The following is a 72,089-nucleotide window of genomic DNA, read 5'->3' on the forward strand; positions in this document are numbered from 1 at the left end:
CAGGGCTGCAGTGGAAAAAGCCTTAGATCTGGAGTCAGAGGACCTCTGGGTTCAAATCCTGGCTGTGCCTGTGTGGCCTTGAGCAAGTCACTTAACCTCTGCAGATCTATTTTTTCATTTGGAAAGTAACAGAGCTGAACTAGATGGCCATTAAGGTTTGTTCTGGCTTTAAATCCCCATCCTCACACCCGTATGATCCTAGAACTCTGGCCTGAATGTCCTACCATCCCAAGCAAGTTCAACCCCTGGGAAAAAATGGAAGTAGGCCAAGCTTGCTTTTGGTGCTCTCTTATTTCCCTTTTTGATTTTCCATTTCTCCTTTCTTGTCTCCAACAAGGGAAAATGCTTTAACCCAAAGGGCCTGCTCTTTCATAGTAGAATTTCAGAGACTATAATAGAAGAGATATTTTAAAGTTAAAGTATAACCAACAAACATTTATTACATACTTGCTACGTGAACAGTACTGTGTTAGATGAGAGGGGGTTCCCCTCGCTCTTCCCTCTGCCAACATGAGTTAGGCAAATTTTTCCCCAAGGGTGACAAAGCTGTCTTCCAGAATCCTTTGGCTGAACTTCCTAGTAGCCTCTGGTTATACTGGGTGACTTTCTGGTTATCTAAGGGCATAAAAAGACTCACCCACACGCAGTAGAGTCTAGGCCCTTCAGATTTCAAGGCTGTCCTGAGGTAAGGAGACATCATCCCTTACCTACACCCTACCACGCTGATGCTTTTGCATACATAAAATAGTTGGGCCAAGTGTGCCTTAGCTAAGGGTCAGAGCGTTGTTATTGGTTATCCTTTCTAGGCTATGGCTAAGTAACCTTCTTTTAGTTAACTATTGAATGACCACTGAGTAGGTCATTTAGTCCCAGCATCAACTTGAACTAGGAGGACATAGGCCCGAGTTAGGCCTGTCTTCCACATTAGCCCAAATTAACCCATTTAAACAGTTTATATGCTGAGTATTATGCTAGGCTGTTAGATGGCTCAGTAGATAGAAAGCTGGGCCTGGAGTCAGGAAGACCTGAATTCAGATCCAGCCTTAGATATTTACTAGCTGTGTAACCCTTTGCCTTAATCCACTGGAGAAAGAAATGGTGAACCACTCCATAGTCCATGGGGTCACCAAGAGTCAGACACAAATGAACAACATTATACTATGCACTGTGACGGATACAGAATCAATCAGTCCAAACAATTGACAAGCATTTATTAAGTGCCTATGGTATGTGCCAGGCACTGTATGAAGTGCCAAAGGTGCCAAAGACAAAAATAAAACCATCCCTGTCCTCAAGGAGCTTATATTCTACTGGGGCCAGTCAGTCAATAAACATTTATTAAGCACCACCACGTGCTCTGTGCTAAGTAAGCTCTGGGCTTACAAAAAGGGACAAAATACTGTCCCTGCCCTTAACGAGCTCACAACAATGAGGGAAATAAGAGTGGACAGATAAGTGAAAACAAGCTATACATACAGGATAAATAGGAAACAATTAAAAGGCATGAGAATTAAGAAGGTTTGGGAAAGGCTTCCTGTAGAATACTGGTGTCAGACTGAGATGGGGACCACTAAACTATACATAATGAAGTCTGCGGGCTGCACATTGATTTAGTAAATCACATTAATTTATCTACATTTTATTGTTACTTTTATTTGTTTTGTTAAATATGTTCCCAACTGCATTTTAATCTATTTCCAGCATCCTGGGGAGTGTTGTGGGCCCCACATGGCATATGGCCACCTGTTTGACACCTCTGCTGTAGAAGATGGGATTTTATTTGGCACTCGAAGCCAGGGAAACTGGTAGTCTAGGCTGAAGAGGAAGAACATTCTGGGCATTTGGAACATCCAGAGAAAATGTTCAGAGACGAGAGATGGAGTGTCTTGTTTGAGGAATGGTAAGGAAGCTAATGTCACTGGATCAAAGAGTACATGTTGGGGAGTGCAGTGTAAGAAGACTGGAAAGGTAGGTGGGGGCTAGATTATGAAGGGCTTTGAATGCCAAATGGGGAATTCTGTATTTGATCTTGGAGGCAATAGGGAGCCACTGCAGTTTACTGAATAGGGAGGTGATGCGGTTCGACATGTAGTGACATACACACATATTAATAAACAAAAAATATAGACAAAGTAAAATGCAAGGTAATTTTGGTGATGGGACCCACTAGGTTCTGTACTAGGACCTCTTTACTTCTCCCTCTACACTACTTCACTTGGTGATCTCATCACCTGTCATGGATTTAATTACCATCTCTATGCTAATGATTCTCTAATCTACCCATCCTGCCTTAACATCTCTGCTGACCTCCATTTTCCCATCTCCAAATACCTGGACATCTCTAATTTGATGTCCAGTAGACATCTTTAATTCAATATGTCCTAAACAGAACTCTTTATCTTTTCCCCAAACCCTCCCTGCCTTGTACCCTTCCTGTTGCTGTAGAAGGTCAATCCTCTCAGTCTCTCAGGCTTGCAACCTGGTCTTTCTGGACCCCTCAATATCTCTCTCGCTTCCTATATCCAATCTGTTGCCAAGACCTGTTGATTCTACCATTGTAACATTTCTGAATATCCCCCCTTCTCTCCTCTGACACTGCCACCCCTCTAGTGCAGGCCCTCATCACTTCGTGCTTGGCCTATTGTAGCAGCTGCTGGTAGGTCTGCCTGCCTCAAGTTTCCTTACTCCGATCCCATCCTTCACTCACCTGCCAAAATGCTCATCCTAAAGTTTGGGTCTGAATGTGTTATCTCCCATTCGATAAACTTTAATCGTTCCTGATCACCCCCAGGATCAAATATAAAATCCTTTATTTTATTTTTAAAGCCCTTCACAACCTGTCCCCTTCCACCCTTCATACTTTACACCCTTCCCACATGCTCTGTGATACAGCAACACTGACCTAGTTGCTGCTCCTTTAACATGACACTCCATCTTTTGACTCCCAACCTTTCACTGCTTGTTTCCCTTGCCTGGAATGCTCTCCCACATAGCTACCGGACATCCAGTTCAAGATGTCTGAAAGGCAGTTGGAGATGTGAGACTGGAAGTCAGCAGAGAGGCTAGGGCAGGATAGGTAGATTTGAGAATCAGCATAGAGATGATAACTAAATCCATGGCAAATGATGAGGTCACCATGTAAAGCAGTATGGAGGGAGAAGAGAAGAGGGCCCAGGTCAGACCCTGTGAGACACTTGTGGTTAGTAGGCATGACCTGGATGAGGATCCACCAAAAGGGATTGAGAAGGAACAGTCTCCTTTGGGATAGGAGGAGAACCAGGAGAAAGCAGTGTCCTAAAAACTTAGAGAAGAAAGTATCAATGAGAAAAGGGTGATTAACAGTGTCAAAGGTACAGTGAAGTCAAGAAGAATGAGAATTGAGTACAGGTCATTGAATCTGGCAATTAAAAGATAATTTGTAATTTCGAAAGGACTAGTTTTGATGGAGTGATGAGGTTGGAAGCTGGATTGTAGGGGGTAAAAAGAGTGAAAAGAGAGGAAGTGAAGGTTCTTATTATAGACGATTTTCTCAAGAAGGTTAGCCGCAAAAGGTAGAAGAGATGCAGGATGATAGTTAGCAGGAATGGAGGATCAAAAGAGGGTTTTCTGAGGATGAGGGAGACATGGGCATGTTTCTAGGCAGTAGGGAAGAGCCAGTAGACAGAGAGAGACTGAAGACAATACAAAAGGTTAGAGGAGGCAGAGTTGAATGGAATTAATTGCTTGCACAGGTAGAAGGGTTTGCCTTGGTAAGGATTTGGGCCACTTCTTTGAGTTTTACACGAGTGAAGGAGGGGATAGTGCATAAGACATCTGAGTGATATGAGACAAGGAAGAGTGGAGAACACAGAGTTCACAGTGAATGGCCTCATTATTTTTCAAAAAATACAAGGCAAGTTTCTCAGCTAATGTGGGGAAAAGGGAAGGGCGGGAGAGCTATAGGAAGTTTGAGGAGGGATAAAAAGGTTGGAAAAAGCTGCTGCGGATAGTAGGATAATGAGTTGATAAGGAATGATATATATGCTAATCCTCAATTAGCTTACAATCTAGTTGGGAAAGACAAGACTCAAATACTTGAAGATTTAAACCTAGCACATGACAACAATATGGGAGTGATCACAACGTAGTATGGAGTATGGGCTGGAGGGGACATGCATCGAGGTGCATTGGAATCTGAGTAGAACAGTTCAGCTAGAATAGCGTGTCTTAGAATGCCTCTTAGTCTCTCAATGGATCTGTGATTCTACCCATGTGAGTTTCCATTGGTGCATATCACAACCCATCTATGCCTTTTTATCCTCTTCAATTTCTGTTCATGACCTTCACTGAATAATAGACTTATGGCTGATGATTCATGACTCGCTTGCTTTCCCCAGTGGTCTACATCATTTTGAGGCTAGCTAGTACAAGGCTGTTTCATAGGTTCCTATGCATGCCACATGGGGGTCTCTGGGTGAAGGATTTTCAAGGTGAAGGTCATAGAAATGTAGGAATGGTGGCCTCTGGAAGGCTTTCTCTCCCTGTCTTGACTTGCTTCTATGACTGGTAAAGAAATTTCTTGTTCTACCATCAGAGAAGCCAGCAGCCATCATGAGCAAGAGTGAGTGTGGTTCTGTCCAGCTAAACTGAGGAGGAGCATCATGGAGAACAGTCAGCCAGGGATCCAGGATCCTGGCAACATTAACGTGTTGAGCAAGAATTCCAGTGCCGAGGGGTACATACTATATGAATGACAAACCCATCAACACCCTGAACTCACAGAAATGAGGAAGTTTACTTAAAGCTGTTTCTTAGCTTTAAAGTATAAGATAAAAAGAATGAAATTTTGGTGTGGAAAGGAACTGTCTGTGTACTTACTTTTTTTTTAGCTTCCATTTTGTCTAATCTGATTAAACTAAGATACTCCTTGTGCAGATGCTATTGATTGCTAGCTCAAAGCCAAAGGAGAGGGTAGATAGTAAGTGATCAAAATTGGAGGTTGCACAAATACATCTAGATCAAAATCAGAATCTGGTTAACTTAATGTAGAGAACAGAGTCAGTGGGTGAGTGATAACCAGCTGTCCTAAAGATCCCCATTCAGAGGAACAGAAAATTTAAATATTCATAGTGCTGCTCTTATGTTCAAATCTCCTAAGACAATCCACTCAATATACTGGTCTTTTTATATCTTAAAGGTACCAATTGGCCACTCATTCTGTGATCTGTTATCCCTAGCTCATGCCATATGACTGGCCCATCTCGTTTTCTGACTGTACATATTTTCCCTGGGTGGCTATTGTCTCCCTAGCTGCCTAGCATAGTTATCTTACACATAATAAGTGTTTAACAAATGTTAATTGAATTGAACTCAATGATCAGGTGGAGAAGTCCACACCACAGTTTTGATTACTTTCCATTTCTTCCATCCAACAGCTCAGTCAATGAGACCTCTTACTTAATTGGATAACCAGAGAGACTGCATTTAAATAGTTAGACTATGTGACTATGGATTCTTTAGAACAGCCAAATGCTGAAGGATATACGTGTGTATATCTAGAGACAGGGTAGACTTAGTCTAAGGTTAGAGGGCTGGTCTTGGAGTTGGGAAAACTTGGATTCAAATGCTGCCTCTGACACATACAAGCTGTATAACTACGGACATGTTGCAACCACTGCTGCAAGGTGGAGGGTGTTTCTACATTGGGAGTTCCCTATAATGATGAAATCACAGACTTGGAACTCTTTCCCCCTGCCCCTACCAAATACATATATATGTAATATATATGTGTGTACATATATACATATGTATATATATGTATATGTGTGTATATATATGTGTATGTGTATGTATGTGTGTGTGTGTATATATATGTATATGTGTGTGTGTGTGTGTGTGTGTGTGTGTGTGTATCCAAGAAGGTCAAGCACATAACCAAAAACAGGAAAGTTTAGCAGAAAAAAAGAGAGTAAGAAAATGTGTTTGATGTGCCCAGTCACCCACCCTCAATTCTCTCCTACAAAAATACCTACTCCCCTCCCCAAACACCTGTATTTTATATATATATATATATATATATATATATATATATATATATATATATATATATATATATACATATACACACACACATATACATACATATATATGTACATATACAGATAGATAGATAGATAGATAGATAGATAGATAAAGCTCTTCCTTTCTTCCTCTTGTTCAGTTGTAAATGACTCTTCTCAACTCCATTTGGGGTTTTCTTGGCAAAGATACTAGAGTGGTTTGCCATTTCCTTCTCCAACTCATTTTACAGATGGGGAAACTGAGGCAAACAGTGCTAAGTGACTTGCTCAGGGTCACAGAGCTAGTAGGTATCTGAGGGTGGATTTGAACTGAGGTCCTCCTGACTCTATCCACTGTACCACCTAGCTGCTCTTTATTCTCCTGTGCTTCCCCAAAACCTAAGGTGGCAGACAGAAGGATGGAAAGGTATGTCAAAGGTTTTGAAGAGAACCATTCCATTTCTTATGCTTCCTCTTTAAGTCATGCCTAGGGATTGAATTAACATGTAGGCAGAATACCAAAGAAAAGAATATGCAATTACTTTTTTGTGTAATTTTTTTCTTGTTTAGTCATAGGAAAAGAACTTCCAGCATGTATGTTTATAATATATAATATTTTGTAATTTAAAAACATCCTCCTCCCCACAAGGGTACTGGGGTAGCTGTAGAGATAGATCAATAAGGGGGCAAAATTATAAAGGAGCTGAATTATAAAGGGTTTGTCACTGACACTCATAGTTTCTCCTACCTTTCACCTCCCTAATCCAACCTCCATAACTCTTCCATTGCATGGAAAGAGACCAGATTCTACAGTCAAGGAGTGGCAGTTGGTAAATTAACTCATTCAAAGAAATTTGTTTAGAAAATGTAGGCATTACCCTTCCCCAGTACATCTACATTTTAAAAAACTCAGAAAAGAGAAACTTAATCCCAAAGAAAGATTCTTTAAAGGTAGAATTTCAGACACTCAGGTAGATTGATCAGGGCAGATACTTCAGAAAATATATCTGGCTGATACATTTGGAAAATAGGGGCTTTTCCATGGCTTCTCAAATTATACTATACATTCAGGGGCTGTTCATAAAAAATGTTCAACAACTGGCTCTCAAGAATACATATACATCTGTGCCACACACATATCTATATAATATAAACTCAACGACACACTTAAGTTTAATCTTCATCATTAACATTTTCTCCATCACCTTAAGTCTAGACAATCAGCAAAACAATAAATCATGCTCTGATCTGTAGAATTTGCCCATTTCTGAGGTGTAGATGCTCACACTGAAAATTTCACAATCAGCCCCCCAAAATCAGGGCATCCCTGCCTTTAGGTGACTGCTATGGGCAAACAAATAAATGATTAACCTGTAACAGATAGCTATCCTTTGGTGATCAGCCTTAATGTTTTGTACTGCCAAAAGGACACTACCCAGCCCCCTACCCCGCCCCATTCAACCAACACATACACCTTTGCCTGATTCCAAACTAGTTTCTCTTCTTCAGTGTGGTACACCAAATGACTCATAAATAGGGAATAAAAATGCCTGCTACAGGTCATTGTGGGGTTTGATTAATTATACCCATGAGGGTCCAGAGCACAAAAACATTCTGTGAAAACAGAACAAGTGAGGTGTCCTTCGGGGATTGTTAGATATGACACCGAGAGTAGGAATTGGTGAAAGTCTATAACTGTGGTAGAAACAATACAGATTCAGGGTGCATAAGTGATGATAAAATAATAAATAATAATAAATAAAACTGGTAAATCAGCAAGTGTTTACTGAGTGGCTGCCATGTGCTCAGCATAGCGTTCTATACCTGGAATCACAAAGATCCGGCTTCTAATCCTGCCTCCGACACTATGTAACCATAAACAAGCCATTTCATCTCTCTGAGCTTCAGTTTCCTTATTTACAAAATGGGTTATAATAGCTAGTGTTTACATGGGGCTTTAAGGTTTGCAAAGGAAGGAAACGGGCATTTATGAAGCCAGGCACTGTGCTAAGCGGCTTCGCAATATTAGCATATTTGAGCCTCACCAAAGATCTTGGAGATCGATGCTAATATTCCCATTTTTCATTCGAGGAAACAGAAGTTAAATGACTATCCCAGGGTCACACAACTAGTAAGTTGTCTGATGTCAGTTTTTAACTCAGCTCTATGAGACTGACTCCAGACCCTACACTCTACTTACTGCACCAATAAGGGGGCTGTAGCAACTCTCTCAGAGGGTCGTTGTGAAACTCAGCTGGGATAATGTATTTATAAAGCTTCAAAATGCTATAAAAATATCCTCCATTATTAACCAGTAGAACGTCAGTCTCTTGAGATGCAAGGACTGTTGTCACTTTTGTCTGTTTCTCCAGGATCCTTTACACACTGTAGGTGCTCTTTACAGAACTGAATTAAATTGCTGATGTTCCTCAGGACACAGAGAAGTCACATTCTGAGTCATAAAGTATTTTGGATTTGCAGTCCAGAGCCCTGGGATATAATATTGATGCCACCACTAATTCATCTATAGAATGAAGGGCGCATCCAAAAACAAAGGTTCTTAACCTTTTTCATATACCCTGTCGCCAGTGGACCTCCTTCTCAGAATCATGCCTTTAAATACAAAAAATTACAGAGGATCACAATAGGATCACAAAGGAAACCAAAGGTTAGTGAAACTGAAGGTGCACATTTACTTCGGGAATCCCCCTAAAGATGGCCTTTGAGGTCCCTTTCAGCTCTACATCTATGATCTTCTTACTAGGTCTTTATGACCTTAAACAAGCCACATAATGTTCCAAGTTACAATAAAACAAAAGAAAATCGGCAGCTCTAACATTCTCTATGCGGTCTGTGGATGCAAATAAGCATCCAAGGCCAAACCCATTGCGGAGGAGGCGGGGAGCCCTGAGTGAACAATACGTGCCAGCGAACAGCTGTGTTAAAGTACCTACCATCAGGGTTGTGGGCTATCGGGATATCGGAGGGGAACAAAGAGAATGTGAGAAGCCTGGAAACTACGTGTAAGTTGCAGAGGAAGCGGCGGGACCTTGTTCCACCCGCTCAGGCCCCAGGGCCAAGCTCCCAGGCCAGTGGGGACTAGTGTCTGGTCTCTGCTGGCTTGTGGCCACTAGGTGTCTCTGCCATGATGTGGAATCAGCAGCCAGGGGACACTGTGGGGGAGGGTGGAGAGAGGAGAAGCCTCCAGCCCTGGGGCTGGGCAGCCCGCACGACCCTCCCAGCCTTTAGCCTAGGCGGTCCTAGGAACATAATTAGTGCGGAAAATGCTGCTAAGCCGTGGTTCCTGGGAGCTGCAGGCTGAGGCCCAGCCCAGAGATCCTGGGAGGGAGGGAGAGAGGGAGGACCGAGCGAGGACGTCAGGGCCCCGGCTAGACAAAGGAACCCCCTCCCTCTCCCATAGCCCCGCCAGCCACCACGTGGAAGGGAGTGCCTCCGCGCCGCCGGAGACCTTTCTATTTCCAGCCCGGGCTCGGCTCGGGAAGTGCCTTCCCCTTTGTCCTGGCGCCCAGGGCTCTGTCACACGGGCATGGCCAGAGGACAATGGGCTGAGGCTCTGGACCGAAGGCCCCCGACTTCCTTCCCCCACGCCCCTTCCAGCGTGGGAGCCTAGCTGTGGACCAGGCCGATGGGGAGCTGGCAGCTCTGGGTCCGGCTCTGGTTGCCTCTGAGAGCGCAGCGTTGCCTGGGGGGACTGGGCAGCCCCGAGCCGCGCAGGGCGCCTCAAACTTTCCCCGGCGCAATCCGCTCTCCCAGGCAGCACCCCCAGCTTCCGGCCCCACTGTCCTGCCTCTTGCTCTCCCACCCCACGCACACACTCACTCCCCCCTCCGGCCCCCCGCCCCATGCCAGACCACCGTCCCTCCCCTTGGCACGCATCTGCAAAAGGAAGGGAAGTGAGGAAAAAGGGAAGGGGAGAAGAAAAGAGGGAAGGAAGGAGAGAGGGAGGATGGAAAGAAAGAAGGATGGAAGGAAAGAAGGACGAAAGACAGAAGGAAGAAGGGAGGAAGAAGAGGGGGACGAGAAAAGAAAGAAGGAAAAGAAATCCTGTGGAAGTCTTTCCTGGCTAACTAGGTGTTAGTGTGGCCACAATCTGGTGAATTCTTTTTTTGTTTGTTTGTTTTTAAATGTGAATGGGGATGAGGAATGCACTCTGAAAACAAACATTTTTAATGACAAGAATATTGAAACAGCCCGTGCACTAACCCCTGTCTGCCAAAAGGCGTTTTCTGAAACCTTTGAAAAGTCACAGACCAACTGGCATTGGTGCATATAAAGGTAACATGGTCTCTACCTTCGAGGAGCTTCTAACCTGGGGAGGCGGTGCAGTAAATTGGGAAAAGCATAGCCTTTCTACAGGGGACCCGGTCAAAAGGACTCAGGTTCTTTATTTGTAAAAAGCAAAGACATTTGATCAGATGACTATGATCCAGTTCTAAAAGGGGCAGGTACTTGGGTATAATAAGGCTATATAAATATTAGCTATTATAATAGTTATCATTACTAAATGTCAGTGATCAAATAATAGGGAGATAAGGCATGTACAAATATATATATATATATCTCAACTAGAACTTTTTCTTGACTCAGTTGCTATTGTTGTGACAAAAATTTTAATGTATGCTTTTAAAAACAATTTTTTGTTATGGACTTAACAACTATCAACAGATATAAACATTTCAATATATAAAGAACCACAACAACAACAAAAAGGATTTTCCCCCCTCCCCTTTCTCCAATTTTCTGCTATTCCTAGGGTATTGCAATCCTCACCACTCAGGCTCACAACCCCAGTTTTATCACTGACTCCTCACTCTCGCTTATTTCACAGATCCAGTCTGTTGTCAAATCTTGTTATTTCTACCTTCACTACATCTCCCCTTCTGTCCTCTGGTACAGCCACCACTCTGGTGCAGGCCCTCATGATCCCATGCCTGTACTATTGTAATAGCCTTCTGACTGGTCTCCCTGCCTCAAGTCTGCCCGCTCTACTCAGCTGCCAAAATGATTTTCCTCTAATTCATGTCTGACCATATTACCCCACTACTCAATTAACTACAGTGACTCTTTTTTATCTCCAGGATTAAATATAAAATGCCGTTTAGCATTTAAAGCCCTTTACAACCTGACCCTTTCCTACCTTTCCAGTCTTTTTACAATTTACTTCCCTCCGTGCCCTCTACAATCCAACCATATTGGCCTACTTGCCCTTCCTCACATAACACCCCATCTCCTGACTCTATGCCTTGACTGACTGTGCACACCTGGAATGCTCTCCCTCCTCATCTTCACCTTCAGGCTTCACTGGCTTCCTTCAAAATTAAGCTCAAATTCTACTTTCTGGAGGAAAGTTTGGTTTCTCCACCCCACCCCAGCTAGTGCCTTCTCTGTGTGAATACTTTTCATTTACACAGTATATATCTTGTATTGTACAGTTATTTGCACATTTTCCTCCCCCATTAGAATGTAAGTTTCTTGATGACAAAGACTGTTTTTGCCTTTCTTTGCATCCCTGGTGCTTAGCAGAGTACCCTGCACATAATAAGCATTTAATAAATGCTTATTTACTGATTAACTAGATTCAAATTCACAGGGGGAGATGAACGTTAAGATAATTTTTTTTAAAAATAGCTTGCATTTTGGAGCAATCTTCCCTTGTAGATTGGCCAACTATAGTCTGTTTTCAGGAGTTTGAGAAAATAACTTATTTCACCCAGGGAAGTCCCAAGTAGATAAAGAATACCTGTCATCCCCACTATGACAAGCGATTGGCTAGAGGACTAACATATCTGGTCCATCAGTACCTGTAAACTGGACAGATGTTCTTTATAAACAATGAATTAGATCCCGAGTTGAATAAGAGGAAGAGAGAGTGAGAGAGATTATATTTGGGAAATTCTAAAATGCTTTCCCTGTTGTTTGGGTCATACCTATATGGTCTGATGGTTTTCCCTGCTTTCTTACACATAAATATAGAAATCAGATTGTTTATATATTTTACTGCCAAAGGTGGAAAAGTTCTATACAGTCAGTTAAAACAAGACCTGGAGCTGACTGTGGATCAGATCATGATATTCTTATTGCAAAATTCAGACATACAATGAAGAAAGTAGGGAAAACCATCAGACGATAAAGGTATGACCTAAACAACATCCCTTATGAATATGAAGTAGAGGTGATAAATAGACTTAAGAGATTAGATCTGGTAGGGTACCTGAAGAACTATGAACAGAGGTTTGCAATATTGTACAGGAGGCAGCAGCAAAAAAAAATTCCAAAGAAAAAGAAAAGCAAGAAAGCAAAATGGCCATCTGAGGAGGCTTTACAAATAGCAGAGAAAAGAAGGAAGGGAGAAGGTAAAGGAGAAATGGAAAAATATACCCAACTGAACACAGACTTCCAGAGACTAGCAAGGAGAGATAAGAAGGTTTTCTTAAAGAAGCAATGCAGAAACATAGAAGAAAACAATAGAATGGGAAAGACAGGAGATTACTTCATGAAAACTAGAGCTGTCAATGGAATATTTCATGCAAAAATGGGCATGATAAAAGTCAAAAATGGCAGGGATTTAACAGAAGCAGAAGAGATTAAGAAGAGGTGGCAAGAATACACAAAAGAATTATAAAAGAAAGTTCTTAACATCACCAGTAACCAGGATGGTGTAGTTACTGATCTAGAGCCAGACATCCTGGAGAATGAAGGCTAGTGGGCCTCAGGAAGTGTTGCTAACAATACGGCTACTGGAGGTGACGAAATTACAATTGAACTATTTAAAACCCTAAAAGATGATGTTGTTAAAGCGCTAAACTCAGTATGCTGGCAAATCTGGAAAACACAGTGGCCACTGGATTGCAAACTATCAATTTATGTTCTAATCCTAAAGAAAGACAGTGTCAAGGAATGTTCAAATTACTGAGCAATTGCACTCATTTCACACACCAGCATGGTTATGCTTGAGACTCTGCAAGCTAGGCTTTAGCAATATGTGAACTGAGAATTACCAGAAGAGCAGGCTGGTTTTTGAAGAGGCAGAGGAACTAGAGACCAAATTGCCAACATTCATTGGATTTATGGAGAAAGCAAGGGAGTTCCAGAAAAACATTTACTTCTGCTTCATTGACTATACTAAAGCCTTTGACTGTGTGGATCACAACCAAATCTGGCAAGTCCTCAAAGAATATCAGATCATCTTACTTGTCTCCTAAGGAACCCGTATTTGGGCCAAGAACCAAAAATGGAACAGCTGATTGGTTTAAGATTGGAAAAGGAGCATGACAAGGCTGTATATTGTCACCTTATTTATATAACTTATATGCAGAGTACATCATGTGAAATGCCAGGCTGGTTGAATCAAAAGCTGGAATTTAGGTTGCTGAGAGAAATATTAACCATCTTAGATATGCAGATGATACCACTCTGATGACAAAAAGTGAAGAAGAATTAAGAAGCCTCTTGTTGAAGGTGAAAGAGGAGAACGTAAAAGCTGACTTGAAGCTTAACATAAAAAACCCCTAAGATCTTAGCAACTGGTCCTATCATTTCCTGGCAAGTAGAAGGAGAAAAAAGGGAATCAGTATCTGATTTTATATTCTTGGGTTCAAAAACCACTGCAGATGGTGCCTGCAACCATGAAACTAAAAGATGCTTTGCTCCTTGGAAGGAAAGCTATGGTGAATCTGGACAGTATACTAACAAAAGAAGAGCTATCACCTTGCCAACAAAGGGCCATATATTCAAGGCTATGGTTTTTCCAGTAGCAATGTATGCTGTGCTAATTGGACTATAAGGAGAGCCAAGGTCTACAGAATCAACACTTTTGAACTGTGGCTAGAGAAGACTTTTGAGAGTCCCTTGGATAGCAAGGAGATCAAATCAGTCACTACTTAAAGAAATTAATTCAGACTATTCACCGGAAGGTCAAATATTGAAGCTAAATTTTAAATACTTTGTCCATGTGATGCGAAGATGGGACTTATTAGAAAAGAGCCTGATGTCAGGAAAGATGGAAGTCAAAAGGAAAAGGGGATGGCAGAGAGTAAGATGGATAGATGGTATCATGGAAACAACTTGAAGCTGCACAGATATTGAGAGATTGTGGATGATAGAAAGTCCTGGCACGCTCTGGTCCATGGGGTCACAAAGAGTTGGACACAATTGAGTGGCTGAACAACAACAATAATACAGTGCTTTCAATAACCTCAATTTTCTCTCTGAAATATCTATCCTTCTCATACCAGAAGAGTTGCATTGATCTTATGTGACTGCAAATCCTGAAATACCATAGTCTCTGAAGATTCAAAAGTGAGATTCACAGAAAGGATAGTAGAGGGATGTAGGTTGTTTCTGAATGGTCTGCACTATATTACCAGCAATGAATTTTGCTCAAGAAGCTGGGTAAAAGAGATTACCAATGACATAGATAATCAGAAAAGATGAGTCAGTTATGCAGTGAGAAAAGGTAGTAGTAATAGCCAACCATTACATAATATTTATTATATGCAGATGCTGTGCTAAGCACTTCACAACGATGACCTCATTTGATCCTCACAACCACCCCAGGAGGTAGGTGCTATTATTGCCCCTTTTCTACAAATGAAGAAACTGAGGCAAATAGAGGTTAAATGATTTGCGCAGGGTCACAGAACTAGTGTGGGAGGCAAGATTTGAATTCAGGTCTTCCTGACTCCAGACCTGGTGCAATGGCATACAAGTAATGCGAGGAGTTCTACTAAAGGTTCCTAGCCATCATAGTCCGAGATATAATTAGAATATAGTATTATTTTTAATTTAGCATTTAGTTATACTGTTTTTTATATAGTTCTGTGTTTCATGTATGTTGGTCTTTTCTCTCCAACTAGACTCTGAGAGCATTGAGGGTAAGGGACTATATGCCTTTTCTTTTTATATCCCCCATAATGTTTGGGTACTAGTTTGTGTTAGGTTTGTATATAGAATTGTTGTGAGGTTCAAATAAGATCGTGGATAGAGTACCATCTAAGTTTGAAGAGTTTGGTCACCTAGTGTGATAGGAGCAATGTCCTCACCCTGACCCCCAAGCAAATTAATCAGGTTTATACTTAAAAGGTATTGAAGCAATCCTTGAGACTTGATTGGCTCAGGGGTCTACCAAATGGCTTAGGCTATTGAGATCACTTGTTGTTCTCCCGAGTATAAAACACCTGTGAGGATCTCCAGGCATTCTGATGTTTGGCCAATCACAATGGGCAACTCTGGCAAGGGAGCTTCTCTTAGCTCAATCAACTTGGTATCGCAAGTGTCTATCCTTGTTGAAAATCCTTCTGCTGTGGCAGGTCAATCACCTTTTGTTAACTGTTGAATGACCTACGTTTGTCTTCTTTAGTTCTAATATCAAACATAACTCCCAGGGAATTGGCTGGAGTGGAGTTTAATCTAGATCACCGAAGGATGATTTTTTTCCACCGCAGCAACTTTTGAAGATGGTAGAAGGTTCAAGTTAGAAGGAGGCATTTAAAGTATTGAAGGATGTAGTGTATCTGTATGTAAAGGTACATGTATTTCCTTGAGGAAAAAGAGAAAACAGGAGCCATTCTGATGTAATGAACAATTCATACCAATACCAGAAGAAATACCATTATATAGCAATAGGAATAGCCTGGGTCAATCACTAAAATCATAGACTGAGACCCGGAAGGGAAGTTAATGGTAACCTGGTCCAACACCTTCATTTTAGGGATGAGAAAACCAAGGCCCAGAGAGGTTAAGTGATTTGCTAAAGGTCATCCAGCAAGTAAATAGCAGAGACGGAAGTGGAATTCAAACCAAAGACCTTTGATTCCAAATCCAGTGCTCTCTCCATTGCACGAAGTAGCGCTGATGATATTCTATTCTCAGATATGGAAACCAGGCAAGTCCAAGCTCATCTGCCAAAATGAAGGGGAAAAAAGTACATATGTACATATTTATATTCATGTCTCAGCTGCCAGACCATAAAGCATGTATGAAAATGGAGACTGATTTGGCTGTCCCAGTTGCCTAGGCAATTCAGGACCTTGTAAATATAGCTCTGTTGGGTAGTTCTGGGTCTGAGACAAGAGAAAGATTTGGGTCTTCAGGGCAACATGTTGCAGCACTCAAGAGCCCGATCATCTCTGAAGCACAGCAAGGTCTTCTTCCCACCAGCCATTGATTGGGATCACTGGGTACAAAGCTAGACTGTAGTCTGTGGGATTGTGTGTGGGATCTCTCCTTACCCATGGATCCTGAAGAGCAGCAGAAGGAATGGGGAGGAGGGGCAGAGAAAGAAAGCTATCCAGCCAAATTTCAGAAGCCAGCTCATTCCAATGCAAACATATGAGAGCCAGAGGACAGGAAAGTGATTCCGACCATTACCTTTTTCTCTGTCTTCTCTCTCCACTGTCTCTTCCTCTCCTTTCTTCCCTAGATGAATGATCTGAGGTACAGCTAATATTGGGGTTTTGAGACTGTGCTCCTTTTACTCAGGGACAGCAGCTCAACAAACCAGGACCTTATAGTCTGTGTTGCCCAATCTGGTTTTCAATAGATAGAAGAAGGAAGGGAAGGTTTGACTGATTGACTTTTAGAAACTCCAAAACCTTAAAGAAGCAGGTGACTCCTTAACAGGTTACCCATAAGACTATATGCCTAGCAGACCTTGCCCCAGGAGCCCTTGTTGCTAACCTTCCAAAGCCTCTATCTACTCTCTTCCTCCCCAAGCAAAAGGCAAACAAGGCAAGGCCTTCCTTTGGTTTCCCTCAGACCCCTATCCCTTTCTCTCCCCATGCCTAATCACATTCTAGGTTTCAGGGTGCTGCAGGATCTAGTCCTGTCTAATATATACAACTTGATCACAACTTTGACCTAACGAGAGCCTCCTATCTCAGCCAAATTGCTTGTCTCTCTGGTCCTGTGTACACTGGGCTGAATTGCTTTGCCATGCTTTCACTTCTGCTACTTCCCACTCTAGGAATGCCCTCCCTCTTTCCCTCTGCTTGTCTAAATCCTATTTATTCTTCCAGGCCAAGCTAAAGTCTCCTGTCCTCCATGAAGACTTCCCTGACTATGATGTTTCTTGCTTCTGAACTTTTGTAGCATTTAGAGTTTGTACTGCAAGAATTTAGCAGGCACTGTAGTCATACCCTGTCTCGTTTCATTTGCTCTTATTCCAAGTTATTTAGAATATATATATATATGTATGTATATACATACATATATATATATGTATGTATATACATACATATATATATATGTATGTATATACATACATACATATATATATATATATATTGGAATCTGTAGGGGGAAATGCACTTCAAAAACACATTTTGGAGGGGAGGTGGGAGGGAGAGAAAATAAATGCTTGTTAATAGAAGAAAATAATTTAAAAGAGAAAAAATAAAGAGAACATTTGCTACAATTCAGGGGAAATTTTTTTTTAAATCATCCTACATATTAGAGCAACCTTTCCTTTTCTCTATGACTATGATGCAAACTCCTCCAGAGCACAGACTGTATATTAAACTCCTTCCCCCACTTCCACCTTCCCCCCACCCCAATCAAGCTTAGCTCAAGGCTGAGCACAAGCATTTAAGTACTTACACAAAGTGTCAGGCACTATTCTAGATGCTGGGGGGACAAAATAAAAAAACCAAACAATCCCTGGCCTCAAGGATCTCCCATTCTATAGGGAGAGACAACATATGTAACATACACACCTGTTAAGTACATACAAAATGTAAGATTTGGGGAAGGGGAGACAGTGACAGCTAGAAGGAGTCAGAAAAGACTTAACCAAGAGGTAACTTTTGAGGTGAGCTTTGAAAGCAATTAGGAATTCTGAAAGGCTGTAGTGTGGAGGGAGTACTTTCCAGAAATGGGAGGTAAAAGCTGTGCAAAGGTTTAGAGATGGGAAATGAAGTGTCCTGTGTGGGTTATTCAATAAGCATTTATTGATTGACTGATATGTTGCTATAGAATTATTTTCATGTAATTTTTTGCATTTATATCTTTTTTTTTTTTTCCCCAGCAAGGTTCTGACCAACTCTAGGGTACAAACTTAAGTCTCTTTTTTTCTTTTATGTTGTCCACAGAACTTATCACAGGCTTCTGCACAGGAGAAGTATTCGGCAAATTAAATGAATGGCAGGTCCTTCCTCCTATGCATGTAAAAGTATTTCTAGGAAAAGGTATCCTTAGAAGAGGTCTTACCCTGACCTGGACTTTAGATGTGCAGAAAAGGGCTAGGAATAGTGTGAATGAATGAAATGGGTATGTGAAAGCTTTGGACTTAACCAAATGTAAGATCTAATAATTATACTCAGGGCATGTGATAACAAAACAGGGAGACCTATGGCAACCCTGTAGAATTCTACAACCCCTCTTTCTACCCAGAATACTGCACTCTTTAAGAGCATTATTAAAAACAGCATCTACTGGGAGTGCTTAGAAACAACCATAGGGAAATAAATAACTTGGAATATTTTCACTTGAAAATATCAAAAGGAGTCTGGACCACATTATAGCCTAATTGACTGCATATTTCCATGAGCAAAAATGAAGCTATATTTTGCTCATTTTACCAACAGGGATTCTGGCCACAGAACAATCCTGGTTACTAGGTTTAAAAAAGTGACTGGCCCACAGAATTTTAGCCTGACATGAATCTTAGTAGCCAAACCCCTAATACAACAAAGGGATGTAATCCTACCCTGATGCTGACACATCTGGGATGACAATATAGCCTAATTATAGTGATTATATGTGGGCAGCCCCACACTACCTTTATTTAGATCTATACGTGCTGATAAAGAAGCATGCTAATTTATTTAACTTGAGAAGGTAAGGCCAGGCTATTTGAACAACAAACTATGGAGATGGAACATATGTGAACAGAGTAGCTGGGTGGAGGTTAAATAAAATTTATAAGCAAGTTAATGTGACACATATTTAATGATATGTGTAATCGTTATTGTGCTGCATGGTAATTAGACATAAATGGGAAGACATTCATGCAAATGAAAATAATTGTATTATTTTTGCACAGCCAACCCAAGCATATTTGCTGTCAAGTGGAGGAAGGGATCCCCTTTGGGGTCTTTGCATAGAAAGAAGCTTCGGTAGTCCTCTGTCAAAAGGAGGAGATATTGCTACTGCCGTTTCTCCTCTTAAGACTACTCCACCTTAACTCAAAATAGGCCTCAGAAAACCAGTTCCTTCCCTTTTCCAGTTCCCATTACCTGGGAAGAGGTGAAACTATGAAATAGGTCTCCCAGACCTTGTTCAAAGCCCGTGAGAGGGAGACCAGAGAAGCTGTTTGCCCTGGACCTCAAGCTAAAAGAGGGCTTGACATTTAAGAGTTAAAAGCATCACCATTCAACCTTGAGACAAGAATATTTGAATGGGTTCACCAGATTGGATAGCTATTGTAAAAGTATATATAAAAAAAGCTTTTTTTCTTTCCATAATTAGTATATTTGCCCAGAAAAAGGCTAGAAAAATATTTACATAAAATTAAAAAGTTAAAAAAATTCAAACTCTATCCTTCCCCCCCCTCCTCTATCTCTTTCTCTCTCATGACACTAATTGGTCGTGTGACCCCAAGCAAATCATTTGATCTCTCAGTGCCACAGGCAACTCTCTAAGACTTTAAATTGCAAAACAGTTGGTTGAGAGATTTTCCTTCCTGGTATTTCCCTACACCAATGAAATCCCAGATCTGGACCCCAAAATTACTTCTTTCATGTATATTCATTTGTTCCATTTGGCCCCAGAGGGTAGCACTAGGAGCAATGGATAGAAGTTACCAAGAGAAAAAGTGAGGCTTGATATCAAGGAACATTTCCTCCTAATTAGAACTGTCCAAAGTGCTTAGGACTGTCTGTGGAGGTGGTGGGCTATTATTCCCCGTTCCGTCCCTTCAAGCAGAAGTGCGATGACCACCTGTTTGGTATGGCATAGTGGGGATTCTGTTCATGTATGAGGCAGCTAGGGAGCACAGTGGATAGAGCACTGAGCCGGAGTCAGGACCTCACAAGGTCAAATTCTCAGAAGCTTACTAGCTTACCAGTGATCTTGGATGAGTCACTTAACTTCTGTTTGCCTCAGTTTCCTCCTCTCTAAAAGAGGGATAATAATAGCACTTACCTCCAGTGGCTGGTAGGTGCTATATAAACATTTATTATTATTATTATTGCCAATAATAATAAAGCTGAACTAGATATTTGCTGAGATTCCTTCCAATTCTCAAATTCTGTGATTCTGCAAAACAAAACAAAACAAAACAAATTATTGCTTGGGTCTCAAAGCTAGAAGTAGCCCAGGAATCTCTGGAACTCAGAGTCCTTCTAACAATTCTCCTATGCTGATGGTCAAACTAAATTGCCTTGAGTGATTACAGATGTGCAGTGTCTTGGGATTTGATGCAATTAACGTAATTTGGAGGACCTCACCATCTACAGGGAATTTCTCCTTGACCTGGGCTTTGTGCCGAATCTCCTTTATCACAGTGGTAAATGCTAAAAATATTCACCACTGTGAACATGTATCTCCCTGTTTTATGTCTCACCTGATGTTTATTATCAGAGTCATTAAGCAGGGTTATTTCTGTTGTTATATATTCTAAGGACATCTTACAATATAGAAAAGAGCCTGTAAGGCAGAGCTTTATTCTACCAAATCAAATACTTTTTTGTAATCAACAGACAATAAATACAATAGGATTTTAGATCCTCTGTATCTTTTAGTCATCTGTAAGAAAGTAATGATGTGGTCCATGTTTCCATATTGTCAACAAAAACCTATTTGTTTCTTATAAATCTCCACATTATACTTTCAACTATATATTCAATTCATGTATAAATGACCTTCATAGAGATTTAGTATAGACAGGAAAGTAGGTGTATAGGTGGGTAGTTATGTATGTTCTTTGCTCTCCCCTTTTTTGGCTATTAATAAGGTTCAGTATTTTTCCATGCCTTTGGTATCTTCCTTCCTTCAGATATCTTGTATATTGGTCCCTCGATGCCCTTATAAATGTATCATCTCTAGTACAGATCTCTATTTCTACCTCTTTGATAAGTACCTCAGGGACTGTGGTGTGAGCATCCAAGTATGATGGTTCCGCTATCCTTAATGGAAAAACAAAAGTTTGCTGAAATCATTTTTGCAAATCATTTTCATTTTTCTTCCATTTGTAGTTCTTTTCCTTTTTTCAACCTTGAATGCCCTTAGGATGATTTTTCTTCGTTGGATATCTTGCTGATAAGCTCTTGAAAGCCGCGACTGTCTTTTACCTTTCATTGTGTCCTCACTTAGCACTGTTCCTAAACCATAGTAGGTGCTTCATAAATGCTTGTTGATTGAATTTTGCAGTTCACTATGCCCTTAGGGTTTATGAGATGATACTGCTTGGAATCATCTATTATCCTTTTTCATAAAAATTGCTAGATAAGTTTATATTTATTCTGTATTTTCTTTTAATTTTTTAAAATGTGTTCTATCACCTTTATGTTTTGAATATATCATTTTCTCCTGTCCTACTCAGCAAGCCATCCGTTGTAACAAAGTAGAAAAAATAAGGAAGAAAAAAAAAAGCCGCTCATCAAAACTTAACAACACATAAACCAAATATGACAGTATATGACCTAATACTTTACCAAATATTTGTTCAGTGCAGGCTACAAACAATTGTGTCTGCTTTTAAGAAGTTTACAATTTAACCAGGGAAATATGTCTACAATGGTTAAATGACTTCCCTAGGGTTACATAGCCAGTCAGAAATAGGATGTGATTCCAAGTCTTTCTGATTCTCTATCCAGTATCCACTCTTTTCACCAATATGTATATACACATGTAACACAATCTTTAGGGACTATGGCAATGTTAATGTATCTTTAAAAAGGAACAGAATCTTGTGAGATAACAATCATTCTAAAAAGAATGTTAATTGTGGTGGCTAAAAAGAGACCGTTTGAGAACAGAGGTAAAGCATTAATAGAACTTCTTTCCTAAGAAAGATTGAACAAAGTACAGAGAGAAAGAATGATGAGAACTTCTTTCCCGAGGTTCTAAATGAATTAAGCCTTCTCTTGTTGTAACATGGTTTCTCTGTTCTCATTCTCTGAGGCCATTACATTACCCCTACACCTTCAGGGTTCTTCCATTCTCTGATGGAGCAAGGAAGTCTTTCCTCTGTCATTGGCTTGAGCCCCCACTGACTGTGCACCCTCTTTCAGGAACCCAGTAACTAGTGCCTTATTTACCAGCTTCATTTGAATGTGTTGCATCAAATCAGATTTTGCAAAGGATATTGACTTCAAAGACATAGCTAAAACAAACATACAAGTATTTCCCTCAATACTGTGGAACATAATCCTCCCTAAATAGGGGCAACTAGGTGGGAGTCAAGAAGACTTGAGTTCAAATGTGGCCTCAGACACTGACCAGCTGCATGACCCTGGGCAAGTCACTTAACTTGTTTGCCCCAGTTTTCTCATCTGTAAAATGGAGATGATAATAGCACAGACCTCCCAGGGTTGTGGTGAGAATCAAATGAGATAGTAATTATAAAGAGCTTAGCACAATGCCTGACACATAGGAAGTGCTATGTAAATGTTAGCTGTTATTATTATACCACCTTGGTTTCTGGAGAGGAGGAGGATGAGGCTCACAGCTTAGCTCAGTTCCTCTCCAACATTGGTCTAACAAGCTTCAGTGCAAAGGCCCTCTGGAACAGTATCCTTAGACATTTGATGCTCAGGGCAATGAAGCTGGACTGGCTGCAACACCCCACCTGAATTCCTGGGCTTCTGGGATACCCACGGTTTGTATTCCCTTGACCGGATCAGAGATTTTGCTCCCTATACATAGAACAGAAAATAACTAAGGAAAAAGCCGAAACTTCAGGTGTTTTTCTCAGAGCCACATGGCCTAAGGGTGGGGGTCAGAAGGAGGCAGCCCTCAGGTCCTTCCCTTTTATTGCATGGTATCACCTGCGAGGTAGGACAAAGTACTTACTATACAGTAGGCATTAAGCACAGGGGATCTAAATTTAAGCCAAAAGAAAGATAGTCTTAAACCTCAAGGAGCTTCCATTCTGTTGGAAACAGTCAACATACAAAAGGAGAAGGTACCCAGCAAAGTGTTGAAGTCCAGATAATTAGAAGTAGAATAAGGAGGGGAATGAAGGTAGACCATTCTAAGCCCCTTTCCAAACAGGAGGTACCAAGATGAACTCCCCAATGGGAGAAAGGAGCCAGCCATCACAGAGAGATGTTCTAAGGCAGTGGTTTCCAAACCTATTTGGCCTACCATAAAGAAAAATTACTCAGCCCCGCCCCGCCCCCCAACCTACTTTCTTTAAGCCTTTAACAGTTTTTTTTTTGAAATTTATATCATTTCAAAAAAATATAATTAAAAAAAGGCATCTTAAATTTAACAATTTATTGTAAATTTGTGTTTTTTCTTCTACATTGAAATTTTGGTGATGTGATATTGCATCATATAACCATGTAGTACGGTATTGTAAACAAGTCATTACAGGCACATATTTCTGCCTTCCCAATGATGCACAACACACTAGCCTCCCAATACTTCCTTGTTAAGACCTGTTGGCAGACTTGACCACTGATAACTTGCATTTTGTGTGTTTATTTGGAAAATAATGTAATCACTACAACTTTAACTCTGTTACACAACAGATGAAAATGTATGAACAGTTTTTAAAACTTTTCTTCTCTTCCCTTCTTTCTTTATGCTTCCACTGCATCTTATTTTTATTCAATGCCCCCCAACTGTACCCAAGGCTACTACTGGCTCCCTCCCCCACCCCCATCATTCCAGCACCCCACCCAGGGGGCAGTATCGCTGACTCTGGGAGCCTATGGGGTGAGAAGACCACAGGCACTGAGGGTATCATCGAGGGTGAGACTGCAGCTAAGTGAGACTTGCCTGCTGTGAGTAAAGGACAGGAATGCAGGAAAAATGAAAATGCAGGAGAAAGCCCCAACAGTGTTCAATGAGAAGTTCTGGCCATGCGGCCAATGAAAAATGGCTTCTCCCAACCATGTGGTAGGCTGACACAGAATGTTACACATGGACCAGTTCTCCCAGAGCATCTCCCAGAAGTAGGTGCCTCAGCATCTTCCACATGAGTGATACTATCTTACACTACATTGTGAAGAAACATTATGAAGAGACTTTTAACTGCTATCTTGAGACAATGGAATTGTTGAACTATAGTGTAAATAGAAATCAGCAGTTGTAGTTGATGATTAGAGATGACCGTGTAATTGTCCTCACCATAATGTGTTGTTATAATATTTAAATATGTCTTCATATTGTTTTTACACTATTAATAAATTTTATATCAGTAAAACTGATATTTAAGACTATGAGACTATGGTATTTGAGTATTGAGAGATTAAGAGGAGTATTTATACAAATAAGGCATAAAAGGAAGCATTAATACACAAGAAGCTAGTTGGGAGGAGGGTGGGTAGTGCTGGGAACCTTACTCTCATTAGGAATGGGTTGAAGAAGGAACAACACATATATCTAGAAGGGCATAAAAGTCTTCTAAATTCAGAAAGAAATAAGAGGGCAAGGGAATGGGGGAGGGGAAAGGACAAGGGAAGGACTCTTGGTGGGGTAGGTTCTGGAATAGCAGCAGGGCATGGTAGCAGGTAGAAGTAAAGTAAAGGAGTGAGGAGGGATAGGGTAAATAGGGTGAGAAGGATAGTGAGGAAAAATAGGAAGGAGGAAGATACACAATAAGTAATTATAGCTTAGAATGTGAATGGGATGAATTTACCCATAAAATGGAAATGGATAGATTAAAATTCTGAATTCAACAATATGTTGCTTTAGGAAACACAATAAAAAGGAGAGATACACACAAAGATAAAATAAAGAGCAGGAGTAGAATTTGTATGTTAAAAAAAAAGCAGGGGTAGTAATCGTGATTCAAAGTTAAAGCTAAAATAGACTTACTCAAAAGAGAAAAATTAGGAAACTATGCTCTGTGTCAGCAATATTATGCAATATTATTTTAGACCATTTAAAATAACTAGATTATATAAAATACCTTAGAGTACATCTGCCAAAATAAACATAGGAACTATATAAACAAAAATATAGAACACTTTTTATATAAATAAGGTCAGATCTAAATTATTAGAGTAATATTTATTGTTCATGGGTAGGTAAAGACAATATAATAAAAATGACAATTTTACCTAACTAATCTGTTCATTCAATGCCATCCCAATTAAATTACTAAAAAATTATCTTACTGAATTAGAAAAAAATAATAGCAAAGATCATTTGGAAGAACAAAAGGTCAGGAATTTCAAGGACACTGGGGTGGGCGGTGGGGAAGATGTAAAGGAAGGAGATTCAGAAGTATCAGACCTTAAACCATATTATAAAGTGTGAGCATTGTTGAAGTGTGAAATGGATAATTTCAATTATTATAAATTAAAATGTTCTTGTATAAATAAAACCAATGTAGCCAAGAATAGAAGGAATGCAGAAAAATGGGGAAAAACTTTCATAGACAGTCTCTCAGATAGGATGTGATTGTGTTGGAATGTTGCTGTGGTGTAGGAAATGATGAGTTTGTTGATTTTGAAAGACATATAAACATTTGGAACTATGAAGGAAAATGCCCTCCACCTTCAGAGAAAGAAACACAAGTGGAAATATGCATAGTACCATCTTACATATATGTGTATGAGCATATATGTGTCTGTTTATTGATATAGATATATATATGTATATACATATCTGTGTTTAGTTGTAGCCTTCTTTAGGGTGGGGTAATGGGGTGGGGAAAAATAAAGTAAAAACTAAATAATAAAGTAAAAATATGCAGCAGAGAACAAAAGAAAATCTACAAAGAAGCAAAGAAAAGCTGGATAGTTTGGAAAACAATGCATAGTATTTATTATATAGGTTTTCTTGAAATGGAAATTTATTGTTTTATATTGAATTCTCTCTCATGTTCTGCTGTGTAAATGGCAATATTCTTTTTTTTCTTTTCTTGTTTTGTATTTAAGTTCAAAAAGAATAAAAAATTTACAAAAAAGAAAAAGAAAGATCGTTTCTACCTCAAGAAACTTACAATTTAATTATTTAATGCTCTAGGAAATTCTCTAAGACTATTAGTTGCAGCTTTAGGAGGTCCTAACCTGCCCTGGTAGATGGAGTTTCCTCATCTGTGAATCTCCTATTCCCAATGATATCTTAGATCCAATCCCTATCTCTATGTTTCCTTGAAAATCTCCTTTGCCACTTCTTACATGCAAGTTCTTCTGGCCTGGGTCTGACACAGGTCAATCCCTTGATAGTTTATGTACAATATTAAATTAAAATGAGATACTTGTAGATCCTTAAATAGTGAACAAAGGTAGACCTCCTTAGGCATAGCAGGAGAATAATTAACAGGAATATTCACTGAGGATAACTTGAATTGACTCAAGTGAGGCCACCAGCCACAAATGAGAGGGTACCTAGAGCTCTTTGTGGCTGTTTAGTAGAGTTTTACAAGTGGAGTAGGAGTTGATTTGAACAGCCTGAACCTTTACTCCCCTAAGCCAATCAAGTCTCAAGGATGGTCTCAATACCTTTAAGGAAAAATTACCCTAACTTGTATATGATTGTTCCCATTTCCCATGTGATTGTTTGTAATGTATTTTAGCCTACTTAACAACTACCATGCATAGTTATCCCTTCCATATCGCAACTTTCCCTATTGCAGATTCAATACATTGAAGGTCAGTGTAAGAAATTAAATGGAAGCTCTTCTCAGACAGTCAGTTGTTCACTTCATCTCGGGGAAGGGAGGGAGGAAATCTGTCCTGGGATGGAGGGGAGACCAAGGACAAGGAATTTGGCTGATTGATCCCAAGGCTGTGACCCCACTGTGGGGTTGCCCTTCCATCACTTTTTCCTTAGGAGACCAGGCTAGGGCTGGGCCTGGGGAAAGTGAATTCAACGCATATAGTCAAGAAGTTGTTAATGTTCTTGGGAAGCTTGACTAGGTACTGGAGAAACTTCCTGAGTGAGTTGCCCCAGAGCCAGCTAAGAAGAATCTCATGACAATGGTGGATGAGGCCCATGTCCGCTCAGAGCCTCTTGCAGTGGTCTTGATTATTGGGGCTTGGAACTACCCATTTGTCCTAAATATCCAGCCATTAATAGGAGCCATCACAGCAGGAAATGCTGTCATAGTCCAGCCATCAGAATTAAGGGAAAGGACAGCCATGCTCTTGGCCAAGATCTTCCCTCAGTATTTAGATAAAGAGCTATGCTGTGTTACTAATGGTGGTGTTAAGGAGACCATAGAACTTCTGAAGCAAAGACTGGACCATATTCTCTATACTGGAAGTACTGGAGTCAGGAAGATTGTCATGGAGGCTGCTGCTAAGCATTTGACCCCTGCGACTCTGGAGCTCAGAGGGAAGAGTCCATGTTATGTTGATAAAAATTGTAATCTTGATGTTGCTTGCTGATGTATCACCTGGGGGATGAACAGTGGTCAGATCTGCATTGCTCCAGACTACATTCTCTGTGAGCCGTCCCTCCAGAGTCAGATTGTGGAGAAGATAAAGGAAACGTGAAGGAATTCTACGATGAAGAAATAAAAAAGTCTCCTGATTATGAAAGGATCATCAACCTTCATCATTTTAAAAGAGTGACAAACTTACTAGAAGGACAAAAGATAGCTTTTAAAGGGGAGACAGATGAGGATACACGATACATAGCCCCTACTGTCTTTACTGACATTACCCCCATCCCAGGTGATGGAAGAAGAGATTTTTGGTCCTCTGCTTCTGATAGTGCCTATGAAAAATGCAGATGAAGCAATACAGTTCATAAACCAGCGAGAAAAACCCCTGGCCCTGTATGTGTTTTCTAATAACAATAAGCTGATTGAAAGGATGATAGAGGAAACTCCAGTGATGGGGTTACTGGCAATGATATCATCATGCATTTCACTCTCAACTCTTTGCCCTTTGGAGGAGTTTGTAATAGTGGGATGGGTGCATATCATGGAAAACACAGTTTTAACACCTCCCATCACCAATCATGCCTAATAAAGAGTTTAAAGATAGAAAATGCCAACAAACTCAGATACCCACCAAAAAGCCAGTCCAAGGTGGACTGGGCAAGCTTCTTCCTCTTGAAACGCTTCAACAAAGGTAGAGTTGGTCTCTTCTTTCTTGCTTTTCTGGGTGTCCTAGTTGCTGTAACTGTAAAATTTCAATACTACTAAAGATGGCTCAGGTTCAAGTTGCAAGTAGTCTTTACTGGGTTTCTACTTTTGTTACCCGATTCATGAACAAATTGATTCCTGTTAAAATATATATATATATATATATATATATATATAAAAGTACAAAGATAATTTTTAAAAAAGAAATTAATTGGGAATTTTGGGGGAGTTTTTCAGTAGTCACAGATGACACATGAAAGCCAGCAGACGACCCAGAAAAAGTTTAGAAACTCAGAAATGCAATATATATATATGTGTATATGTGTGTGTGTGTGTGTGTGTGTGTGTGTATATGTATATATATATATATATATATGTATATATAGTATTGTACAATATCAATGTATTTTCTCTCTTAGTACCATAACAATTCAGGCTTCTTCTGTCATACAAAAGGAGAGCCAAAATATATTACAAGAATTTTCCCGAATGCCAGGGTGCCGTTCCCCTAACTCCTATGAAGTGAAAGGGATAACTATATCTCTCCATTGCTCTTTAAGTCATCTGCAATTTTAATCTCTAAAGATTGTGGCATGTCATGATCTTCAGTCATACAGTAGAGCCAATAGAATGCTCCCATGGATTTGTGTTCTCATGGAGGTAGATGTTCCCTCCAATCCTGAAGATTTTAACCCATCTATGAAGGCTCTTTCTTTGTAAAGCTTGTCCATAGTCTTCCATTAGTTTTCAGTACAGGGAGTTCAATCAACATTCTGGGGCTTTCCTCATTTTGTCCCGACATCTCAAAGATACTAATGTAGCACAAATTGAACTTGAATGATTGCTCACACTTGCCAGATGATGAGCCAATCTTCTTTATCAATCGTTGCTGTTGTTATTCAGTTGTTTCAGTTGTGTCCAACTCTTCCCGACTTCATTTGGGGTTTTCTTGGCAAAAATACTGGAGTGGTTTGCCATTTCCTACTCCAGCTCTTAAGGAACTAAGGCAAACAGGGTTAGATGATTTGTCCAGGATCACACAGCTATTAAGTGTCAGAGGCCAGATCTGAACTTGGGAAGATGAGTAGTCTTGACTCCAAGCCCAGCACTCCATCCACTGCCCCACCTAGCTGTCTTATCAATCATACGTTTCTTCAATGACATCTTCTACTCTGGTTCTTCTTTGAAGGTCCTTATTTGTTTTATGTTGCAGCTGATCCACACTTGTATCTCTTCTTTGACCTTTGCCATACTTATTCTTAATTCTTTAGAGACTATAGTCTTCAATGACTCAGAGCTCTATGAAAAAAAATGGGCAAACTGTATTAAAAAGAAATATGAAGCCCTGTTTCTGGTAAAAGTTTTGGGTCATTAAAGGAACTTTGTAATTTCCTGAGAGAAATCTAGCCTGCCACTCTCCTCCTTACTCTCATCTCCTCTTCATCTAAGACTTCCTAGAGAAACTTCCACTCTAGAGTCTTGCAGCCCCAACCACCATGCTTCATTTCGCTCTCCATTCTCCAGTCATCTTCTCCTTACTAACCACCTGGCTGCCTTGAATGGCTCCTTCCTCCTTTCCCTTCCTTCCCTTACCCCACCCACCCCAATTCTGGAACTTGAGCCATGATCAAATTTCTCTGCTTTTATTCCAGGAAAGAGTATGTCAATCTATGCCACCCTAGCACCATCAACAATCCTGTAACTTTTAGAAACAAAGTCCCCTCCCTGGCTACCTCTTTTCATTTGTTGTCTTCCATTAGAATATAAGCAACTTGAAGGCAGGGAATGTTCTTTATGTATTTGTATATACGTTGTGCTAAGGCACAGTGTATAGTAAGCTTTAAATGCTTTTGTATTAAGGCATTCATTCTTGCTTAATTCTTGCCCAATTCTTTGTCTAAGATTTTATATATATATGTATATATATGCATGTATATGTACATAGGTAAATGCACATATACACATATATACATGTATGTACACATCTGTATATGTGCACATATATGTATATCCATACATAATACATATATACACATATGTGCATATGTATACTGGTAGACAAACTCTATACATCATTTATCTAACTATACATCATAATCTGGGCTTCAGAGAGATATTCTTCATATACTTGCCTTTTCTTCCATGAATGGTTATGCCAAATTCTTTTGAGTGGTTATGAATCTCCTCTGGGAGGTTCTGCAATATCCTGGGGCTTAATGCAACCAGCAAAATGTCATCTGCATTTAGACTTTGCAACAAACCTCCTCCATAACAGCGACGAGCCCCTTTGACAAGTATAGGCCTCTTTGTTTTATGTCTCATCTAATATTTATGATCAGAGAGTCATTGAACAAGGTTAGTTCTATTATTTCTTTCAAGGAATCTTAAGTAATTTTGTGCTACTGGACCAAATGCTTTTTTTTATAATCAAAAAACAATAAACCCAAAAGACTTTGTAGTCTCTACATCTTTCAGTCATTTGGGTAAAAGATGGAATCTACTGTGTAATGTTGCTTATCCCCTTCCTAATATCTTCATCACTGTTACTCTCAATGCATGTATAGATGGTTGTCATAAAAGTTTTATATAGATGGGAAAGTAGATATATAGATTAGTATCTACTGATGTTCTCGAGGTCACCTTTTCCAGTATAAATAAAGTTCATTTTTTCCCCCAGGCATTAATAGCTTCCTCTGTTTTAGACACATCGTGAATCAAGCCCTCAATTCCTTACCAATTATGTTGCCTCCAGCACAGATCTCACCTATATATACTCACTTGGTCTAATCAAGATGCTTTTCACATCTTTGTTCTCTTTAGGTGCTATTGCTCCCCCCTCCCCCATCTGGGAGTCTGATGTTAGAATCCAAGTATGAGGGCTCTACTGTCCTTGATGGTGAAAAAAGTTGATTACAAAAATCCTTTTAGATCTTTTCCATTTTTCTTCTGTTTGCTGTGCAACTTTGTATTGTGGGGAGTGCTGTGCAATTCCCCAGATGCAACCCAGCTCAATCTCTTTCTCTTTTTCATTATGGGATTAATTCATTGTCTTCAATGCTTGCACAATATATACGTACAAATGGACTGTGTCAATGGACCGTCCATCCAGGCATATGCTATAGCCTGGGCAATAGACATTTTTCATTGTTCTGTTTTTCCTATGTGGATTGTTAGAGTAACCTTTTAGGAGAAGTTATAGATCTCACTGAGAAGATCTTTGATATTCTGAGGCTTGGTATAATCAGCACCATGTCATCCAAAAACAACAGCATCTGGAGAAAGTCAATATCTATAAGGAATACTTCTCTGATTTGCATTTTGTGCAGGATACTCTCCATTACAGTGGGAATATATTTGAAGAGTACATCTGAGAGTTTTACCCTATGCTTGATATTGTTGGCCATGGTTATTCCTAGGTTTATACTCTCAAGCAGTCTTGTATGATCTTAATATATACGTGAAAGGAAGCAAGGACAGTGACAACTGGAGCTGTAATCAGACCAGTAGTTTTCTACAGCAGTTCTGAATACTAATAGCCTCAACCCCCAGGGTAGTCCTTGCTTCTGGTCCTATCTCCTTGTATGAGATTAGAGAAATTCAGTTGCATTTTTATTTGGTCTAAAATTTTCATTTGGATATTTTCTTCCTTGTTAATGGTATGCCTTAGGGATCTGGATCTTAGAATCTTTCATGCTGCCATCTTTAACCAGAAGTCCTATTTCCCATTTCCAAGACCATCAGCTTTTTTTGAATAGGCCATATTGGAGCTGTTGCAACTTCTTAGTGTCTCTTCATTCTTATTCTTTCTCATAATTTGCTATTGATTTTGACCAGAGCGCAATTCTGATGGGCTGGCCACATTGTTCAAATGCAAAAAGTACGCTTGCCAAAAAGACTGTTTTATGGAGAACTCACACAGGGCAAGCGTTCACATGGTGGTCAGAAGAAGCGATACAAGGACACTCTCAAGTTCTCTCTCAAGAACTTTGGAATTGATTGTGTGACATGGGAGACATTGGCACAAGACCACTCAGCATGGTGTGCCCACATCAGAGAAGGTGTTGTGCTGTATAAGCAAAGCAGAATTGAAACAGCTCAAAGAAAATGCAGGATGAGCAAGTTTGGAGTATCTACCCCAAATGTTCACACTGATAATTTGTGCCTGACCTGTGGTAGAGCATTCCAAGCTCATATTGGCCTGATCAGCCAAAGTCAGACACATCGAATCTTGACTCAAGCATAGTGATGTCATTTTGGTCCTCTTGAGAACAAAGGACAACAACCAACCGACTGGCGGACCAACCAATTTTGACCTTTGCTTCAACTAGTCAACTATCTGACTATACGAAGACAACTAATTTGGAAATGATGTACACATCAAAAACCAGTACTTTCCTGCCTGTTGAGATACAGTTAATTTCATTTTTTAAAAATTATATGGTTTAGTTTTAGCCAGGTCCAGTACCTTCCAATTATCTTTGGGGTGGAAGAATTCATTGCATATGCTACACTACTGTTAATGCTAAACTACTGTTGTCTACAAGTCTTTGGCCATTATCATATCTATATGATTCAAAATTCAGAATAATCTTTTCTAATATGTATTTTTTACCCTGCTATGTCCTATGTATACCTTCTCAGTGAAGTACTGAGGTCTGTAATGACTTAATTTAGGGGATCTTGTTGAATTCTTCATAGAATTTCTCAATTTTTTTATACTTTGCTGCAAACAGTATATAAACAGCAATTATCTCCATGGTGGTCTTTTTTACTTTTGCCCATTATTAGCACTGCAAGGCCAGATGACCAAATTTCTCATGAAATTGTTTCTTATTGCCTTTTGGCATAGGATCAAATCAACTTTGCCAACTCCTTTATTTGCCTTTCCAAAGAGAACCCTACAAGTCACAATTCCATTTAACAGCTACTTCCTTATGCCTTCTGGTTTCACTTTTAGAAAGAATGTCAATGTGTATGTGGTTCATTTCTTCTAATAGTATATTAATTTTTTGGTCATTGGACACTGATCTCTAATTTAGAGTATCATCTACTAAGCTAATATTTATAGACAGTCTAAAAACAGTGTAACTCTTAGTACTTCCTGCTCCTATTTATACCACTGTCAAAATTACAGTGGAAAAGGAATTCACACAATGAAGATCATTTTTGTTTCATGGTTTGTCAAAACCAGAGAAGTCATCATCCTGTGGTTAGACTACTGGTGATGAGCCTCTTAAAATTTAGCGAGGCTGGTACTGAGGCAGTAAACATGGTCTAGTCACCTGGAGCCTACTCAAAGCCATGTCAAATAAAATATACATATATTCAGATTAAGTTAGAATTTGTTCAATAGGAGAAGATGAAAATATGTTTAACTCTTCAGGTTAATAGGGAGAATATAATTTTCTTTGAAAATAAAAGGAAGAATTATTTAAGAGAATAAAGAAAAAATATGTGAAGAAGGAGATAGGAATTCTAATCTGTGTTGGGAAGTTGGAGGATAAAAGAATATTGCAGAGATAGAAGCAAAGTATAAAGAACCATTGAGCATTTGGAACTAGATAATAGGTATAGTCTCTTTCTATAAAGAAAGGATTTGGATCCTTATGCTTGATGGAATGATGATGTGGACTAGGGTGTCATCAGGTGGAAGAGGGTAATTTGATGAAAGGTTAGAGGAAGAAGAGATAAGGAGTTGCAAGTGGCATCTCTCATTGGAGGCATAATGAGACAGTTGTTTGCCAGCATGATCTAAACCAGGGGTTGGGAATCTTAGGTTTTGAGCCCACATGTGGCCCTCTAGGTCCTCATGTGTGGCCCTTTGAATGGATTCATTCAAATACGTGAGGACCTAGAGGGCCACATGTGGCCTCTGGGCCACAAGTTCCCCACCCCTGAAACAATAGAGATCTACAGTCTCCTAGTGGTACATGAGATATGACAGAGATTGTCAGAACTTGTAAAACTTGACAACCATTATCCACTTCTAGTGATGCATGGGAAGACAAAGGAAACCACTAGCAAAAACCTAGAAACTATCACGAAGGATTTGGAAAAATCAAGTGAAAAAACTGAACACCTTAAGGCACAAGTTGTGTTTTTGTCACTTTTACTGTCTGAATATAGGAAATTCAGAAGAGAAAGGCAGAAATGGGAAAGAAACAACTGGTTAAGAAGATGTGGTCTAAGAATGGGATTTTGTTTTCTGAATCATGACTCTGAATATAGGAATGACAGGCTCTTGCCTAAGGGTTGAACAAGGGCAGGTAAAAGCATGTTTCTATGGATTCCTTCAAATCTGATAAGAGTACTAAGAACTGAGAAAGAAAGAAAAGGGAAGAAATTGTCCACATTGATATAATGAATTTGGTTACATAAAGAGTAATAGGTAAAACTTAAGAGGAAAAATGGCATGTGAGAACCAGTAATTCAAGAGATAATATCTAATAACAGAAAATGCAATGAAAGTTGTGTACTCAGATATTTATATTCAAATACATAAAGTCTGGGTAATAATTAGGGTGACCTGGAGATTCTTACACAAGGCAAATCTGAACTTGTAATATAGGTATTGCTGAGACTTGGTAGGATGAGACTTATGGCTAGAACATAGCTCTGGAAGAATATACATTACTAAAAAGGGACAGAATAAATAAAAGAAGGGGGTGGAGTAGAATTGTATGTGAAATAAGATTCTCATTTGAGAAAATTCAGACAATCAACAGAAGAAGCATGGTAGAGAAAAAGCATGGGTCAAGTCAATAAGAGTTTATGAAGTGCTCACTATATGCCAGGGACTTTGCTAAATGCTGGAAATACAAATGGGAGCAAAAAGAAAGACAGTCCCTGCCCTCAAGGAGCTTACATTCTAACAAAGGAAGATAAAACATAAAAGGAGGAGGATGAAAAGGAGAGGGGGGGAAAGAGTGGGGAGAGAGAAGGGATCTGTGAAGGCGCACGGTAGAAATGTCTGGAGAATCAAAAGTGGGACCAGAAGAGGACTGTAGGAGTGAGCATTACAGGTCTGAGCAGTTCCTTAACATTGAAGTTCCAGGAAGAACTCATTGATTTGAGGAAGGGGCCCTAGGGGATGGAGGGATGATGATGTTGATAACAGTAATCATTAATAATAATAATAACTAGCATTTGTATAGAGCTTTAAGGTTTGTAAATTATGTTATAAAAATTGTTTCATCTCATCCTCATAGCAACTGCCTAACATTTGTGCTATTATTATCCTGATTTTGCAAATGAGGAAACTGAGTCTAAGGGAACTTAAGTAACTTGTCCAGGGTCATACAGCCAGGAAGTGTCCAAAGTCAGATTTGAACTAGTCTTTCTGATGCCATGTTCAGCGCTCTATTCATTGTGCCACTAAATCTTCCAAAGGTCACAGAATATGCTGTTGAGTGTATACACAATATATGCATGATACACTTTTAATCTTAATCTGCACCATCCACATTTTCTCCAGCACTTTCTTAAGTCTAGACAGTCCACAAAACAATAAAGCAAGCCCCGAACTGTAGTGTGTAGCATTTGCCTATTTCAGATGCATAAATACTCACAGTGAAAATTGAACAATTGGCTTTCTGGAGCCAGTTCAAGCTGGCTCTGGAAGCCCCCTGGGTAAAGACATCCTCCAGAATGAGAAGGCTGCAGAACAAGGAAGAAAATGGGAGAGTCAGAAGTGGAGGTGGTAGGGATAGGAGAAGGAGAATCTATAGGATTGTAGGGCTTATTACAGACTACCTGCAATGAAGGAGAAATTAAGCGATGAATTTGGGAAACACCACACATTTAGCATGGGAGGATAATATTGTGGTAATGGGGGGCTTCAATTGTACAGAAGTCCTGTTGAAATTGTCTTTAGGCCAAAAGCAGAGCAATTTTAAAAATGCATTCATGTATTATGTTAACAATTATGTCATCTTTCAAAAGGTGGAGGAAACAAGAGGAAATTGCTATTCTAAATAAAAAGGAAGAACAAGGTTGATGAAGTGGGATTGGCAAAATGTTGAGGTCAAGCTGCCATTCCATCTTAGAGTTGATGTTTGAAATGGGGAGGAATTCCAGGCATACTATAATGTATACTCTTGATTTGGGGAGAGCAGATTTCAAGGAAAGGGTAAGTAGTACCACATGGCCTAATATTTTGTGGAAAAGGCTGATTCATGAGGGATGTAAAACTCTTAAAAATGAAACTCTGAAGACACAAATTACTCCAATGAAGAAGAAAAGAGAGTTGGCTAAAGAGAATGACACAAATTTTGAAAAGACATGGGGAAACAAGCATAAATAATTAAGAATGAAAATAAAAGCTTAGCGTAGTTCTATAAGGTGAGTTTTCACCTTATCTGGCCCAGAATCAGACCATCATAGCACATATCTCTGTCATTGCTCCCTGTTCACCATGCTTTCCAGACTCCACACTGTGTGTGTCGAGTCAACAAGGCTGCATTCCTGAGGGTGGGGACTCTTACTCATTTATATTTTTATCCCCAGCATTTATAGTGAAGATACTTGATGTGTCAGTCACTTTTAAGTCAAGTCAAGAAGCATTTATTAAACACTGAGCACTTCCTCAAAATAGAAGTTCCAGGAAGAACTCATTGATTTGAGGAAGGGGCCCTAGGGGCAGAGGGATGATGATGATGATGATAACAATAATTATGATGATAATAATAACTAGTATTTGTATAGAGCTTTATGGTTTGTAAAGTGCTTTATAAATATTGCCTCATCTCATCCTCATAGCAACCCCCTAATGTTTATGCTATTATTATCCTGATTTTGCAAATGAGGAAACTGAGTCTAAGGGAACTTAAGTAACTTGTCCATGGTGAGGCACAGTACTAAGTGCTAGGAATATAAATATGAGCAGAAAGAAAAATAGTCCTTGCCCTCAAAGAGTTTATATTCTAGTCAGGGATGATAATCAAAGGAAGCTGAAAATGGGAATGAAGGTATCCAGTGCAGGGGCATGTTTTTGATAGTCTGGATAGTCAGGAGTGCAGTCTGGAGAGGACTGAAGGCATAGATGACAGGCTTTCTCTTTAAATGAAAGGTTCTGGGAGGAACCAACCAAACAGAGAAGGAGGCTGCAGGGCTGGAAGGGTACTTTCAATGAAGAAATAGTCCCAGGATGGAGTGAGTTTCCAGGGTGAAGAGGTTTCCATGGCATGGTGGGGAAAATTCTGAGGAAATGAGTCAAGTGCAGTGTGGAGAAGAATCCTTAATTGTAAGCTCTTTTAGGGTAGGGACTATCTTACTAGATTCTATTTGTGCCTCTAGTACTTAGCACAATGTCAGGAATGTAGTATGTGCTTAATAATTTTTTTCATGCATTCTTGCATTCATTTGTTCATTTGTATAAGAATACTCTTAAGAAGACTAAATCCCAGGGTGAGCTGAGGTTAGCAATGACTAATATGGTTAGGAGGTGTTTGTTTGTTTTTTTTTTAAGAGCTTTATTGGAGACAGAGGAGGATCCAACAAGAGTTAGGATAGATACTCTGAGTTTATTGGATAATCATAATGTATGACAATGAGAAAACTTAGCTCTTTGTGAACAGTGTCTTATTTATGTTGTATCTTCTAAAAAGAATGATCTTTGGGTTAGGAAGGATAGAACAACAATGGTCAGCAGATGATCAGACAGAGTCTAGCTGCCCTCTATATATACACTATATCTAATTATATACTGAGTTATTGAAAGAACTGGAAGAGGTGATTGATGGGCCACCATCAAAGATCTTCGAGACATCCTGGAGATTGGGTGAGGTAATATGGGACTACAGAAGGGCAAATTTTCCTAAAAGGAAGGAGAATGGAGGCTGAAAACCATGCCCACTCATCTGGGCATTGCCTTCTTTTGCTGGTAAAATTGTAAACAGCCCTATTGAAGAGATGGCTTATAAGCATTTTTTAAAAAAGAGAGACAGTGATAAACTATCACAATGCCATACCTTCTGACCTGATCTCCCATACCTGAGTATTGGAAGCACATTGTTTTTGTGATACATTACTGTCCTCCACACCTTCTTCATTTTGGCCAAACTTCCCCATTCCCATGCTTTTGTACAGACTATCCCCCTTGCCTGTCATGTATTCTCTCCTGACTTCTACCTCCTAGGTTCCTTCAAAGATCAGCTCAAATGTCATCTTCTACAGAGAGAAAGCTTATTATGATCTCACCAATTAGTGCAGAGACTGTTTTATTTTTCTCTTTGTTCCTCCCCCCATTCCTCAGTGCCTGGCATAGTCCCTGATAAAGAATGGGTGCTTAATAAATTATTTTAATTGAATTGAAGTAATGGAAAAATTTTCAGAGATCTTGGAAATCAACAGCCGATTTTATGTGACCTACATCTCCCAGTAATCTTGGCAAGTTTGAAACCATTTCCTGAAGGATGAGTTTCATGAGGAAATGTGCCCAAATAGCGAAGAGCTAGGCATTAATAGGACCAGATTCATGCCTGATCAGATCTCCCATTTTACTCAATAAGAGAGGAAATATTAGGGTTGTTAAAGGGTTAAAACTTTCCAAAAGTAAAATAAAAAGTATTAGGGGCCCAATAGTTTTTAGAAATAATCTTGTTAGTTTCTGTATCATTTGACCTCTACTTCCAGCTTTTGAAGGACAAGAATATAGAAACAGAAGTGCTTGAGTATAATGAGAAACCATTATGAAATGATATGGAAGATATTGGAGTTTCAAAGAAGGTCAGAGATTGAACTTGGAAAGACTCAGGGAGAAGCTGAAGCAGAAAAATTCTCACTAAAACAAAAGGTCTCAGTCTGAAGAAGGACTTAGTGTAGGAGGAGATTCAAGATGAAAGGCCTGAGGAGAAGTAGGAAAGATGGAAGAAGCCAAAAGAGAAAGACTTGAGCCAATTGAGAAGGAAAAGAGGAAGCTGTTGGGCCAAGTAAAACAAATTGATGAAAACCAGTAAGAAGAAAGAGAAAGGAAAGGAAGTTGGGTGTGGGTGTCATGAAGCTAAAGAGGTGCTAAAAATGCTACAGAGATGTGAGGATAATGACAACAGCCTCTGTAATTGCCCCTGGGCAGTTTGCTGCAGCAGCTCTGTGAGGAGAGCTATTAGCCAGCAAGACGAGAAGTGAGACCTCACTTCCAAGCATAGAGAAAAGGATGGCATTTGGAATGACCTGTATCAAGTGTAGGATGCTTGCATTTCCGCCACAGCCGTGCATGCTCCAGCTATTTATGTTCAAAATGGAGGCCATTCTCCCTCCTAGAGGAGAAGGAGAAGAGATTCAAGGAACACGGAAAAGCTTCAGCCCAGAAATCCAGGAGAAAAAGGATCTGAAGAGGCAACAGTGAATCTTGGTAGATGCTGGGAGCAGGGAGGCACGCAGAGGAGGAGGACGAGGAAAATGATCTCTGAATAGTAGGAACTACAAAACCAATTGGAGGCTCTTCCCAAAAGGAGAAAGATGGATAGTCATCCTAAAAGGAAGAGTAAAATATGTAGATCCATAGGGGAAGGAATTTCGTGAATTGTTGCCTAAATGCTTCTTTTTTTTTTTAACTTTAATTACATAATTATCTGATTTTCCCCCCCTCCCCTTTTTGTTACATTGTATTGTGGCAGCTAGGTGGGACAGTGGATTAAGCGTGGGCCCTGGAAGCAGAAAGACCTTTCAAATCTGGTCTCAGACATTTTCTAACTGTATGACCCTAGGGAAGTCACTTAACCCTGTTTGCCTCAGTTTCCCCATCTGAAAAAGGAGCTGGAGAAGGAAATGGCAAACCACTCCAGTATCTTTACCAAAAAAACTACAAGTGACATCATGAAAAACTGGACATGATTGAAACAACTGAACAATTGTGCTGTACTCTGTGTAGCCCTATATGGCAGCAAACAACCAAAACGAAACGAAACAAAAACCTATCGACAAACCTCGTTAACTGGTTAACTCTGATAACATGATAAATGTACAAGGCCTAGATCAATACCCCCTGAAAAAATTTCCTTTATTTTGAATCCCCCAACGTTTCTGTGTACGTATTATCTTTCTCTGCTATAGTATCATGCAAGTATACAAATATAATTTCAAAACGGTTTGATATGTCTTTTTCCCTTCATTTGGACTATAAGCTCCCTGAGGGAAAGGTTACTACTATTTCTTTATCTGAGACATATCTCTTTGGACATGATTGATGAAGGAACTTGTTTTTCTTAACTATGCATAATTCTTACAAGGGGTTTGTTTTTTCTTTTCTTCCCCGATGGGGGAAGATGGGAGGGAAAGAAAAATATTTTGTTAATTGAAAAAATAAAATTAAATTAATTTCTCCTTTATCTGCTACAATGTCTACTAGCACATTGTGGTTATATGGTAACTATCCATTAGCTACCCTTCACTTTTGCAGTATGGCCAACCCACTTCCTTTTCTGGTTGTGCATTTCTTTGATGATATCCTTTTCCCCCCACTTAACAGTATTTTTTTTTTCCAATACATGCAAAGATAGTTTTCAGCATTCACTTTTACAAGATTTTGAGTTCCAATTTTTTTTTCTCACTCCCCTCCCCCCTCCCCAAGACAGCATGCAATCTGATATAGGCTATACATATACAATCACATCAACATATTTCCATATTAGTCACATTATGAAAGAAGAATCAGAACAAAAGTGAAAAACCATGAGAAAGAAAAAAAACAGAGAAAATAGTTTGTTTCAATCTGCATTCAGATTCTATAGTTCTTTCTCTGGATGTGAACAGAATTTTCTATCATGAGTCTCTTGGAATTGACTGACATCACTGCATTGCTAAGAAGACCTAAGTCTATCAAAGTTGGTCATTGTGAAACATTGCTGTTACAATGTACAATGTTCTCCTGGTTCTGCTCACTTCATTCAGCATCAGTTCATGTAAGTCTTTCCAGGTTTTTTTGAAATCTGCCTGCTCATCCTTTCTTATAGAACAATAGTATTTCATTACATTCATACACCACAACTTGTTCAGCCATTGCCCAATTGATGGGAATTGCCTCAATTTCCAATTCTTTGCCACCACAAAAAGGACTACTATAAATATTTTTGCACATGTGGGTCCTTTCCCCTTTTCACGATCTCTTTGGGATATAGACCTAGTAGTGGTATTGCTGGATTAAAGGGTAAATACAGTTTTATAGCCCTTTGGGAATAGTTCCAAATTATTCTCCAGAATGGTTGGATCAGTTCACAACTCCACCAACAATGCATTAGTATTCCAATTTTCCCACATCTTCTCCAACATTTATCATTTTCCTTTTTTTGTGATGATATCTTTTATATCATGTCTTCTAAATACTTCTTTATTTAGGGATCTGCCAGAGCCTACTAAATGCCCACCATATGTCTCTCCATTGCCCTTTGGGTGAACTGCAAAAGATTTCTCGAAAGATGTAATACTAGAAATAACTTTGTTCTATAACCCTTTGAATTGTTCCCTAAAACTGTCAAGGAGGATGGCCAAATATTAGATGTATTCCCTCTAGATGAAGATGTCTTCCAGATGCTGTAGCTTGCAAATGATGTATTATTGCTTTGAGACCTGGAACACTATGTCTCCCCAAATCAGAACCATGATTACTCAGAAATCTTTAGCCTAACCACACAGGAAAAACCAAGCGGATGAAAAATGCCCACTATTTAGAATAGATATGCAGGTAGCTGGGCAATCCACAGAGTTAGTCTATCAGTACACTTATCTTGGTCAGACACTATAGATGGACAACTGATATGTCCTGAGTTGAAAAGGAGTGTGGTTGGATTGCATTTTGGAAATTGAATATTGCTTTTAATAAACCCATGCTTTCCCATGAAACAAAAGCCCATCTTTTTAACACCAATATTCTTGTATTGATATCATATGAATTTGGAGCATGATTTGCCAGTCTCTGAAGGATACAAATACAGCAAATAAATAACTACCTCACAGCATTGTGGTGAGGATCGGTAAAGAGAGTGTGCATAGATTGGACTCTGCAAAGCTTAAAACACAATATAAATGTCAGGTTCAGTTATCATGTCAGTAAGTATAAATACCATAAATTCTACAGATGAATTATAAACATAACAAATGTAACAGATAATAGAAAGAAATTCATATCTAATCAATGTAATACATATAAAAATGTATCTTTTTATCAGTTTCATGGATCTTGTGACAAATGAAAAATACCTCACAAATAGATTTAAAACACAATAGAAGTTTCTGAGATAGTCATTGACAAAATGGTATGAGAGTTCTGAGAAAGGAGCTTTCACTGTTTAGTCTTCAGGAAGAAAAGGGGATGTAGTAAAACTTCATTTATTCAGAATTCTTGGAAAATAAGTCATTCTGGATGGGTTTTATTTTGTTTCTTTGAGTAGCTGAGAATTATACCTCTAATCACTTAGATTTAAAACAGTTTTAGATAAGATTTCTAAAATACTTCCCTAACTTCTTTAGCAGTGCATATTTAAAATAATTTAACCTTTTGTTGATAGCTTTGAATTGTAAGAATTTGTATCATTCATTATATCATTTATATCATTCTGGAGAACAATTTATATCATTGTATTTTACTGTAATTCAGTACCTGAAACCCTCTAGGCTTGCTGAGGTCCAAGATTATTTGCCCTTGTACTAAATGGTCTTGAGTGCTGTGCCTTTAAATTTATGTATGAGTCTGCTTTGGGTAGTTTTTTTGTCTCCTTAAATGTCCAGCTTTCAGCTGTCATTTCTCAATGCTGTCGAGAGCCTGCCTCTAGAAGCCTTTCTCTTTTCCAAAAAACTGCTTCTAATATTCTGAGTAGCTTAAAATTTTAGATCTTCATGCTTAAATAGTAAATAGTCTCAGTGTGGTTCTGACGTGGGGTGGGGGTGGTTCTTCTCAGAAGAAAGTGCTGGCTTCTGGATGAACATTTTTGTTTCCTTCCTGGTTCTTAGCTGTATTCCAGGTACACATTTTTGCTAGAAAATTAGTTTCTTTGTAAGAGACTGAGAAGAAAGTGTCATGCAGGGCAAGAAATAGGTATAGAGAAACATAGGAGTTAGGCAGGGAGAAATGGGAAGAAAATGTCATCTGTGTCATGAGCTCCAGTATGTTGTCTAGTTCCCATACTAAAAATTGTTGATTTCAAGCCCTGCTAAGGAAGGGTGTGTGTGTGTGTGTGTGTGTGTGTGTGTGTGTGTGTGTGTGTGTGTGTCTGATGGTAGGAGGGGTCCAGCAATCATTCAGTTTATATGCTGAAAAAGTGCTCTCTAGAGAACACATGGAAATTAACACCTAATTCAATTATCTGTTTTTGTTTTAATTATTTTATTGTTATTTTATTTTTTATTATTATTTTGTTTCGTGAAATGCATTTTGCTTTGAATCCATGATCATCTGGTTTGATCTGTTTAGAGAAGTATTGGTAGGGGCACCACCATCGGATTTGAAAAGACAATTACTCTGACTAGTGATAGCTGAAAAGTGGGCCAAATCAAAGGGCCCTGAGTGCTATATCTGGACATATAAAATATTACTGTGGCTGACCCATAATTGATCCTAGGACTTATTAGGGGCTTAATATTCTTTTCATGAGATATAAGGTACTATCTTTTTATATGGAGCAGTTTTGTGAAAAGGGCAGAAAAGTACTCTCATGTAAAGAAAGAATTATATCAACTGGCAAATGATGTAAGATATTGCTTTTTTCACAGATAAACCTTTTGATGCCTGTAAGGAGTAGGAAAATAACGTGATTTAATAAAAATTGCTGAAATATGAGTATGAAGAAAGTTTTCAGATGAGATTTCAGCAGGTTTTTAAAACAAAATTTAACTATGCTATAAAGATCAAGACTTAAATCATCCTGTGAAGGATGATGTCTTATTTCTACATTAACTGTTAAATGGCTTAAAGAAGTAGAAAAATAGCTTTTATTTTTTTAAAAACTGGTAAAATGTGAGTATAAAGACTCAGGACACAAAATGACAAGAAACAGCCTTAGCACTTAAGGAACTTTACAGCATTTTGGTCTCAGCTCATTTGCATGTGGCTATTTCTAGACTAAAAGAGGTAAAAATAAAAAAAAAATAGAAATCCTAAATATTTGAAGATAGTTGTTTGATTTTTAAAAAGACAGTTGATTTATTATGGAAAATTTGGTGAGTTTTTACCTTTTAAGGGCCAGGCACTATACTAATGCTGGAGATACAAATACTAAAAATACAAGAGACAAATTCTGTCCTCAAAGAGCTTACATTCAAATAAGGGAAGATAATACATAAAAGAGAGAAGTGACCAGGGCATTGGGTTTTGTTCTGGGGAGATGAAAATGGGAGTGAGATTACTCGCTTCATAGTAAGCATATGCCTGGCACATAGTAAATGCTTAATAAATACTTTTTCACTATTCTTCTTTTACTTTATTGGTCCATTTGGGAATATTTGTACCACACAAAACTACTTCGGAGCTAACTACTTGTCTGGTTGGTCTTTATGTTCTATAGCTGATCAAATCCTGTTCTCTTCTGTACTTTAACCAAGGTAGCATTTACGAATTTCTTTGAACTTACAATCACCCTTATAAGAGGCCTGCTTTTAAAAAAAAAGAAAAGAAAAGAAAAGCCTGCTTAGATGAATGTCTGGATGGGAAGGAAAGATGAAGTCTGGTGTCTAGGTCAGCCAATAGATAGAGTGGACTAGTTTGCACATGCTCAGTCATCAGCCCACTGAGTTGGGCTCTAGTATGGGAGATCCAAAGAGGAAGAAGTCAACTTTCCTAAAGATTAGTGGTTCCCGTATTATATAATATGATAATATATTATATAAAAGGGAAGACATCATGCAAACAAATATATACAAAGCAAACTATATACAAGATAAATAGGAAATAATTAACGGAGGGAAGACACTGGAATTAAGAGGAGTTGGAGAAGGCTTCCTATAGAAGGTGGGATTTTAGTTGAGACTTAAAGGAAGTCAGATAGGTTAGTAATAGCAGGGGAGGAGGGAAAATATTTAATAAAATTTATTTTATTTATTTATTGCGAGGCAATTGAGGTTAAATGACTTGCCTAGGGTCACAAAGCTAGTAAGTGTCAAGTGTCTGAGGTCAAATTTGAACTCAGGTCCTCTTGACTGCAGGACTGGTTCTCTATTCACTGTGCCACCTAGCTGCCCTAAAAATTAAAAAAAAAGATTAGTGGCATAGATACTGGATGACTGGGTGTGAAAGTCCAGGTCTCAGGTCTACTATGAAGTGTGCTAGTCCAGGTGTAGCAGAATAGGTAAGCAGCAACAGGAATAGCATGTTGAATCAAGCTTTTTTCCTAATACCTAGCACAGATAAAATGGGAGTTTTGATGGAGGAAGAGGAAAAAGGCAGGTTATGGGGTAAGGAAAAATAATGTTGAAACCTGAAGTAGGAAGCATAGCTAACAATAAGGTTAGTGGAGGTGAAGGAGTTCCAGCTGAACTATTTAAAACTCTAAAAGATGATGCTGTTAAAGTGCTGAACTCAATATGCCAGCAAATTTGGAAAACACAACATTGGCCACTGGATTGCAAAAGATCAGTTTACATTCCAATCCTAAAGTAGGGCAATGCCAAGGAATGTTCAAATTACTGAACAATTGCACTCATTTCACATGCCAGCTGGGTTATGCTTAAGATTCTGCAAGCTAGGCTTTAGCAATATGTGAACTGAGAATTACCAGAAGAGCAGGCTGGTTTTTGAAGAGGCAGGGGAACTAGAGACCAAATTGCCAACATTCACTGGATTATGGAGGAAGCAAGGGAGTTCCAGAAAAAAAATCTTCTATTTCTGTTTCATTGTCTACAGTAAAGTCTTTGACTGTGGGTCACAACCAAATGTGGCAAGTCCTCAAAGAGACAGATCATTTTACTTGTCTCCAAAGGAACCTGTATTTGGGCTGAGAAGCAACAGAACCAAACATGGTTCTAATGTGGGTCAAGAAGTAAGAGTTAGAGCCAAACATGGAACAACTGATTAGTTTAAGATTGGAAAAGGAGTATGAAAAGGCTGTATATTGTCACCTTATGTATTTAACTTACATGCAGAGTACATCATGTGAAATACCAGGCTGGATGAATTAAAAGCTGGAATTAAGGCTTTCAGGAGAAATATCAATAATCTTGGACATGGAGATGATACCACTCTGATGACAGAAAGTGAAGAAGAATTAAGAAGCCTCTTGTTGAGGGTGAAAGAGGAGAAAGTAAAAGCTGGCTTGAAGTTTAATATAAAAAGCCCTAAGATCTTGGGAACTGGTCCCATCATTTCCTGGCAAATAGAGGGGAAAGAAATGGAATCAGTGTCCAGTTTTATATTCTTGGGTTCAAAGATCACTGCAGATGGTGACTGCAGCCATGAAACTAAAAGATGCTTGCTCTTGGAAGGAAAGGTATGGCAAATCTGGACAGCATCCTAAAAAAGCAGAGGTATAGCTTTGCTGACAAAGGTCAATATAGTCAAAGTTATGGTTTTTCCAGCAGCAATGTAAGGCTGTGAGAGTTGGATTGTAAGGAAAATTGAGCACCACAGAATCAACACTTTAGAATTGTGATGCTAGATAAGACTTTTGAGAGTCCCTTGGACAGTAAGGAGATCAAATCAGTCAATACTTAAAGAAATTAATTCAGACTACTCATTTTAAGGACAAATACTGATGCTGGATCTTAAATACTTTGTCCACATAATGAGAAGACAGGACTCATTGGAAATGACCCTGATGCTGAGAAAAATTAAAGGCAAGAGGAAGAGGGGATGGCAGAGGATGAGATGGATAGATAGTGTCATAGAAGCAACATGAGCTTGATAGATGAATTTGGACAGCTTTCAGGAGATAGTGGAGGATAAAAGGGCCTGCCGTGCTATGGTCTATGGCATCAACTAGAGTCAGACACAACTGAAGGACTGAACAACAAGTGTTTATAGATACCGACTGTCTCATTTTATCCTCACAATGACCCTGGGAAGTAGATGGTGTTACTGTACCCATTTTATCAGTGAAGAAACTGAGACTGAAACAGTATCTTGCCCAAGCTCACATAAGTAGAAAGCCTCAGGGGTGGGATTTGAACTCAGATCTTGTCATTCCAGAGCCAGTGGTCTTTCCATGGAAAAGCTGAACTATTGACAAGTGCATTCTAAAAGAAATTACAATTTTTTAAAAGTCTAAATATATTTTTCCTTGCTTGTGGGGCTCTTTTGGTGCCCTTTTTATTTAAGACTTTCCTATTTTTTTACTTCCTTTGTTAAAAGAGGTCAAAGGGCATAACAATTAAGTCAGTTTTCTCACAGAAATATCAACTATTTTCCAGAATGGCTGGACCAATGTATAACTTCAACAATAATGCATTAGTGTACCTGTCTTCCTACAGCTCCTCCAAAACCATTTCCACTTTTTTGGGGGCTCATCTTTGCCAATTTTCTGCATATAGGTTCTGCATGTAAGTTCTTTTATTGTATATTTCTCTTATTATTAGTCATTTGAAGTATTTTTACAATTATTTTGTTGAATTTACAGCTCTTTAAGAAATATTTCTTCATAGCCTTTGGCTTATCTACTGAGGAATTATTCACTTTTTTTCTTTGAGACTGTCTCCCTATCTTGCCCAGCCTGGAAAGGCAGTGACCACTCATGGGCCATATCTTACTTCTGATCAGCACAAAAGCTTGACCTTCTCTGTAATGACATGAGCAAGTTTACCCCTCCTTAGGTAGGCTGGTCTCAGGTCCCACCCCCCACTTCCAGGGGCTTATCATATTGGAGCCAGACTTAGTGGGCACCTGGTCAGCTTTTGCCCTACTGCAGCTCAGTGATCTTTAGCCCTCTTGAGCTCAAGGGATCCTCCAGCTTCAGCTTTTCTAGTAGCAGGGATTATAGGCTTGTGCCATCAAGCCTAGTTTATCTGTTCACTTTCCAAGCACTTTCAGATCTATTGTCTCTTTCTGTCTTTTAAGAGCTAGAGACTATTCTCCTCATTTTACAGACAAGGAAATTGATTCACTCAAGATCACACAACTCATTTGGTATTTGAACTTTATTCTCTACCCTGGATCACTCCACTAGATTTTCTCATAAGCATCTTTCCTAAAGGAAACTTCTCTCCAAGCTGAAAGCCATTTAGATCATTTATGCTTTTCCCCCATTTGCCCAAGAAAAGGAACGTTTCTTGTTAATCTAAGGCAGCGTGTGACAGAGCTTGGCAACTGGGAGCATGTTTCTAAATCTGGAAACACCAAACCTCCTTTGAAAAGTGGGAACAACAATTTGTGCCTCTGAAATGTGAAGAAACTTATTTCTTTGGGGAGAAAAAAAATAGATGCAACAAAATTGTTACAGACAAATATTGGGCAAGGCAATGGGCTGAGAGAGAGATATGGAGTGTGTCAGAACATTCTGTTTATTCATGTGCCTGAAAGGGAGAAAAAACACACAAGGCGAAGTGTTTTCCATTTGCAAATGTTTTCTGTGAGTTTTCCCAGAAGAGAAATATGCATAATATCCAGATTTAAAAAGAGCTGAATGCCCAAGTACTCCATAAAGAGAACAAGAAGAACACGAGTCAAAAAGGAGGAGGAAAAGCCCTATATTCATCTTTCAACTGGAAATCTTACTGTGATTAGGACCATAACAATGACCATGACCATCATCATCATCTCCATTCAGAATCGCTGATTGGACACAGTATGGAGTGAGGTATTTAGACAAAGTCCCTGTTCTCTGGGGGAGGTCGTGTTGCATGGTGGCTAGAAAGCTGGCATCAGAACTTTCTCTGACATACACGGGCTATGCAACTCTGGGCAAGTCACTTAAACTCTCACTGCTCTCAAGTTTCCAAGAAAATGCTACCAACCTGCACTGGTAGAGGGAGTTTCATCATCTAAGATTTCCTTATACCAATGAAATAAATAACAGAGCTTGTCTCTGTCCTTTGCTTTCTAGGTGTCATTATAGTAGGGAGAATGGAGACTGTCAAATTTGGAAGGAGAGAGGAATTCACATGGTTGCACAGGCAGGAAGAGACTCTCCTTGGATGTTTTCGTTACTTTGGAGCATAGAAAAGGTGAGTGGAATAACTTGGTATGTCAGCTACCACTAGATTATCTTGGAGTACTACAAAGGAGAGAGAAAGCTGGTGGATGTGGAGACTTGCCTATACTTGGCAGCTTCTCAATGTGGTGCAGATAGTCTTTGATGAGGGGGAAGCTATGTGTGCACTAAGAGGAAGGAGGCTGGCAACTAGGTATTGTAGTGAATTACCCTCCAGTCTATGAGAGGTTCTTCTGATGCTCGTCATTTTTGAAGATTCCATGGTTAGAAGCCAGCCTTTAGGTATTTGTGATGGTGTAGAATGGAGAGTTAGTGTTTGGTTTGAGTGACTGTGAAAGCAGAAAATGTGATTAGTTAAGGGATGCATGTGGTGTGTGTGTGTGTGCGCGCGTGTGCAGGTGTGTGCTCAGTTGCATATTCCAGGCAATATGAAGGTATATTTTAAGCCTTTGGGTACGGATTACTGAAGGTTTCAGTGGACCCCCCAAGTGAAGTTTGTTAGGGAGCGTGATGTTGACAATTAAGGCTATGCATGGAGGCTAGTGCCCCCTAGCTGGTCAGTAATCTTGAGAATTTACTGCCTCCTCGGTGATGATTTACACTGAATGATCCTGGTATTTGGCCACCAGAATGATAAACCCCTGGCAGATGTAAATATCTGGGGTCGTAGTTCTAAATTCCCTGTAGTCCTTGCATGGCCCAAGAGAATGTCCAAGGGACAGAGGGGAAACAAGTGGGCCCACAGCTTAGTGAGTTACTGAGCTTGGCAGAGTAAGAGTGAGCATGTGTCCAGAGATAGCAGAATATGTGGTGGGATTGGCAGAATTGGTTCATGGTGGGAAATGTGGTATGGGGGCAGTACTTGAAGTATCACCCCTAATACATTTTGGTGCTGTTTACCAACAGAGATTCAGCGTGGTTTAGTGGAAAGAGAGCTAGCTATGAACCAGGAAGACCTGGGTTCAAATTCTGCTTCTAAGATCTATTAGCTTTGTGACCCTGATTAAGTCACTTAACTGCTCATTCTCTACATAACTCTCAAAGTCTAAGTTGCAAAGGAAAATGCCAACCTGAATCATTAGAGTGAGATCCCTCTCTGGAGTCAAGAAAGCCTAGATTCAAATGCTGCTTCTTCCATTTAGTACTTATATGACCTTAGACAAGTCATTTGACTTCCCTGGGACTCAGTTTCTTCATCTGTAAAATGAGATAGTTGGACTAAACAGCCTCTCAGGTCCCTTCCAGTTCAAGGTCTATGATCCTATGAAATCAATCTCTGTCCCCGTTCTTGGGGGTTGTTGTTGTTGCTCTGGGGTTATGGCTTATCCTAGTCTAGAGTTTGCATGCTACTATAAACGAAAACTGGGAAAGTAAGGGATGTTAAAAACTGCTTGGATCAAAGCTAGCAATGCACCATTGAATGGCACCAGCTGAACTCCCAGTTTCCCATCCTTAGAGAAGGCTGCTGTGATTGGCATCAGTCCCGGCTACTCATGACACCAGAGAGTGCAGTATAAACCATGCACATGTGAATGTAAGCATGTAAGAAATGTATACACTCACAGAGTTGAGTGCCACCTGTCTTCTGTGGGCAGTGAGGCCTAGGATGAAACTGGAATACAGCAAAGCCAGCTGTTCACTGGGGTGCTTAACAAGTGCACGTCCAAGTTGGGGGATAAACAGAGAGGGTAGGAAAAGAAATCAAGAATATTCAGAAGAGTAAATCTGGAGCAGGAATTCAGGAAGAACCTGGGAATGAAACGTAGCCTGCTGAGAGGACAGTTTGAGGTGCTCTCAATCTCTCCCATAGCACCATGTTTTATGGTGGGATGGCAAGCTGACCACACACATTCTCTAACACTAACATAAGGAAGCTTATTTCCTTGTTGCTTAGACAGGCACACATTGGCACCGGCGCTTGGACAAGGACGCACACATAATGAAATGATGGTAGAACAGCGATGTAAAGAGATTCATGGATAACATAAGAACTCCTCTAGCCAGTAGGTGGAGTGGTTTCTGTTGGCTGCTTGGAACTTCCTGAAGTGCTCACTAGTGACTTCATCTGTTTTATTTTATGTTTTTCATCTTAATATTATAATTTTCTGATGATTTTTTTGTCTTGTTCTAACCTGTGCTGTACTATGTGTAACCCTATACAGTAGTAAACATCCCCCTCCCTTCCCTTAAAAACAAACAAACAATTGGTTAACTTCTCTAGCATCAAAAACACAGAAGGCCCATTTCCTTCATGAATCTTTCCCCTGATAAACTTTCCTTTGTTTTGAATTCCTCCAATGTTTTTACATATTGTCTATGTCAATGCTACCATGATATTGCGCACGTTTCATATAATGTCTCAGAATTGTTTTCTCTCCAGCTAGGTCAGAAGCTATTTCTCCTTTATGATGAGTAGTGTCTAGCGTGGTGTAGGTATACAGTAGCTACTAAACGCGTGTTTATATATTTTAATTAGAGGGATTGAGTTAATAAACAATAGTTAATTGAGATCGAGAAGAAGATAATTTTAACATAAAATCCTATTTTAACACATAGTTACATGTATTTTTATGTATTGGGGGTAAAACCCTGTTTGCTGAAATACAAATTCACATAGTGAATGCTTGAAAAATGTTACTGGTTTACATGGAACTTAGTGCATAATTCCCATATAAAAATAGACAGTTGATTATATTTAAATTCAGTTCAAAAAACATTTATTATCAACTAAGATGTGCAAGGCATTGTGGTAGGTGTATACATATTTATAGAAGACTAGACCTCTAGATGTCTCTGGCATACATAATTTCCATTCTTATTTCCATGCCTTTGTATACTATAGATCACTGTGAGAGAGAGAGGAAATGGGCAATAAGCAAGAAAATAGATCACCAAATTGTCATGGAGGCATGATAATTCAGTAATGGAGGGTAGAGTTAACTGTCTGGAATCTGTTGGAGGGTTCTCTGTCAAAAACAGAGCAGCTGATAAATTCTTGAATTGCTTTAATAATCAATCATTTCATTTTCCAAAATGTGTAGGAAGCCAAAAGAGATCCATTAGGAATCTGACCAATAAGAAAGGACTAGTTGCTATAGCAGAGATCATGAGATCATAGCTCCAGACCTGGATGGGGTCTCCAAGGCCACCTAGGCCAACCTCCTCCTTTTGTAGTTTTAGAAACTAAGGCCTAGGAAGGGCAAGTTATTCTCCCAATGTCACGGATCAGAGACAGGATATAAACACAAGTTTTGTGACCCCAAAGCCACGTTCTTTTCATTCTACTTCAATGGTGACCTTGGAAGGAAGTGATCATTCTATGTCAGAATTCATGATAATTAAGGAGGTAAAGGCCCAAAATAGTTTGACATGAAATGTAAATGTGAGGGGAATAGATTTTAAAGAGTTTGGAGAAAGAATAGATAGGAACTTATGGCCTAAAATTGCACAGGAAAAGTTAACATGAGAGGGATTTGATGCCCTCAAGAATGAAATTCTGGCAACCTAGAACAAACAATGCTTACAAAGAAGAGGGGAACTGTCCATAGAGAGAGTTGTAGATGGCAGGGAATTCATTGCTAAATACATTTTAGAATGACATAGAGAAGATAGATGCAAAGACAGGTAACAGGTAAAAGAATAAGAGTGACATAGACCTTTAATAATAAATGCTAAAATTAAGAATAAGCTAAAGGTCATAATTAATACTAATGAAGACCCCCCAAAAATGGTTCCTTTAGCTATGCTGGGGCCCAGAGAAAGATAAAGGAAGAGGTGGTACCATAGCTAAGGTTGGTCAAACAATGATAATGGACCTCAGAGAAAGGAAGAACTATTTACTTTGCTTCTGTTTTTCTATCAAGAACATTAGGAAGGTTGGAACAAAAATGGCCAGTGGGTGCTCGAAACCCAAGATAAGTGAGAAAATCACATGGTAGTCCATAGAAACCCTCAGTGAATTCAAACCACTAGGTCCAGGTGAACTAAACCCCAGTTCCCTAAAAGAACTTGAAAACTAATCTCCTATCCTTGTTTGATGGAGTTGTTAGACTGGTCCATTAAAACATGGGCTAAGCTTTCTCATGCTATCCTTGAAAAGGGAGGAAAAAGCATTTTTTTTAAAGCATTTGCTATGTACCAAACACTGGGGATACAAGCAGAAGAGCAAGATAGTGTCCGTTCTCAAGGAACTTCCGGATTAGGGGAGACAACCCATATAGAAGGATAAACGTCAAGACAGATGAAAAAGGCTCAATTCTTAGGGTACAGGGATAGGGCAGATGATAGGAGTCCAGCTGTATCTTCACTTTCCTTCGGGTTCCTCTGCTGGGCTGTGAGAAGTCTTATCCTCTCTCACTGTGTTCAATGGTCAAATAAGAACCTCTTAGCTCGCAGGAACTCACCCTTTACCTTGAACATTGCAACTTCCCAAATTTCCCATGTCAAAATGCTAGTCCTTTTAAAATAATTATTCAGTCTCCAAATGTGTAAAGGATTTGCTATTTTTAAGAAAAGTTTTACTCTCTTAGGTCATAAAACATGTATATGCAGATTAGAGGAGATATCCATCATGCCTTAACTCTGAAGTCTCCATTTCTTTGTGCCCTTGGCAATTTTTTTCATACTCAATATTTTTTTTAGTTTCTTAGTAAATAAAAGATAATTTTCTGCTTCTTTATAACATTAAACTGTTCTCACATAAGAATGGCATTGTTAACAAAGACATTCAAGTCTTCAGATCTATACCACACATCATTTTCTCCCCAAAACTGTCCAAATTCCTTCTGAAAACTCTATATTTTCATAATACAGTATAGCAGTGTATATTAAAAAAATTCTTTTTCTACTCATGTCAAAATGCTGAACTACAGCAGTTTAAATATTCTACAGTTCTTGAGAAATCAATATAAATTTCTTTCTTTACACAAAACACTGTTGTGCTCTTTTTGTTATTTATTGCTAATTATGAAAAGAGTCTAAAGAGGCAGTTTACCTTACATTTCCTACGACAAAAGGTGCTACCATAAATATTTTTTGTATATATGAGCCATTTCCCTCTTTCTTTGATCTCCTTTAGGAGGCATAAGCCCATTAGTGGTGTCCCTAGGTTAAAAAAGGTTATGCACATCTTAATGTGCATAACTTTTTTGAGTGTTTACAAATCGCTTTCCAGAATATATGGACCAATTTATAGATCCACCAACATTGCATTAGTATGCCTTGATTTCTGTAGTCCCTCCACCAATTGTCATTTTTCTTTTTTATTATCTTTGCCAATCTGATGGATGTAAGGTGGTATTTTTATTTCCCTTTCTCTTTCATTTCTCTTATTTTCTCATTCCATTTCTCTTATTTTTAATGATTTTAGTAATTTTCACAACCTTGTTAAAAACTTGCATTTCTTTGTTTAAGAATTGCCTATTTCTATCCCTTGACTATTTGTCTATCAAGGAATGGCTTTTATTTTTATATAATAATATCCCTACATATCTTAGATATTAGATCATTATCAGAAAAGTTTCCTATAAAGTCCCCCTCCCCCTCAACTACCTTATTCCTTTTTAATTTTAATTTCAATGATTTAATGGAAAGACTTCAGTTTTATATAATCAAAATTGTCTCTCTCCTTCCCTGCTTTACTAATTTGTTTATAATATGACCTTTTATGTCTAAGTCATGGATCTATTTGGGGCTTATTATGGTATACAATGTAATTTTTACCAAACTACTTTCCTGTTTTTGCAACAATTTTTGTTGAATACGGAGCCCTTATCCCAGCAGTCAAGATCCTTGGCTTTATCAGACACTGTGCCACTATTCTGGAACTTGTATCTCTTCTAGATATGGACACTAGCATAATGAATAATTCTCTCATTGACTACTGAGCCAGAGGAGGCCTTTAAAGAGAAGATCTGACTTCCAGCTTATGCTCTTCCTTTGACTTTTCTGTGTAGCAAGTAGAGTTCCCTGTCACTAACTCCTTGTATGGGAGGTAGGGGTATGGATAATACTCTTTTACTTCATCCTACAGCTAATCATGAGTGGAACTTAGATTTGTGATTTGTTTAGCTATTCTCATGCTTTTGGGGGCACCTTATTTCCAGTTCTTTGGTGCCCCAACAAGTATTTCCATGGATAGTTTTGTTTACATGGGACCTTTCTGTCTTTAATTTCCTGAGGGTACTTACCTAAGAGTAGAAGCTCTGGAGCATAGGTTCCCAAAGTGGGTGATGCTACCCCCGGGGGGGGGTGTTGGAATCATCCAAGGGGGTGGTAATAGCTTCGGATGCAATTGGGGGGAGAGTGTTGAATAAAAATAAGGGGGCAATGGAAGCACAAGGAAAGAGAAGATAAAGAAAATTTTGAAAACCCTTTGTACATGTTTCATCTGTTACATAACAGAATTAAAGTTGTAATGATTACATTATTTTCCAAAAAACCACACACAAAATGCAAGTTATAACTGATCAATGGTCAAGTCTGCTGACAGGTCTTGACAAGCAAGTGTTGGCAGGCAAGCATATTGTGCATTTTCAGGAAATCCAGAATGCATTGGCAGGAATATGTGTGTGTAATGACTTGTTTACAATACAGTACTATATGGTTACATGATGCAATAATGCATCATCAAAATTTCAATGTAGGAAAAATCCCACAAATTTACAATAAATTATTAAATTTAGTATGTGTCATTTAATAAATATATTTTATATTTTTTAAAAATGACTCAAATTAAAAAAAAATCATTAAAAGGTTAAAGAAAGTCTATTTCCAGGGGGCACTATATAATTTTTTTTTAAAAGGGGGTGGTAGGCCAAGTAAGTTTGGGAACCTCTGCTCTACAGTACAGAATATAGGCATTTTAGGCACTTTGGGGTACATAATTGCCAAATTTTCCAGAAAGATTGGACTAATTCACAGCCCCACAAGTTGTGTGCCTCCTTTCTAGCAGTCCCTCCAATACTGATTATTTCCACCTTCTGCTTCAACAATTTGCTAGGTGTGAAGTTAAACCTAAGAGTTGTTTTAATTTGCATTTCTCTTATTAGTACTTTGTAGCAATCTTTCATATGGTTGTTAATATTTTGCAATTCTTTTGAGAATTGTTTATGTCCTTTGACTACTTCTCAACTGGGGAATGGCTTTTATTCTTTCTTTTTTTTGGAGGGGGAAAGGCAGGGCAATTGGGGTTAAGTGACTTGCCCAAGGTCATACAGCTAGTGTGTCAAGTGTCTGAGGCAGGATTTGAACTCAGGTCCTCCTGACTCCAGGGCTGGAGCTCTACTCACTGTGCCACCTAGCTGCCCCATGGCTTTTATTCTTATTTGTGTGCATGTTAATTTCCTACACATCAGATTTGTATACAAGACTTTTATCAGAAATATTTGATGCAATGATTTTTTTTCCTCTACTCAACAGTTTCTCTTCTATCGTGGGCTGCGCCTGATCACTTGTAGTATGGGTCTTAGAATGAAATGGGATACTCATAGGTCACTAAATAGTTTATAACAGTTAAATAAAATAGTTAATAGTTAAATAGTTAATAATGATAGCTATCACATAGAAAGGATAACCAACAAGATTATAGCACTCAGCTGGGGTAAATGCTTCTGTATAAAGAAACAAATGTCTAGTCAGCAGAGCAGGGTGTGGTGACTCACATAGCCTTGGGACATCCATCAAGTCTGATGGGTCTCAGATTTAATGTAGGTGGGTGTTTTATGGCTTTACAGGACAAGGAAGCCATGCCAACATGACCTGAGGCCATCAGAAAACTATGTCAAAGACTATAAACCAGAGACTTAGCCCCCTGGGTCAGTCAAGTTTTTGGCAGATTCTTTAAGAATTAGCTTAACCTATATCAGGTGAGGGAGAGGACCTTTTCTAATCTTATCATGGCCTAGCTGAATTGATTATCCTAGCTTATCCTAGCTGCACTGATTTTGTTTTTGCACAAACTTTTCAATTTCATGTTGTCAAAATTTTCTCTTTTGTTGTCTCTTCTATACTTTGGTTAAGAAATTTCTTCTTAGACATAATTGTGATAGGTACTTCCATTCATTTTCATCTCTTTTTTTTTCTTTTTTGATGTGACTTTTTATATTTAGGTCATTCATTCATTCATTTGGAAATAATGATACATGATGTAAGGTGATGGTCTAAATGTCTTTTTTTTTCCAAACTTCTTTCCAGTTTTCTAACAGTTCTTGAAGAATTTAGAGTTCTTCTCCAAGTAGTTTATGTTCTTGGCTTTATTGTTCGTTGGGTTATTGCATTCTATTGTTACCGGCTCTTACTTATCTAGGCTCTTCCACTGATCTTTTATATTTTTCATCCAAATCTGTGATTTCATTGGCAAAAGGAGTCCCTAATGAGGAAATTTTCTCTATTACTGGAGGTTAGCAACTGATTTGCAGCTTATAGTTTTATAGGGTATGGAGAAACAGATAATGAGTTGCTCAGGGTCACAGAGTCAGAAGGTGTCAGAGAGGATTTCAAGAAAGGTCTTCTTGATTCCAAAGCCTCCTATCTATGCACTACACCATACTGCCCCTTTCTCTTCTGTTTTTCCCATTTTTTAACCAAGACCAAACAGCTTTGATAATTACTACTTTATAAAAATCATTTGAAGTCTGGAATGCTATTCCCTCTTCATTCCTATATCCTCCTCCCTTGTGTGTGCAATGGCACAATGAAGAGTTCAGAGTCCGAGCCTGAAATCAGAAAAGACATTTATTATTCTTTCTCATGAGAAAGGATGCCACCCAAATGGTAGAGTTTGGGGCACTTTAAATTTTACATTTATTCGGTCTGAATTTTACATTTATTCGGTCTGAATAAATGGGTACCTCCCCTGAGCAGAGTACAGGAGAGTACGAAGAACTCAGATGGACTCCAGTCCTTTTATAGACCCTCCCTTTGAATCTCCAACCAGGCTTTTCATTGGCCAGATACAACCCCCTGACTGCCTACATCATGCCCCCCTCAAATGGCTTGTTTAAGCATGTGTATAAGCCTCTGACCTTTCACCTGATCGACTGATCTGAGGCCTGGTTTCTGCTAGATCAGATCTCTGATCAGAAGTGGTTCCAATCAGTCACCTGACATATTCTGCTAAAGCTGGGGGGGAGGGGAGAGGGACACCTTCAACTCTGTGGAAACAAAACTGCTCCCCCATCACTTACACTTGAGATCCCTTTTCTCTCCTTCAAATAAATTTGTATACTATTTTGTCTAACTCCATAAAGTAACCTCTTAATAACTTGATGGCATAGAACTACATCAATAAATTAATTTAGGTGGCACTGTCATTTTTATAATGTTGACATAGCCTACTCGTGGATGATAATTCTCTCTCCATGTATTTAAGGCTTATTTTGCTAATTTAAAGAATGAAACAAGAGGTAGCAGGCTGTCTCTCTGGAGATATTCAAGCAGAGATTATGCATTACCACTCATCAATTGTGTTATAATGGGGATTCTTTTTTTGGGTATGGTTTGGACCACTTATGTTCTTTCTAACTCTAACTTGAGTTTTCTATAGTTGCATGTATCTATGTATCTTGAGCTGTTTCCTTTCCTGCTTTTTGCTAAGGGTCTTTCAGTGTATACCTCACAAAATAGCTGAAATAACCCTAAAGTTAGAATAATGCTCACATGAGATAACTTATAGAATATACCCTTCAAGTCCATTACAGTGCTAATATTGTCTGATTCCAAGGGATGTTTTTGTTTTAGTATATTCATCTATTCATCAGACCATGGCACTAAGGAATCTGTGGCAAGTCTATTTGTTTGTTGTCCTTCTGTAGCCACAGGCCCTAACCCAGTAAAATCTCCAAACTTTATGCTTCAGTCAAAAGACTCAGTATCCACTGCTGAAAATAACTCAGAGCACTTGCCTGGCTGATGGAGAGTTTCATCTCTGAATGTGCAGAAAAATACAAAATACAAATGGAGAAACTAAGATGCCAAGATAGTCTCATGTCCTCTCAATATCACACAAAATACCAGCTTTCTCAGAAGAAAAGAATGGTGTAAATCCCAGGCATGGCAAATTTTCAAGCCTACTATAGGGCTTGAGACCTTAAAATGTTCATCAGAGGTTGAATTCCACTCAATCAGATTGAGTTAAACTTGGTATTCCTCTCGGTATTAAAGACAAAAGTTCTATCCAACTGAGGGGGAGAATACATACTTTGGTTTCTATTTCATTTAAATCCTATGCAAAAAAATACAACATATCCTTTGAGTTTTCGATGCTTTGGTTATTTAGTGTCTAGTGGTATTATAAACTATTAATTGTCTCAGCCCAAGGGTGGCCAGTATCACCAAGGATGAAAGCCAGAATATAAAAATACATGAAGCATTTTGTGCTTTTTTGTCCGTATGGGTAACTAAGTGTGGTACCTCCCTCCCCCAGCGCATACCACCAATATAGATTGTGACATATTTATGATCTAGTACCTGCCTAGCACTCTAGCCACTATGATAGCCTATCTTATAGTATCAATAAAGGCTTGTAACACATTCTTTCAAAATGTTAACACGTGCCTTTAAAAAGCCTTTTGTCTATTAGTGATTGATGTGCCTTTCACAAGTCTATGTTGTGATATACTACTCTTAATTACAATATAAAAAAATTCTTTTTTTTTTTTTTTACTGAGAACAATAATCAAATCCACACTTAATTTCATCTTAATCAATTGTCCTATTACTCCAATCACCATTCTCTCTGACTTTCCTCTTCAGAACATTCCTTCCTGGGCGCCCTTCTTCTACATGTGTTATTAGAATAGAAGTTCTTTGAAGGGAAGAGAGGTTGTCCTTCTTGATTGAATTTGTGTCCCCAGTGCTTAGCACAGTGACTGGCACATAGAAGGTGCTTAATAAATACTTTTTCATTCATTTTTTTAAATGCTTACTTTGAGGGCCTCATTTCAAAGTCTTCATAGGAAGCTTTTAAATTGATGCACCTAAGTCTAGGGACATGAGTTGGCCATCTCATCTCAGATGTTCAACCAGACCATCCTAACAGGAGAGTAGTTCACGATTTTTACCCCTTTCCTAAAAAATCCTGGAAAAATTCACAATGCTTTTACTGTTTTAGCCCAGGAATTTGGTTCCTATTTAAGAACAGGTAGTTGATTCTACATTTTGGAAATTTTGCAGCAGATTCTCCATGGCTGTGTTGATATCCTGCCTAAAACACCATTTGTAGGGAACATGCTCCCTCCCCTAACTTCAGAATTAGTCTGTTTGATTCAGTTTAATTCTATCATGCAAACAATGAGTGCCTACTATGTGCAAGGCACTCTGCTATGCATCTTGTGTAGCACAGACTGCTCCTTCACATTCTGAGGGAGAGGTGTATACTACCTGCATGAAGGAAAGAATTGATAATTTCTCAACATAAATAGATAACATACTTGAAAGCCAGTTAAAGACTTAGAAGAATGAGCCAACCTGGGGTTAATGGCTGTGGAATGGAAAGGGATTTCATCGGATGCCATTTAAATTTCTATTTTTTTCCAGCTTCCCTTCCTTTCTCCAATGCCAAATCGGAGAAAATCCCTTGTGAGTACGTTCATTCCATCTACTCAGACCTGTCTGTACTGGGGCAGACTTGGCTTTGCTTCTGGCCACAATTCTTTCAGTTTTGAAAAAGGGCATGCAGTTCAGCAAGTAGGTACAACATGAGCCTGAGGCTTGGGTCTCCCTTTCCAAAGCTTTCCATTTCTTTGGAGGGCTCTCCCTTGGTCTCTTGCCCTTCCTTTCACTCCCTAAAGCAAAAATGTTATTGCTTCTCACTAAGGATTTCACCGGGTCCCTCAAGATAGCCTATAAAGGCTCTCATAGACTTAAGTCTTTAGGAATTACCTTGCCTCCTATAGTCATAAATATTTGGAGGAAACCAGATGGCCGAAATGTGTCATCTTTGCTATGTTCCTTCTAGGCATTTATAAGAAGATTTCATCATTGCACAAGAAATGCAGAGAGATACCAGTAGGGTTTGGTGCTTTACTAAAGTCGGTCAGGCACATTTCTGGGATACCAGGACACAAGGAGTGATCGCTGTTGTTCCCCTACTTTTCCCTTTAAATACATTAAAGGTAATATTTTATATAATGGGGATAAAATTCTAATAGCATATTTTGCTATTATAGTCCATGATAATAATAATAATAAATATTGATAGTTAATATTTATATAGCACTTACACAATATAGAAACTATCACAATATAGAAACTAATGTCTTTATCCCAACTTCTACTTTTACAACTGAGTCAGGTCCCTGAGCAAGACTATATCTACCCTTCAGATTCAATCTAGCTCTGCTCAGATTGTTCTGTCCTTCTTGTGAAAATGAGCGTCACAAATGGTAAGATTTCTTAAAACTCTACCCAATGTGGCGAATCTTTAATAAGCTTTGTTTTTTCTTTGGCTGAAAAAAAAGACTATATCTACCACTTGGGGTTTTAGGGGTACCACTGAGGGGTCAGAGGTTATTCTCTAATCTTATCAGCTTGCGCTCCCATTCCGATGTTTTCTCCCCAATTATAATCCCAGTGATTCATACCCCAGTGTCATTTAACCAATTAACATCAATTAGATTTTACAAAGAGATGTCTACTGAGAAGGCAGCGGAAGAACAGAAAAAAAACCTTTCTCTCCAATACCTGGTCAGACTGTGGGGAGAGTAGATTCAATCTAAAGTCATTTCTACAATGCATTTGTCCACAAAGTTCACTTCTGAATGTGGTATGGATGATGAATATGTTGCCCCTCCTTCCTACTTGGTTCTCAGCTGCCGCTTCACCTGTGCTGAGGCTCTTCCAAACCATGATGTGGACTCCAGCTCCTGGGTTTCTGGTGCTTGCTACCCTGACCCTTAGAAGCTCACAAGGCCATGGGCATTTCCACTACTCTTTTACCTAAAATCTGGAAGGAAAGAAATGCGAAGAGGCTGAGCATGGAGGCCCATATGAACAAGCCACGTGTTGGCATCAAAAGGGAGCTAGGCATTTTCCTGTCCTCTCTCCACATTGGCAGGGCTATGCACTTATCCTCTTCCAGACTCTGGGAGGCAGAGGACCTGTGGCATTGCCCTCACTCAGAGACCCCCATTTTCTTCTGCTCAAATGCCAGTCAGGCAGGAGAGAGAAAATGCCTTTGCCAGTTAATGCCTTTTGAATACATTCTCAGTTCTGGTTCAGCAGCCAATTGAAAGGCTCCACTTCATCACACGATAAGGAGAAGTCAGAATACCTGTGCAGGCTCTGAATGCGGGAGCAGGGCCTTACATCACATATCATCATGCCATTCTGCCATAGGGGGCAATGGGGTGTATTGGGTGTTCAGAGAGGACTAGCGCCTCTGGTGTTAGGGTTGCTCATCCATCATTTGGTCTCCACCTTCACCCAACCCTCATCTGTGGCTTTAAGAAGCTGTAGCATGTGCAGCGGCCACCCTCAGGTAAAACCATCATGGCAGACGGGCCATAGTCGAGGGTTGAGGGTCATGGTTGAGATGGCCACTAGGCTAAGGGTTGACAGGCCTCAAACCTGTCAGAGCATTGGGAGATATCTGCCCCAACCATGTGAAGACTTGCCCCTGCAGAATGTGCAGATGAAAACATTTTTTTCCTGGGACCACGAAGCTGGCACTGTGGAGCACTTAGAGCTTGGTCAGACATCAGACAGGAGGGCTGTCTGCTGCATCCCTGACCATTTGCCAGTCATCTTGACTTTTGTCTTGCCACTGGACCTCAATGAGTCTGCATCAAGACATCACCCATGATGCCATTGGTCTTCTTCAAAAATGAAGGACAAACAACAACAACAGCTGGCAATGGGCAGAGTATGCTATGCACACCCTGAGGACTGGGCTCCAACATTACACTATTTATAGCAGAGCCAGCCCTGTCGACAGAATTTTACTTTATTACCCTCCTACCTCCTTTTTTTGTACTCTTTCCAACTTCCTGGTGAGGGGGAAGGATAGAAACGTTTATTAAGTGTTTACTGTGTGCCAGGCACTATGTAAGCACTTGATAGATGTTGTCTCAATTGAGAGAATTAGTGCCATTTCTACTTCTCCTTCCTCTTCCTGTCGTCTTCCTGCCCCCGTAAAACAAATGAACTTCATCCACTTCCCTCTTCTCTAGAGCAAAATTGCTATGTGTCTTAACCTGTCTTCTTTGTCTTCCTTTCTATTTCAGAAGCATTTCCCCTTCCCTTCCCTTACCCTCAGCTCCAGTTCCTAGTTATTGATTAAGCACTTATGTGCAAACCCCTGTGCTAACTCTTGGGAATGTGAAAAAAAAAAAGCAAAATAATACCTGCTCTTATGGGAGCATGTAATGGGAGTGACAATATATGTATAGAGGAGGTTTCATCTTCAAGTCAGATGGGAAGGTTCCCGTGTTGTCATACGACAACAACAAGTAAGATGGTAATACATCTTCTCTAATATCACCTTCACTCATAAAACCATATCTGGAAGAGGGGAGACTGCTAGTCTCAGAACTCTTCTTGGTCCTGGGCTATCTCCACTGTGACCTGGGCAGCGGGCATGGTATTGTGGTTTTACTCGCTGTCACTTACTTTCTTCTTCCTATTTCCCCATCGCCAGGCTGGAGCTTGCTTGACCCATTGGTGGAATTTGGTTGTCACTTGGTGGAGATGGCTGGCCTCCTCTCCAGAAGGGTTGCACAGTGATCTGTGGAGAGGATGACAGGGATGCTATTTCTAGGGCCCCTTGGGCTCTTGTTCAGTTGGTGCTGGGGATGGCAAGAATGGTGGGCTATTCCTCCTTGACAAGGACTTGATCACATTCGGGGGCAGTCTAGAAGTAGGGAGGGTGGTTTGGGGGGCGCTATAAGAAGAAACGAGATTGCCACAAATATCATGAATGCAAGGTAAAATGTAAAAATTTGACGTGAGGGGTACGGAGTACAACAGTTATTCCCAGGATTCTTGAGCTCTGGGTCCTGGGCTTCCTCATCAGAATCAGAGAAATGGTGGTAGTAGTGTTTTGACTTACTTAGTATATCCTCGCTCTATTCTCTCTCCCTCAAATTACCTTGTATTTGCTTTATTTCTGCCTCCTAAGGTCCTTAAGTTCCTTCAATGCTGAGTTTTGGTGTTGCTTCTACTAGAAAGCCTCTCTTCCTCCTCAAATCACCTTGTATTTCCTTATTTGTATACATTTTCTATCTCTCCAAAAGAATGTAGACTCCTTAGGGACATTTATTATTATTATTATTAATTTTTATCACATTAGTTTCCAAATTGATAGCCCTGACTCCAGTCTCTCCTCCACTTCTAATCCATCCAAAACAATGCTGCCAAATTAATCATAAATAAATCATAGTCCTGGCCACATTCGGTGCTATTTAAAAATTTCCAGTGATTCCTGATTGCTCCTAAGATAAAGTAAAGCTTCTTAGTCTGACATTCAGGGCCATTTACGATTTGGTCCCTACATATGTTTCTAGCTTTATTTCCTATGACTTTCTTCCGGATGTTCTAGCTAGAGCAGACCACATGCATTTCCCTGAACATGTTCTAGTTTTCTTGTCTTTGTGTCTTTCCCCACAGTATGTGCCCTCTACTCCTTCCTGAAATCCAACCCTGAGCATCTCTTTCTGTCCAATTACATTCATTCTTCAAAGCAGAGTCTCAGCGTCATTTTTCTCCATGAAGTTTTTTCTGATTGTCCAGCCAGAGGTCCTGTCTCCTACCTTTGAACGCTGTTGTGCTCTGTTCCCCTCATATAGAATTTTCATATTTTACTGTGCATTCATATTATTTTTGGCCATCTCATTTCTTCTTGCAGACTATAGATTCATGGGGCAATGATGGCATCTTACTGATCTCTGTATTTACTACAGAGCCTTGCACATAAGTGCTCAATAAACATTTGCTAAACTCCCTTAGGTAGTTCTCCTTTAGAGCTTAGCTCAGTGCCTAACATATATAGAAAGCCATGAATAAATATTCTTTGATTAATTAGCTTAGGCCTTAAATTTGATTAAGATTTGAAACCAACACCCAAGTTCTAGTAACAGCTTCACCACTAATTAACTGTGTGACGTTGGACATATTACTTTAAACCTCAGTTTCCCTACCTGTAATTAAGGGTTTGGGCTATGTTATTTATAAAACTCTAGGCATCTATTCTACTCAAACTAATTCACATTAAGGTAGAAATAACTATTATACCACTTAGGAGTCTTTAATTTGGTCGCATTTTTGGAAATATAGCTAAGTAAAAGGGAAATTTTCAGTAGAGGTACAGAAGAATTTTTTTTAGGTATAGGGAATCTTCCTGTTTCCCCTTATACTCTACCAAAAGACAGTCAAATAAGAATAATAACAATAACTGACCTTAATCTTGCAAAAACCTCCAGTGGTTCTTGCTCTGCTGCTTCTAGAATCGCAAAAACAAAACTAAAAAACCTCCTGTTTGGCTTTCAAAGCTTTTCCCAGCCTGCCTCCCAACTACCTTTCCAGGCATATTACATGTTACTACCCTTTCTGAACTCTTCGGTCCAGCCTGGTCTTCTTGATCTTGCTCATACATTCTATCCCATCTTCATTTTTGCGCCTTTGCGCTGGCCGTCCCCATCATGAGAGTGCTCTGTCCCCTCCTCTCCTCAGCCCCTTAAAATCTCTTCTTAGGTACACAAGTCAGCTCAAACACCACCTTCAACTCCATGAAGGCTTTCCTTGTCCCCTAAACCGCTAGTGCCCTCTTCCCCCAGTTAGTGTGTATATATTTTGGATATACTGAAATGTACATGTCTCTCCACTCCCAGCCCCTACAATATCAGCTCCTCAAGAGGGGGAATGATTTCATTTTTATCTTTATATAGCCAGTGTATAGCACAATAACCAGCACAGGTTTTGTTGTAGTTCAGTTGTTCACTTGTGTCTAACTCTTCATCTTGGAGTTTTCTTGGCAGACATACCAGAGTGGTTTGCTATTTCCATCTTTGGCTCATTTTTACAGTTGAGGATACTGAGGCAAACAGGGTGACTCGTCCGGGGTCACACAGCTAGAAAGTATCTCAGGCCAGATTTGAACTCAGGAAGATGAATCAGTCTTCCTGATTCCAAGACCAGTGCTCTATCTTTTTTGCCACCTAGCTTACCCTAGCTAGCACATGATGGGGTTTTTAATAAATACTTATTGTTGGATTGCTATAAGCTTGCTTTAAGGTTTGCAAAACCCTGACACACCTTATCTCATTTGATCTTCACAACAACCCTGTCATACAGATCTTATTATCCCCCCCCCCACCTATTTTTTACAGATTAGGAAACCAAGGCTCAGAAAGTTTAAGTGACTTGTCCAAGGTCACACAACTAGGAGGTGTCAGAGTGTGACAAGTCAATAGTGACTCAGGTTTAGTCAATAAGCTTGTCCCTGAGTGGTAGGTTCAACATGTATTCCAACTCCTCTAATACCCTACACATTTTATTTGATGAATGTGGAAAATGTCTTTAGAGAAAAAAATTAATAGAAATAGATAAAAATCTATTTTTTTCTTGGCATATGCAATTTTAAAACAGACCTGTGAAAATAGAGAGTGACCCAGGAGGACCCGAGTTCTGATTATGAAAAAAAAAGTTCAGCAGAACTGAGAAATCCATTCAGAAGAAAACACTTTTCAGGCCCTGGTAGCCACAAAAATGACAGAGGTTTATGGTAAGGCAAGTCTAGGGGCTGCCTACAAAGAGACCATTCTACCAAACCTAGCAAGCGAGCTTCATAAAAGGAGCTCCAGAGGATAGTGGTTTGGAGGTTTGGACCAGCCCCCAGAAGTTTAGGAACTGATCCAAATCTGTGGGTCTAATCTAGTGGGTTGGAAAGGTTTTGAAGATGGGTATACAATGCAGCCAGGAGAATACCACAGAAATAGGCTTTCTCATAAGGTCTTGGCATTTCTGCTTTGGGACCATTTGGAACGAGGATGTAAGAAGACATGAGAAAATTAGAAACTGCAATTATGGGAGTTGCTCCCAAAGAAGGACCAAATATAGAGTACATTTCTAAATAAAAGCCTAAAGTTCAATCTCTTTAATGTTGGGACTTTTAAACAATATATGCACTACCCTTTTGAGCTTCCAGGTTCAAAAGGGATTTTTGAGGGATAAAAACTATTCAGCTCACAATTTAAATTCTTCTAATTTTCTAGCATAGTGGGAAAAAATAGCTGCTGCAGAACTCAGAGTCCCGGTGGTTGACACTTAGACTATGTTGCAATCTATCTCCCATAGACTCTTTCCTGAAATTGTTTCAGTTCCGGGCAGTCTTGTGAACTCTGAAGCTTCTCGCTTCAGGTCTGGAATTCGTAGCATTTGGATGCATTGCCATTGATAGCCATGTTACTCTACACATCCTCTTTCTATCATCCTTGCTGACCATCACCCAATCTGCTCTCTTTTCCCACTCACCCATCCCACTTACTCTCCTAGGTCCACTGTTTAAACTTCTCCTGTAGTAGTGTAATCTATCAATTAGAGTCTTTGCTTGGTAATATCACTGGGCTGTGAACTAAACCACAGCCATCAGGAAGTCACAGTCCAGAAAATCTCTCCCCGTGACAGAGATGTTATTGGCCCCAATCATTGTGGGAAATGAAGTCCTAGGGATATGCTTACAATATATGATGTATATTTTGACACAAATAATAACAGAAATGATAAATTTACCCTGTATCCAAGAAGGGAAATTTATAAGTTATAAAAAAGTTACAAGAAACATTTGCTCTTTGTAACTATAGACCTTTCCTCAGCTTTTTGCTTTCTGAAGCTGGAGCTGGTTTTACCAAAATATCATAGTCCCCCAAACAATTCCTTCTTCCTCATTTTTCTTGTAACTTGCTTTAAGTTTCAAAGCTCCTCAAAACTTTCCTTTTTGAAGAGACAGTGTGCAGGGACACATGAAGGAATTTTGTGTGAAGTAGTAGGACCCCAGAAATAGTTCAGGGATACGTAAAAAAGTGCTCCCTCTTCCTCTTTCCACCAATGCCACTCCCTGACTGAACTGTGTGTTAGTTACCATCAGGCCAGTCAGGGATGATTTCAATCGGTTTTTATATCTTCCTTGGCTGGTCTGATGATGATAGACGACTTAGCCTGGAAATGAGAATAGACATGGGAAGAGCAGTGAATGCTAGACCCTAAATTAGCATAAGAAGAAGGTCCCAGGCAATAGTCTGATGAGGTCCCTTGGGGATCCACTTGTGTTGGCATAACAATGGATGCTTCCCACTACTCAGACAGTTGATCGTTCCTCTTACAAGCCTGTAGCAACTGAGTGAAGTATAGAGAGAGAATTCCACTTGGGAATTGGGGGTACCCAATGAGGTCTGTTAATCTATTTGTAATTCATAATACTTTATGATGTGAGATTTGGATCTAATGCCTTATTTTGCCTTACTCCAACCCAATGATCCCAACAGTTTTCATTTCATTTCATTTCATTTTCATTTCAATAACAGATTGCTTTACCAGTCCTTTGTTATCTTTAATTCGTTGAATACTAGAGTATAAAGCCTACACTTGGAGTTAAAAAGACCTAGGTCCAAGACCCTCTGACACATTCTGGCCATGTGACCGCAGGCAAGTTACCTTCTCTCTCAGTGCCCCATTCTAAGATTATAAATTGCAGAATAATCATTAGCCTGCATTGGTAGAGGGGAATTTCTTCTCTGGAATTCCTAAAAGAATGAAATTTCAGGCCCAGAAATCCACTCACTTTAACCTCCCCTGAACCCCCCAAAAGAAGTCTATTATATGTATCTGGTTCTACTTCTGAATGATCTAAATTACTCAGTATATCTATAATTTTGTTTCTGGCAGCTGTAGTTAATTTAATAATAACTGTTTTGTTGTATAATTTGAAATCTATCAGTACAAGTCCCCTTTTCACTCCATTCCCCACCCCCCTTCCTAATTCCCCTCACTGCTTGACTGTTTTTTCTTTGATATAAATTTTGTAATGATGTTTATCTAGTCGATAGAGTATCCGTTGCTTTTTTGATTGATACTGCATTACGTCTATACATTTGTTTCTCTACTGGATTTGCATGGCCTAGCCATGGTCACGAAATCTCTCTCCATTTAATTTTATTCTTTTTTTAATTTCAGTTAAGATCATTTTACAATTATCTTTCTGAAATAAGATGCCCTAGTCAGACTTCACCAAAAGCCTCACATTAATGGGCAAAAAAGAAAGAGACATTGAAATGTAACTAATAAATATTCCATTCATTAGGAAGGCTTGAACATAAAAAGGCAAATAAGACTACCCGGAGTACAAGCTATATTTCTGTGTCTGTACCTAGCCTCTCTTCTGCATGAGACTCCAAAAGGAGTGTGGGAAGTGGAATTGACTGAATTGGGACTGATCACCATAAGCCAAAGTGAGTATCTTACTGAGGGAATTAGCTTTGAATGACTGACAAATAGTAGAGGCTAGATCTCTTCCACTTGACTAGAGGTGACAGACCTCAGAGCCTGCCTGGTGCAGTCCATCAGCAGTAGCCTAGAATCTGAGCAGTCCATCTGGCCTCGCCCAGCAGCTGTCCAGTGCTTGAGTGCCCAGTTTAACCTAGCTCCAGCAGCAGAACCACTCTCATCTTCAAAACCATTCCCCACAGTGATCATGAGGACCCTCCGGAGAAAGAAAACACATCAAGGCCCTAGAGGTTTGAGATTATGGTCACGTGTATTCTCCACACATATGCTTCATTACAATTAAACTGAAGATTGTGCAGGATTAATCTCCCTCCACCCATCCCAGACCCTATGGGTATTTGTGGGATACTGTACTCAAGGCTTTCTCGGGAGAAATTCTTTGTAACTACTGCTGCTGCTATGCCATTTGAGTAAATGCCTTTGTTTAAGAAATAAGTGCAAGTCTACTGGCTGATTTAGCAAAGGGAAATTGGTAATTTTTGTGGATTTATGCTGTATTCCATGGATTGGTGAAGAATTTATTGCTCAGTGTCCAATCTCCTTATGCAGTTCCATTGAATTAGGTTGGTTTACAGAAAACTGAAAGTCTGATAGAAAACCCAAGAGACTCATAAAAAAATCAACCAGAACCATAAATAACTTTAATAGTAGGGCAGAAAATCTAACTCATCATTGGGTTGTTGTGTAACTGCAATTTCCTATTGATAGAAATATGATTATCTAAAATATTCCTAATATTCCAAAATTTAAAATGCAGTTATCTCTTTCACATGGTGGGGATTAGGAACAGTGCCCCCTAGACAAACTGTGCAAAATTTTTTGGCCCTCCCCTTGGACCGGAGAAGAAGTCCGAATTTTTTCTTTTTCTTTTATGGAATGTTTACAGTATCTTATTGTAAAATTTGGGTTAAGTATTTGGTTATAGGCTCTGTGCCATCTGTTGGCCTTCACATGTCTGCAGCTTCCACTGCAAAACTTCCCCCAAATTCCCATTTAATTTCTTATGTTGACCTGTGATATAGTGAAACTCTGATGGGGGAAAGTCATGATGCGGGAGGGATAACTGTATCTTGTGTTCCACCATTTTGCCAAAGATATTTATTAGTATTGCCTTAATTAACTTTTTTTGAGTAACTTGAGTTTTCTACACAAATAAATCATTATATCACTTGTGGTTGTTTTGAATTGTTCTTTCCCTATTTCTATTCTCTTAATTTCCTTCTCTTGCCTTATTATTATTGCTTACATTTACAAAACTATGTCAAAGAGTTATGGTGAACTGCTTTTTACCTCTATTCTTAGCATGAAAGATTCTAATGTTTTCCATTACATATAATGCTAGATCTTGGTTTTAAATAAATGCTTTTTATTATATTAAGGACAAAATTTTACAGTTCCATACTTGTAAGTATTTAAATATAAATAGTTGATATAGTTTTTCAAGGCCTGTATATGCATACATGAATATAACTGGGAATTTCTTATATTTTGTTATTGATAAGATTTATTATGCTAATTATTTTCCAATATTGAACCAAATGAGTTCCCCTAGTATAAATCCTTCTTTACTGCAATCATAATCATATTTATTTGTATACATATGTATGTATAGCATATTTGTCAATTATAGATCTTTTTTATTTGCCAGTATTTTATTTTACATATCAATTTTTATAATGATATTGATCTAGAGATCTCTGTCTCTGACTTATTCTTTCCAGATTTGAGGATAAGGAATATATTCACCTCATATTTTTAAAGAATTTTCGTATAGTATAGAGATTATTTTTTCTTTGATTATTTTATGGCATTCGCTTGCAAAATTCCTCTAGTGTCTTTTTATGTGTCAGTCGTTTATTTTGTGCCTGTTATAGTCTAGGCACTGTGCTAAGCACCAGGGATACAAAGACAAGCAAAAACCAATCTTTGCTCTGAAGGAGATCACAGTCTGATGGGGGAGGCCACATGGAAGCAATTCCATACACATAAGATGTTTACAGGATAAACTGGAGAAAAATTTCAAAGAGAAGGCACTAAGATTAAGGACAGCAATTCTTATAGAAGGTGAGATTTTAGCTGAGACTAGAAACCAAGGAAGTCAAGAGGCAGAGATGAGGAGGAAGAACATTTCTGGCATGGGGAGAAGCCAGTGAAAATGCTTTTGATTTGGGAAATGGAATATCATGCGTGAGAAACAGCAAGGACACCATTATTATTGGATCATAGATTACATGGAGAGGAGTAACATGTAAGAAGACTGGA

General features: G+C 39.2%; 1 pseudogene; it reads left to right on the forward strand.

Annotated features, from left to right (window-relative positions):
- The first annotated feature begins 27,154 nt into the window (after positions 1-27,154).
- On the forward strand, positions 27,155-28,329 carry LOC118842579 (annotated as a pseudogene).
- Positions 28,330-72,089: the final 43,760 nt, after the last annotated feature.

Source organism: Trichosurus vulpecula, chromosome 3 (assembly GCF_011100635.1).
Source record: "Trichosurus vulpecula isolate mTriVul1 chromosome 3, mTriVul1.pri, whole genome shotgun sequence".
NCBI classification, from domain to species: domain Eukaryota; kingdom Metazoa; phylum Chordata; class Mammalia; order Diprotodontia; family Phalangeridae; genus Trichosurus; species Trichosurus vulpecula.